At 35.8% G+C, this 72,089-nt stretch overlaps 6 protein-coding genes and 1 pseudogene across 6 annotated transcripts; 1 reads left to right on the top strand and 6 right to left on the bottom strand.

The window, feature by feature from the left end:
• Positions 1-5,518: 5,518 nt before the first annotated feature.
• On the bottom strand, positions 5,519-7,615 carry LOC139856015 (uncharacterized). The gene is made up of 5 exons (XM_071845253.1): positions 7,393-7,615; positions 6,674-7,256; positions 6,101-6,507; positions 5,912-6,010; positions 5,519-5,729 (listed from the first exon to the last, which is right to left on the bottom strand). Exons 1-5 carry the CDS (start codon positions 7,521-7,523, stop codon positions 5,519-5,521), a joined length of 1,431 nt encoding a protein of 476 aa, XP_071701354.1. The 5' UTR covers positions 7,524-7,615.
• Positions 7,616-8,642: 1,027 nt separating this feature from the next.
• On the top strand, positions 8,643-9,943 carry LOC139853701 (protein ALP1-like). The gene is made up of 2 exons (XM_071843068.1): positions 8,643-9,504; positions 9,558-9,943. The coding sequence occupies exons 1-2, from the start codon at positions 8,643-8,645 to the stop codon at positions 9,941-9,943; spliced, it is 1,248 nt and encodes a 415-aa protein (XP_071699169.1).
• A 7,804-nt stretch (positions 9,944-17,747) lies between these two features.
• LOC139853700 (uncharacterized) lies at positions 17,748-20,273 on the bottom strand. Its single transcript, XM_071843067.1, has 4 exons — positions 20,046-20,273; positions 19,484-19,890; positions 18,550-18,651; positions 17,748-17,814 (listed from the first exon to the last, which is right to left on the bottom strand). Exons 1-4 carry the CDS (start codon positions 20,271-20,273, stop codon positions 17,748-17,750), a joined length of 804 nt encoding a protein of 267 aa, XP_071699168.1.
• Positions 20,274-32,294: 12,021 nt separating this feature from the next.
• On the bottom strand, positions 32,295-59,257 carry LOC139853699 (uncharacterized; annotated as a pseudogene).
• A 1,881-nt stretch (positions 59,258-61,138) lies between these two features.
• Positions 61,139-67,779, bottom strand: LOC139851867 (uncharacterized). The gene is made up of 5 exons (XM_071841049.1): positions 67,649-67,779; positions 66,980-67,532; positions 65,084-65,490; positions 61,600-61,695; positions 61,139-61,352 (listed from the first exon to the last, which is right to left on the bottom strand). Exons 1-5 carry the CDS (start codon positions 67,777-67,779, stop codon positions 61,139-61,141), a joined length of 1,401 nt encoding a protein of 466 aa, XP_071697150.1.
• Positions 67,780-67,848: 69 nt separating this feature from the next.
• LOC139853698 (uncharacterized) lies at positions 67,849-68,663 on the bottom strand. Its single transcript, XM_071843066.1, has 2 exons — positions 68,533-68,663; positions 67,849-68,416 (listed from the first exon to the last, which is right to left on the bottom strand). Exons 1-2 carry the CDS (start codon positions 68,661-68,663, stop codon positions 67,849-67,851), a joined length of 699 nt encoding a protein of 232 aa, XP_071699167.1.
• A 69-nt stretch (positions 68,664-68,732) lies between these two features.
• Positions 68,733-69,547, bottom strand: LOC139853697 (uncharacterized). The gene is made up of 2 exons (XM_071843065.1): positions 69,417-69,547; positions 68,733-69,300 (listed from the first exon to the last, which is right to left on the bottom strand). The coding sequence occupies exons 1-2, from the start codon at positions 69,545-69,547 to the stop codon at positions 68,733-68,735; spliced, it is 699 nt and encodes a 232-aa protein (XP_071699166.1).
• Between the last annotated feature and the right edge of the window lie 2,542 nt (positions 69,548-72,089).

Below are 72,089 nucleotides of genomic sequence, written 5' to 3'. Positions count from 1 at the left end.
GGACTTGTTCTAGAGGTAGACATCTATCACATAATATCAAACGCGTTAAGAGATTAATATATCACATAATATTCACATGTTAAAAATATATAGTTTTCAACAAAATTTGTTAAGCAATCATTTTTCAAGTAAACACGGTCGAAGTTCAGACTCACTAATGCATCCTAACAAACTCGATAAGACACACTAATGCAAAATTCTGGTTCTCTAAGACCAACGCTCGGATACCAACTGAAATGTCCCGTTCTTATTGATTAAAAACGTTCCATATTAATTGATTTCGTTGCGAGGTTTTGACCTCTATATGAGACGTTTTTCAAAGACTGCATTCATTTTAAAACAAACCATAACCTTTATTTCATCAATAAAGGTTTAAAAAGCTTTACGTAGATTATCAAATAATGATAATCTAAAATATCCTGTTTACACACGACCATTACATAATGGTTTACAATACAATTATGTTACAACAAAATAAGTTTCTTGAATGCAGTTTTTACACAATATCATACAAGCATGGACTCCAAATCTCGTCCTTATTTAAGTATGCGACAGCGGAAGCTCTTAATAATCACCTGAGAATAAACATGCTTAAAACGTCAACAAAAATGTTGGTGAGTTATAGGTTTAACCTATATATATCAAATCATAATAATAGACCACAAGATTTCATATTTCAAAACACATCCCATACATAGAGATAAAAATCATTCATTTGGTGAACACCTGGTAACCGACATTAACAAGATGCATATATAAGAATATCCCCATCATTCCGGGACACCCTTCGGATATGATATAAATTTCGAAGTACTAAAGCATCCGGTACTTTGGATGGGGTTTGTTAGGCCCAATAGATCTATCTTTAGGATTCGCGTCAATTAGGGTGTCTGTTCCCTAATTCTTAGATTACCAGACTTAATAAAAAGGGGCATATTCGATTTCGATAATTCAACCATAGAATGTAGTTTCACGTACTTGTGTCTATTTTGTAAATCATTTATAAAACCTGCATGTATTCTCATCCCAAAAATATTAGATTTTAAAAGTGAGACTATAACTCACTTTCACAGATTTTTACTTCGTCGGGAAGTAAGACTTGACCACTGGTTGATTCACGAACCTATAACAATATATACATATATATCAAAGTATGTTCAAAATATATTTACAGCACTTTTAATATATTTTGATGTTTTAAGTTTATTAAGTCAGCTGTCCTCGTTAGTAACCTACAACTAGTTGTCCACAGTTAGATGTACAGAAATAAATCGATAAATATTATATTGAATCAATCCACGACCCAGTGTATACGTATCTCAGTATTGATCACAACTCAAACTATATATATTTTGGAATCAACCTCAACCCTGTATAGCTAACTCCAACATTCACATATAGAGTGTCTATGGTTGTTCCGAAATATATATAGATGTGTCGACATGATAGGTCGAAACATTGTATACGTGTCTATGGTATCTCAAGATTACATAATATACAATACAAGTTGATTAAGTTATGATTCGAATAGATTTGTTACCAATTTTCACGTAGCTAAAATGAGAAAAATTATCCAATCTTGTTTTACCCATAACTTCTTCATTTTAAATCCGTTTTGAGTGAATCAAATTGCTATGGTTTTATATTGAACTGTATTTTATGAATCTAAACAGAAAAAGTATAGGTTTATATTCGGAAAAATAAGTTACAAGTCGTTTTTGTAAAGGTAGTCATTTCAGTCGAAAGAACGACGTCTAGATGACCATTTTAGAAAACATACTTCCACTTTGAGTTTAACCATAATTTTTGGATATAGTTTCATGTTCATAATAAAAATCATTTTCTCAGAATAACAACTTTTAAATCAAAGTTTATCATAGTTTTTAATTAACTAACCCAAAACAGCCCGCGGTGTTACTACGACGGCGTAAATCCGGTTTTACGGTGTTTTTCGTGTTTCCAGGTTTTAAATCATTAAGTTAGCATATCATATAGATATAGAACATGTGTTTAGTTGATTTTAAAAGTCAAGTTAGAAGGATTAACTTTTGTTTGCGAACAAGTTTAGAATTAACTAAACTATGTTCTAGTGATTACAAGTTTAAACCTTCGAATAAGATAGCTTTATATGTATGAATCGAATGATGTTATGAACATCATTACTACCTTAAGTTCCTTGGATAAACCTACTGGAAAAGAGAAAAATGGATCTAGCTTCAACGGATCCTTGGATGGCTCGAAGTTCTTGAAGCAGAATCATGACACGAAAACAAGTTCAAGTAAGATCATCACTTGAAATAAGATTGTTATAGTTATAGAAATTGAACCAAAGTTTGAATATGATTATTACCTTGTATTAGAATGATAACCTACTGTAAGAAACAAAGATTTCTTGAGGTTGGATGATCACCTTACAAGATTGGAAGTGAGCTAGCAAACTTGAAATTATTCTTGATTTTATGTAACTAGAACTTGTAGAATATATGAAGAACACTTAGAACTTGAAGATAGAACTTGAGAGAGATCAATTAGATGAAGAAAATTGAAGAATGAAAGTTTTTGTAGGTGTTTTTGGTCGTTGGTGTATGGATTAGATATAAAGGATATGTAATTTTATTTTCATGTAAATAAGTCATGAATGATTACTCATATTTTTGTAATTTTATGAGATATTTCATGCTAGTTGCCAAATGATGGTTCCGACATGTGTTAGGTGACTCACATGGGCTGCTAAGAGCTGATCATTGGAGTGTATATACCAATAGTACATACATCTAAAAGCTGTGTATTGTACGAGTACGAATACGGGTGCATACGAGTAGAATTGTTGATGAAACTGAACGAGGATGTAATTGTAAGCATTTTTGTTAACTAGAAGTATTTTGATAAGTGTATTGAAGTCTTTCAAAAGTGTATAAATACATATTAAAACACTACATGTATATACATTTTAACTGAGTCGTTAAGTCATCGTTAGTCGTTATATGTAAGTGTTGTTTTGAAACCTTTAGGTTAACGATCTTGTTAAATGTTGTTAACCCAATGTTTATAATATCAAATGAGATTTTAAATTATTATATTATCATGATATTATCATGTATGAATATCTCTTAATATGATATATATGCATTAAATGTTTTTACAACGATAATCGTTACATATATGTCTCGTTTAAAAATCATTAAGTTAGTAGTCTTGTTTTTTACATATGTAGTTCATTGTTAATATACTTAATGATATGTTTACTTATCATAGTATCATGTTAACTATATATATATCCATATATATGTCATCATATAGTTTTTACAAGTTTTAACGTTCGTGAATCACCGGTCAACTTGGGTGGTCAATTGTCTATATGAAACATATTTCAATTAATCAAGTCTTAACAAGTTTGATTGCTTAACATGTCGGAAACATTTAATCATGTAAATATCAATCTCAATTAATATATATAAACATGGAAAAGTTCAGGTCACTACAGATGTGATGATTCGGGAAAAAGCACTACGGGTTATGTTTTCACAATAGGGAAGACGGCGGTTAGTTGGATGTCTCGACTACAAAAGAGTGTTGCTTTATCAACCACCGAAGCCGAATATATGGCTATTGCAGAAGCTTCTAAAGAGCTTGTTTGGTTGAAAAACTTCTTAGGTGAGTTGGGTAAAAGACAAGACTATTGCGTCTTGAATTGTGATAATCAAAGTGCGGTTCATCTTGGGAAGAATCTGGTGTTTCATAGTCGTACGGAACACATCAAGATAAGGTATCATTTTATTCGATAACATATAAATGATGATACTTTATTATTGGAGAAAATCCTTGGTACGAAGAATCCTGCTGATATGTTTATTAAGGTTGTTACGACAGAGAAATTGAGGTTTTGCATTACCTCAATTGGTCTTCTAATGAATTGATGAGAGAAGACCCCAACTAGAGAATTAGAGAGTTAATGTTTCAATTCTAACAAGTAGTGTTGAAGACCTTGTATCGAAAGTCTGCTCATCCAAAGTATGTGTTGAGTGTGCGTGTCCCAAATGGAGTTTGGCGGTATAATGATGGTTTAACGTTCTTGGTTAGATCGTTGATATTTTGGGTTGACGAAGGTTGGGTTTGTTCAAAGTCTCCAAGTGGGAGATTGTTGGAGATATGAAGAACTTTAAACAATTAGAGGGAAGATTCCAGGAAACTCACAAGAAGCTTCCACGAAGTTGTTAGGAAACTCACATGTAGCTTCTACGAAGTTGTTAGGAAACTCACATGTAGCTTCCACGAAGTTGTGAGGAAATTCACATGTAGCTTCCACGAAGCTGTCAAGAAACTCACATGCAGCCTCCATGAAGCTGTCAGGAAACTCACATGAAGGTTCAAGGAATTGTTTTTTAGCTTACTCCTTAAACCATTCTATAAATAGACTTTCTTGTAACTCATTGTAAACACACCACAAATATTCAGTAAATACACTCTAGTTGGTCCGTGGACTAAAGCAATCACAACGATTGCATATAACCACGTTATCTCTTGTGTCGATTTACATTTCTTGCATTTATAATATTTCGTTCATTAAGTGGGTTAGTAATATTGTAGAATTACTATCGGTGACTGATCTTGTTGCATCACTTGCGTTGTTTTGGGTCTTAATATCCTTACAAACTGCGCCACTCATTTTCCACTTTTTTGATCCATCACGTGTTGATTTTTACGACTGTGAAGTGGTTCTGGCATCACTAAAACCTTCTTCGATCCAAACTGAAGCTAAGTGATTCTGGTATCGACTCTAACACCACCATGATTCCTGCACCACCACTTTCTTCAAGTAAAACTCCACCATCGATTTCGGTACCACCACAGAAACTGAAGTGATTCCGGCACAAAATCGATTCTTCCGGTATATACAAAGTGATTCCGGCTACCTGAACCGTCAGCTGCATCATACATCTGATGGGTTGTCCAATTTAGGCGAATTGGCCGAGCTAAAGTTTTGGCCGTCGAGGGGTTATTAGTTCATCTCCTGTGTTCATGATTCTTGTGCTTCTGCTGCTGTTGCATCGTTAAACGGTTTGTTAAAACTTCTGGGAAGCAATCTTCGATCTCCAAAAAAAATGAGCATGGAGCTTGAATTAACACTCGCAAGGCGAAAGGGGAATTGTTTTTTCATGAGTGGGAGAAATTATCATCCAAATTGCACATATGAGATAGAACTTTCAATAACATTCACATGAAAAACAATCTTACAATGTTCCAAATTTCCATGTTAATTGAAAAGAGTATATCCACACAATATACCATGTATAGCAAAACACTGCACCAATAAGATTCGGAAAGATAACATCCACTGAATGTTAAAACCAACTCAAGATCAAGTAACGTATTATAACTTGAAATAAACAACGTTGGATCCATCATACAAACATCCAAAACTAAAAGGTTTCCAAAGAATTCAAAAAATAATAATAATAATAATAATATGCAACTCATATACATGTTACAGCCTTTTGCTCACTACATATAACCAGCACTACGAACTCCAGACATAGACCTGGCCTCCACTTGTTGCCCCTGCAAGCACCCCGGGCTTCAATGGATGAGCATCAAAACGACATGGGATTGCAGACATGTTTGGACTCTCAAGAGTAGTTACAATTATCTTCTTCTCGGTTGAAATAACATCAACTCCCCTTTTCATGTTTCCCACAAATATATAAGAATCATCCCACCCCCATACTCCTCTGGTTTCCAAACAAAAAACAGAACACAATTAGTTTATACACGGGAATAACTAACTCAAACCCTATCTGTGTTGAATGATAAGAAAAAAGATTTAAATTTTTAGTAATGCCCAAAAGGATAAAACTAATACTAGAACTTAACTATACAGAACTTTGTTGAAATATAATATGAAGAAACTTACTTGAATGAAGAAAGCCATCTGCCCGTTTGATTATTATGGTTTACCATGAATTCATCTTCATAATTTGCACCACTTAGCACTCCAATCTTATCATCAATACTAAATAAAAACATTTCATTGTTAAGATGAGTATTAACTTAATTATCATCAAACCAATATTATAAACTTGAAAAAAGAATGTATTGTTACCTTGTTGTAGCAATTAGGCTTCCTGAAGGAGAAAAATAGGCAGAATGCACAGCCCTATTACGAGTAATCACCTTAACAGGTTCAAACTTACTCTTAAAAAGTTTTCTCAAATCCCAAATGCAGGCAGTTTGATCCGATGAACTTGTAACCATCATATTAAGATTGTTTGAATTAAAATCAATTGTATTAATCCTCAATTCATGCAAGTCCCTTGAAAATGATAACTTCCCAGACCTCTCATCCCAAATACGAACTACTCCCTGACCCTCTCCAAGATATAATGAGTTCACATCATCAAATCGTTGAGACATTGAAAAAATTGCATTCTCGGTAGTGTATGGTAGACCAAATGTCTCCTTTTCAATATCTAATGACCGAACTTGACCATCGTAGCAGCTTGTAATTATCTGCAACAAGTTACATTTACATGACTCTTTGTTAAAACAATAATAAAATGTTCCATTTTAGCAAAAAGGTCAGCCTTTTTAGGGTTTAGCATATAAAAATGTAATTATCAAAAGTAAAGATTACTAAAAATAAAAGTTTTTATTATATAAGTCATATAAAAAGTACCTTGTTCAAGGAAAAAGGATGAATCACGATTGATGAAACGGGCGCAGAATGAGGATGGTACATGTAAATCCCATCACCATCTTCATTATCCGAATCCACATTCCAAAAACCTAAATCGCCATATTTGTTGCCTACTACAACCATTCTCATATCTTCTGATGGAAAGAACTTAACACTCAATATTCTGTTCGGAACAACACGGGCAATGTTCTCCTCTGCCAACTCCATCGAATCCAAATCGATCGAAGCCCTAACCCTAGACTTCTTCACACAATCACCACCATCATCTTCTTCAACTTGTGATCGCTTACAAACACTCAAAATCTTATAGACTAGTGATTCGTTGGAAACGGAACAAGTACTAGCATCACTCATAGTGATCGGTACCAATTCACGAGGGGACTTATTAGGGATAATTTTAGAAATTAGGGTTTTTGATATCTTAGGGTTATCCTTAAAATCATCTTGTAACCCTGGTGAATCTGGGGCTTTTCCTTGACTTCTAAGCGATCTACGGATAACAATTGGGGTTTCAGATTTCAATTTCTTCTCTGGACTAATTTTATATGCTTTAGCCTCTACCCTGTTCAATCACCGTTAATATAATCATTACAAATACTTCAACACATACACACACACTTACTTACATACGTATTACATACATGTATACATATAATTAAATTGTATAATTGTGTATTATAAAATGGAAGAAAATTAACCTGTGGCGCTTGGAGGAGGCGGATAGATCGGAAAGTTTCGATTTGATGTTGAGTGAAGCGAGCAATTCTTCATTGCGTTTGATGTTTTCGAGGCGTTTGCGTTCGTAGTCGGTGAGTCTTTTAGTCGCCATTATGTAGTTTTAGAGATAAAAAAGTAAAGACAGCGATGGAGATTTAAATATACAGTTGCAGAAGAAATGGTGAATGGCGGCGGGAAAGGGGAAAACAGCGGGAAAAGGTATTCGGGTCACAAGAAACGGGTCAAAATAGGTTTGGTGATTGGCGAATTTATCGGTAAATTTGTTTTAATTTTATTTCACCCCCTTATATTCTTGTATCAGGCAAAATCAACCATGTAACTATGGTAAGAATATTGAGCTGATAAGTGACAACCTAAAAGGTTTATGAAAATTTAGTACTTTATAAAAAAGTATAGTTAAATGATCTACCCTATTGCAAGATATTATAACTTTAGATTCTAACAAATTTTGTTTTTGATTCAAGTAACTTCCATTAATGGGTAAGAGACGAAGATTTTCTTGTTCATGTTACTCAAGAAAACAAGTATTTTTAAGCTTTAAAAAAACAAGTATTTTTACTTTGATATACGCAATCTATCCGGATTATTTGGTAATTGCTTCCAACTCTTTGCCCGGTCAATCCAAGATGTATTGCTAGTAATATTTAAAAATGAGATCTCTTGTGATGATATTGTTCCATTTAGAATACTCCGTACAAGTTACCAATATTCCAATAGTGCCAATCCATATTGTTAAATGTTGAATAGTTGATTTTCATTGATATGAATTGATCCGTATATATACATGGAAAACATCCCTATTCTATCTCAACTAATTATCCAATATACATGTAAATTATATTCTTTAATAACCAACCTCTAAGACCAATTTTAACGCGGCGTCAGAGGGGTCCCGTCAGACCCGCTGGCATTGGGTGACGCCCCCTGACGCCCCTAGTGGGGCGTTACCGCTGACGCTTGAGTGGCGTCAGTCAACTTTTTCACGGAAGGGTGAGGCAGCGTCAGGTACACGTGGCGGCTTATGATTGGCTGAAAATTAAAGTCGTTGGCTAACGGCTATTTTCTTTTTTTTTTCTTTTTTTTTAAAATTCTATATATTTTTAAACTCATACATTTTACACTTTTAACACACCATTTCACTTTATTTTTCTTTCATTTTATCAATTAAATCATACAATTTTCTCTCATAACTATCAATTATTTTTCTTTCATGGCATCGTATTTACTTAGTTACGATTCCGATTCGGAAGACGAGCGTATTATTGCACTAATTCAACATTTAGAAGATGATGATGACGAAGCCGAATCCGACTGTGTTCCAAGATCACGAATTTATATTCTAAGAAATCGTGAAGAAGCCGGAGCAAACTTATGGAAGGATTATTTTAGTGACACACCCGTGTTTCCGCCATATAAATTTAAAAGGCGTTTTCGTATGCGGATTGAACTATTTCTCCGAATATCACAAGGTATTTCTAATTTCGATTCTCATGATACTCCCGAGCATTTTAGATTTTTTAAGGAACGTTTTGATGCTATCGGTAGGCCGACTTTTACAATATTGCAAAAAATGACTTCAGCTCTACGCCAATTGGCGTATGGAACTGCCGCCGATATGTTTGGTGAATATTTAAAAATGAGTGAGCAAACCTCAATACTTTGTTTAGATAACTTTTGTAAATGTATTATTACATTATACAAAGAACGTTACATGAGATCTCCCAATGCATACGATGTTCAACGTTTATATAGTAAACATGAAGAGAAACATGGTTTCAAGGGTATGCTCGGGAGTATTGATTGTATGCATTGGGAGTGGAAGAATTGTCCCGTTGCTTTGAAGGGAGAATATACTAGGGGTGATCACAAGAAACCTACCATTATGCTTGAAGCAGTTGCTTCGTATGACTTGTGGATTTGGCATGCATTTTTTGGAATGGCGGGTTCCAACAATGATATAAATGTTTTGAATCAATCCTATGTTTTTGATAAACTTAAAAAGGGAACATCTCCACTAGCACCATTTGAGGTAAACGGTAATCATTACACAAAAGGCTATTACTTAGCTGACGGTATATATATCCTGACTGGGCTACTCTAGTCAAAGGTTTTGAGTGTCCGACAGATGATCCAAGGATTAAGTTTACTAGGTTTCAAGCTAGTGCCCGAAAGGATGTAGAGAGAGCATTTGGGGTTCTTCAAGGTCGATTTCATATTTTAAGGTTAGCAGCACGCACTATGTCGGTAAACAAGATGCAGAGAGTTATGGACTGTTGTATCATATTACATAATATGATATTGGAGGATCAAGGATTTGCGTTAAGTGATTGGGAAGAAGAGTTCATTACCGAAGATATGGAGAATCGTCCGGAACGGATACCGAATAGAGGACGGGATCAAGACATTATCATCCGAGAAATAAGAGATAGGACGGTGCACGACCAACTAACCAATGATCTAGTTGAGCATATTTGGAACCTTCCGTCCGCATTCCGCACCATGAATGGTTAAATTTATGCAATGGTTAAATTTTATGTAATGGTTAAATTTTATGTAATGGTTAATTTTTATATGTTTTTTAATTATATGTAATATAATTTGTATGCATAATAAAATAAAAAAGAAAAAGAAAAAATAAAACTGGTGGGACCTGTTTGACACTGGAGGGGCGTCAGAGTTATTTTGGTGTCAGAGGGTGACACTGCCACGTCAGAGGCAGATTGCACTTTTTGACCAAAAAGTGGACAATCTGCCTGTGACTTCACAGGCACGGTTATATATGGTCTAATCATACAATATATAAAAGATATGAGTAATAGTTACAATTAATGTTATCTAATACATATACAATCAAGACGACAGATAACAATGATAATGAAATCAATGTGTAGATCATCACTTTTTATTTACAACTACTTAACATGTTTTACGATATTAAACTATAACTGATTTTGGTGCCTAACTCCTCACGTCTATTTGTGAAAGTAGTTTAAAAATGGGTCCACCATAGGGACCTATATAGACCGTCTTGTTAAATTCGAGTCCGCCATGGGTTTAATGCCACAGGCACAACGCTTATGGCGGGTTTAACCCACTTCAGTTTAAGCTAGTTAAATATCCAGTATAAATAAAGGTGAACTTAATTTAACCCATTCCTAAGTACATTGGTAATAATATCATAATATCCTAATCACCTGTATTTATGTCATTAATTCTCTCTTCTTAAACTCAATTTCAAAAACATTAGAAGAAAGCCATAAGCTTTCAAGAAATCCACAAAAGGTTAGAAACATAGGCAACACCATGTAGCCATGTAGGTTCCAATTAATTCAAGAAAATACGCTACGGATAATCAAAAGTTTTATATGTTTTGTTACAGCCTTTTGCTCACTACATGCAACCAGCGCTATGAACTCCGGACATAGACCTGGCCTCCACTTGTTGCCCCCGCAAGCATCCCAGGTTTAAACGGATGAGCATCAAAAAGACATGGGATTGCAGACATGTGTTGACTTTCAAGAGTAGCTACAAGTTTTTTCCTTTTTTTCTCTGTAATAATAACATCAACTCCCCTTTTCAAGTTTCCCACAAATATATAAGAATCATCATATCCCACCCCCATACTCCTCTGGTTTACAAACAAAAAACAGACCACAATTAGAGTATATACTGGAATAAATAACTCAAATGTTATCACACAACCAAAACGAAAGAAATAAATATAACAAATCAGTAACTCCTATAACTTCAATATACATTTGACATTGAGAAGAAAATAGGTCAGAGCCTCATACTAGCTTAATCAACTCATTTAGATTATTGAGGTGAACTACGATATTAACTTAATATCTTCTTTTCAAATGCCACAAAGGCCAAAACTTATACAACTTAACTGATCAATCCTTAATTAATGATGTTACTTAATTACGGATTGAGTGCAATAAGATTATGATGGAGGATGGAGTGTTTGATGATTATTTTGGGGCCCGATGATCGTCTTTCACTTTAACTATCAAGTGATCAATCACCTCGACCCGGTCTTGATTGTTAATTAGCATAATTCACCTTTTGCGCGATGTAAAAATCCCTTGGGCAAGGTCACAAGTGGAAATCACAAAGGCTTAGGCAAAATGGCAGAGAATCAACCACCCATAAATGAGAGGCCAAGCTCCCTATTTATAGTACTCGAGATATCCGCGGTCTGCGAATTACTTAACTATCCGCGAAAACTCAGCGGATTAAATCGCAGTCCTTTATTTGTGCGGAAATATAGCTGTTATACTTATTTTCAGCGAACACTTCATTCCTTTGCATTATAATTCACGTAATTCTGCTTTAGGCTTTTAGCAAATAAAACACACATATACAATGCCATGTATATGATCAAGTCCCCCCAGTTTATTATGATTCATTTTGCGAAGGAGATGTATCATGATAAACTCTAAAATTCCGCATTTAACTATTTTCGCTTTCGCTATAGGTTAGTTACCGTTTTCACCCGTTATCTCAAATATTACCGTTTGAGTTATCATAACGGATAATTAACACAATCAATTGCCACCCTTATTTCCCCTATATATATCATGATTCATAACCACCAAGGTCTCACTCGCTTTATCTAACATACGTCGCAATTACAAAAATTCGCATTTAATCTTTTCGAATTCTTAGCCACCACTTCTCCTTCGTAAATAAAAATGAAGATTGATGAAGTTGATAGAAAGGTAGATCCCAAAGCTCTTATTACAAAACTACTAACCAGTCCGGAATCTAAATCAACAGCTTCCTCCGGCAGCCAAATCAAGCAGGAAAAACAGGCGATTCCTGTCGTTGATTTGACGTCGAAGTCGCCATCATCACAGCCAAGTTCCGGAAAATGGCCACTTCAAACTCCACCATCATCTCAGAGCAAGAAGCTCAAACAAAGCACTCCCCTAGTCGATAATCCAATTTCATCGGATTATGAAGGGGAGCAACAAACCGGTAAATTGCGTACTTTTACTCATATGTATGACCATGTTTACCGCACATTCTACTACTATAATACTTGTTTTTGATTTATAGGAGGCTCACCATTCAATCTACGCTGCCCGAGCCCGCATTCCATGGAGCAGATTAGAGCTATTCCGCACTCCTCCAGACTCGTATGGGGTGCGGATTGATGGCTTATCAGGGTATACTTATGCTTCTGCTGCTGCTGCACTTGACCAACGTCAACAGATGAAGTTGGCCATTCCAGGCGAGCTTCGTCGTGAATTTTCCAAGCTCTCTGCGCTTGATGCGCACAACAGTTTTGTTCAAAACTTTTACATGTGTTTCAACTCGGCATACGATGTGATATGCCGGCAAGAACAATTTTTCAATGTGCTTGAAGCTGAACAGCAGAAGTACAATGCTGAGAGGATCAAGGCTGAAAACAGCGAGAAACGCTGTGTTGATCTCTCCTATGAGCTCACCGCGGCCAAAACCGCGGTAGATGAATTGAAACTACAGGTGTCTAATGCAGCTGACAAACAAAACAATCTTCAGACAACAATCTCCTCGCTACAAGAGGAGGTTTCAAAGCTTACTGCGGAGCGAGATAATGCTCTGGCCTCCGCAGCCTATGCGAAATTTGAGTTCTCCCAACTCCGCAAACACTTACCGGAGTTTGCTAAAAAGGTTCTCAATTCGCGTCCCGTGAATGTTCTGTTTTCTACTTACGCAGCTGCTTTACGACTGCGCGAGAGAGTAGAGTTTCTGGATGAAATTGCTCCACATTGCACCATACCAGATCCACTACCTTCCACCATTGGAGATCGCGTTTGTTCACTTGCAGAAGCACGTGAAGCAGCTGTTACTGCACAAGCAAGCTTAGCAGATATTCCAATCGACAAAGTTACTGCAATAAGTCAACAAGATGATGCTAGTTTAAAAGACATCTTTGAACTTGACTTATCTAAGCTAGAATAGAATATTGTAGAAATTAGCGCGTAGCTATCTCTGCGCCGTTATCAATGAAACTTCACTTTTTCATATTTATTCGCGAGTACTCTTTATTTATATAGCGCTTTTTCGTAAACAGTATTCATAACACAAACTTGTCCTTTGCAATTTCCAACTTCTATTATTGTGCACATAATAAATGCGTACTTTTGCGAAACAATCTGTATGCGTATATATTTATACGTTATGAATCTTCCAAGGCCGCCGAAACGATCCTTAGGCAACTAATTAGCATTGCGAAGCATCTAAGTATTGGCAAAATCAAATACTTAGGATATAAAATTCCTTTCGCAATAATTTATATGCAAAAGTGGGCAATTTCATCACTTTGCTATCAAAACACTTGTGAAATACTACAACTTTATGAAACAAACTATAAAACATTTCATAATCATTCGAATTTCACAGATAATCTTTTCGCATACTTTTACAAGTGTTTATTTTTAAAATTCCTACAAGCGTGATCAAGACTTGCAAAAAATTAAAAACAGAAACACCTAATAAGTATATCATCAGCCATATGCCTTGAATCCAATTTCGCACTTTGAACATATATCCTCTATAGTTTTCGCCAAGCTATGCGTAATATCGCTTTAATAAAACAGCATGCCACGCATTAGGTAAAATTCGCCCTTCCATATCCGCGAGCTTATATGATCCTGCCGCATTAATTGCCACAATTTGATAAGGTCCTTCCCAATTAGGACCCAATTTGCCAAGCTTTTCTGCTCTGCTTGCTTCATTATTCCGCAGCACCCATTCGCCTATATCGAAAGACAAAGTACGCACTCTTTTGTTATAATACTTAGCAATTTGCGGCTTATTATTCGCTTCTCTGATAGCAGCCATTAACCTCCGCTCTTCAATGAAATTCAGGTTTTCGCTCAACGCATCATCATTAGCTTCTTCCTCAAAATTAACTATTCTGTGCGTTGGTACCAAAATTTCTGCGGGAATTACTGCCTCAGAACCATATATCAAACTAAAAGGTGTTCCCCCGTGCTCTTTTTAAAAGTTGTGCGATGTGCCCACAACACATTGGGTAATTCATCTATCCAACCAGTTCGCTTTTCGCATAACCTCTTTTTAATACCGCTTACTATATCACGGTTGGTTACTTCGCATAAGCCATTAGCTTGTGGGTGTGCAACTGACGTAAACTTTTGTATGATATTTAAATCGGTGCACCATGTTTTGAAAGGATCTTTCGCTATTTGTGCACCATTATCGCTAACCAGTTCTCGCGGAATGCCAAATCTACAAACAATGTATTCCCATACAAAATTTCGCACTTGTACACCAGTGATAGTGCGGACCGCCTTAGCTTCAACCCATTTAGTAAAATAATCGATTGCCACAATCAGGAATTTAACATTGCCAGGCCCTGCAGGAAATGGGCCTACAATATCAATAGCCCATTTGTGAAATAGCCATGGCGAATGGACAGGAATCATATCATGCCTTGGCATTCGGTTCTGCGGGGCATGCCTTTGGCAACTTTTGCATCTTTTAACAATTTTTGCCACATCGCGGTATATGGATGGCCAAAAGTAACCCATCCGCATAATTTTCGCTGCAATTGTTTTGTAGCCTGAATGCAGTGAACAAGTACCATTATGCACTTCTTCTACAATCATTTCTGCCTCAATTGGGCCAACACATCGCATCATTGGTCCGCAGTACGATTTGAAATATAGGATATCATTTTGGATGATATACATTGGTGCCCGCTCTCTTACTAAACGAGCTTCGCGGCTGTCGCTTGGCAAAGCATCATTGCGAATATATTGTATAATTGGCTCCATCCAATTTGACTGTTCTTCTTCAACGGATGCGACCATTAAGTCACTATCTATTGACTTACTTGGTAATTCCTCAACCCATACTTGTTTTTGAAAATGCGAAAACGTTAAAGCGGCCAATTTGCTCAAAGCATCCGCCTTCTTGTTTTGACTTCTTGGCACTTGTGCAAGTTCAAAATGCTCAAACCGCGCTGCTAGTTCCTTTAATAGCTGCGAGTATTTTTGCATAGAAGGATCATGTGCTTCGAAAGAGCCATTAAACTGATTTGCTACTAACTGCGAATCCGTAAATGCTCGCAACTTAGCAATATTCATTTTTCGGCAATATTTAAACCAGCAAGTAATGCTTCATACTCCGCTTCATTATTTGACACATCAAAATTAAAACGCAGTGCATACGTATGCTCCTCACTACTTGGGTTTGCCAAAACCAAACCCGCACCTGCACCTTCTGCGCACGAAGCACCATCAGTAAACAAATCCCAAGTTTCATCAAGTCCCGGTTTCAACACGGTTCGCTCATTAATCACCTCCAATTCTCCAGACATTTCAGCGAGGTAATCCGCCATAACCTGTCCTTTTACAGCACTACGCGGAAGGTAAGATATTTGATAAGCGCCTAATTCGACTGCCCACAATGCAAGTCTACCAGATATCTCTGGTTTTGTTAAAACTTGCTTGATTGGCATATTAGTTAATACATGCACTGGATGCCCTTGAAAATATCTTCTTAACCTTCGCGATGTTAAAATAAGTGCATACACAAACTTTTCGATCGGCGCATAGTTTACTTCACTTCCTGTAAGGGCTTTACTAACAAAATACACCGGCTTTTGTATTTTGTTCCTTTCCGCGATCAAAACTGAACCGAAAGTTTCGTTTGCCACTGATATATAAAGGTAAAGAATTTCGCCATCAATTGGCGCTGTTAGTGTAGGCAAAGTTTTCAACAACTTTTTCATCTCTTGAAATGCGGTTTCTGCTTCATTGGACCAAACAAAACTTTTTTGTTTAAACATCCTTTTAAAGTTTTGAAAAACGGCAACTGCCTTTCAGCAGCTTTAGACAAAAAGCGCGTTAACGCGGCCAGTTTTCCCGTCAAACTTTGCACTTCTTTAATCGTTTTTGGCGCGGTCATATTTTCTATAGCCGCGATCTTTTTTGGATTAGCTTGAATACCTTGTTCTGTAACAAGATATCCCAAAAACTTTTCTTCAGTTTCACCGAAGCTGCATTTTAGTGGATTGAGTTTCATGTTTATTTTTCGCAGTGTACCAAATGTTTCGCGCATATCTTCAATAATTCGTTCTTGCGTTTTGTTTTTGATCACTAAATCATCTACATAAGCCTCAAGATTACGCCCTATTTGTTTGTCAAACGCGGTATCAATCAAACGCTGATATGTCGCACCCGCATTAATTAAACCAAAAGGCATCATTATATAACAATATATGCCTTTGCCCGTATGAAATGCGGTTTTATCTGCGTCTTCTTGAGCCATTGAAATCTGGTGATAACCTCTTGCCGCGTCCAGAAAACATTTATATGGGAAAGCATGCAAAGATTCCACTTTTAAATCAATTTTTGGAAGCGGATAGTTATCTTTAGGGCACGCTTTATTTAAATCTTTGTAATCAATACACATTCTCCAAGAACCATCAGGTTTTTTCACCAACACTGGATTCGCGATCCACGATTGGTATTGAACTTCACGCAAAATTCTAGCTCTCACCAATTTTGCTACTTCTTCGCACAACCATTTCACGCGGTCTGGGGCCATACCCCTTCACTTTTGCACTATAGGTTTTAGGGCTGGATTTACATTAAGCCTGTGTTCCGCAATATGACGCGGAACACCAGTCATATCGTTTTCGCTCCAAGCAAAAACATCCATGAACTGGACAAGTAATTGGATTATTTGCTTCCTAGTATCCGTGCTAATATTGCGTCCCACTTTAATTTTCTGCTCAGGGTATGCGGGATTAATAATTTCCATATTATCAGCATCATCAGCAGTTTCCTGCCCTGCGGCTTTTACATTAACAGCCGCACAAATAGGCAAAATGCTCATTGAACATATTGTGGCAACCCCCTTATATGTTGGAAATTTGATCATGCCATGAATTGTGGACGAGATAATTCCAAATTTACTTATAGCGGTTCTTCCCAGCAGCAAGTTATAGCGAGATGAGGCTAGCATAACATAAAAATCTAGCAGCGCCTGTCGCGCCAAAGCGTTGTCATTTTCATCGGCGGGCTCGATTTCTAATGGCAAAATGCCCATGGGCAATGAAGACTCTCCTGCAAAACCAGTTAGCGAAACCGCAGTTGGTTGTAGGTTTGCTTTAATACCCTCCGGCAGCTGAACAAAGCATTGTTCGTAGATAATATCTACACTGCTGCCATTATCAACATGGACTTTCGTGACTGTAATTTCAGCTTCTGCGATTTTGCACGATACTATTATCGGCATTTCAGAAAAATCATCGCTCTGCATTTTCGGGAAACTAATTGGCGCAAATTGCCAATTATGATACATTTTGACTGACTTTCGCTTTCTTCCTCTTTTTTGGGCATTTGCTCGCACAGCAACCACTACATCACCATTATTTCCGATATTATTCATTATTCTAAGCAATCGAGCAACTTAACGCTGATTTTAAATGCATTCACCTGCAAATCATCACAACAAAAACACGATTGAAATTAAACTAAAGAATTAATCATTTGACAGCGCAAAATAAATAATTTTCAGTTTAATTCGTAAAACGTATCCCACGGATGGCGCCAATTGATCAATCCTTAATTAATGATGTTACTTAATTACGGATTGAGTGCAATAAGATTATGATGGAGGATGGAGTGTTTGATGATTATTTTGGGCCCCGATGATCGTCTTTCACTTTAACTATCAAGTGATCAATCACCCTGACCCGGTCTTGATTGTTAATTAGCATAATTCACCTTTTGCGCGATGTAAAAATCCCTTTGGCAAGGTCACAAGTGGAAATCACAAAGGCTTAGGCAAAATGGCAGAGAATCAACCACCCATAAATGAGAGGCCAAGCTCCCTATTTATAGTACTCGAGATATCCGCGGTCTGCGAATTACTTAACTATCCGCGGAAACTCAGCGGATTAAACCGCAGTCCTTTATTTGTGCGGAAATATAGCTGTTATACTTATTTTCAGCGAACACTTCATTCCTTTGCATTATAATTCGCGTAATTCTGCTTTAGGCTTTTAGCAAATAAAACACACATATACAATGTCATGTATATGATCATTAACCATACAGAACTTTGTTGATTGATAATATGAAGAAGCTTACTTGAATGGAGATGTCCTTATGCCTGCTGGAGTATTTTTATGGTGTATCATGCGAACCTTGTCATAATTTGCACCGCTTAGCACTCCAATCTTATTATCAACACTAAAAAAAGACATTTCAAGATTGAAACACTTCAGGTAAGTCTTCTATATAATAATACGCAGGGCATAGAAGAAGCTCTTTAGACAGTATTAACTTAGTTATCATCAAACCCGTGTATATATATATATATATATATATATATATATATAAAAGATCCGGAGCTAAGCAACTTTTTTAGGATAAGGGGATAAGTAAACTTGTTATTATTATAACATTAAAATTAGAGCTTAGATTTAGAAGGAAAAAAAATCTTGGATTAGTATTCATTGTGCTGCTTATAATACATCTAATGTATGATACGCAAAACTAATGAAAATTGACTAACGACTAATGAAAAACACTATTTAGGGTTTAAAAATAGGGTTTAGAAATTATAGTTTAGATTTTAGGGATTAGGGTTTAGTTTTAGGGCTTAGATTGAGTTTTTTTTTAAAACGAACGGTTTAGAGTTTAGAATTTTGGGTTTGGGAATTAAACCCTAAACTCTAAATCGGGCTAAATTTTGAAAAAAAAACCTCACAGCAGGTTAACATACATCAAATGTATGTTAAGCTGCTGTATAAAGAAGAACAAATTTTATTTTTTTCTGAATCTTCACACAGTGAATACTAATCCCATATATATATTTTTTTAAATCTGAACTTTAATTTTAAAGATATAAATGTAACAAGTTTACTTATCCCCTATCCCCAAAAGAGTTTTTTTTTTTTATATATATATATATATATTTTAAATTAGAATTTAGACTTTAAAAAATCTAAGATTAGTATTCATTGTGTAGATTCATAAAAAAAATATTTTTTTAACAGCTTGTTATCAGAATGTATTGTACCTTGTTGTAGCAAGAAAGCTTCCAAAAGGAGAGAAGTAGGCAGAATTTACAGTCCCCGTATGGCTAATTAACTTAAGAGGTTCAGGCTTACGCTTACCAAGTTTTCTCAAATCCCAAATGCACGCAGTTTGATCCGATGAACTTGTAACCATCAAATTAAGATTGTCTGAATTAAAATCAATTGTATTAATCCTCAATTCATGCAAGTTCCTTGAAAATGATAACTTCCCAGATCTCTCATCCCAAATACGAACTACTCCATTACCCTCGCCAAGATATAATGAGTTCACATCATCACATCGTTGAGACATCGAAAAAATTGCATGCTTAGTAGTATATGTTACACCAAATGTCTCCTTTTCAATATCTAATGAACGAACTAGACCATCATAGCAGCTTGTAATTATCTGCAACAAGTTAAATTTACATGACTATTTGTTAAAACACTTTAATAAAATGTTCCCTTTAATCAAAGGGTCAGCCCTTTAAGGGTTGTAAGCACATAATAATGTTCCAGTCACAAATATAAAAATTATCAAGTATAGAGTCATAAACAAAGTACCTTGTTCAAGGAAAAGGGTTGAATCACGATTGATGAAACGGGCGCAAAGTGAGGATGATACTTATAAATCCCATCACCTTCTTCATTATCCGAATCCACATTCCAAAAACCTAAATCTCCATGACTGTTGCCTACTACAACCATTCTCATATGTTCTGATTGGAAGAACTTAACACTCAATATTCTTTTTGGAACAAGACGAGCAATGTTCTCTTCTTCCAACTCCATCTTATCTAGATCAATTGAAGCCATAACCCTAGACTTGTTCACACAATTGATCGGTGTCGAAGGGTCGACCAAAAATAGCCTAATTACTCTACTTTAGATAGGGTAAGCAGGATTCGTTTCACGGGAAGTTATGGTTAACTAGCAAGCAATTTCAGGATTGGTTTGTTGGTTTAACTAAAAACTACTAAGATTAATCAACTACTTAAAACTTAAAACTAAAACTAAAGTGCAATTGGAAGTATTGAAATGTAAAAATGAGAGTAAAGCCTTTATCCTTTCACAATCCCAATCTAACATGTATTCATTCAAACAAGTATTATGTTTATCAATTGTTGATCAAATCTCATAGACAAGATTTCTTGAGTTCATTACTTCTATTATTTTGGGATTAAACTATGCAATCTAGACAATATGTCTTTATCCCTAATCTAATTAACACTAAGTTGGATCAAGAACACACTGTTAAATCACAATAATTTAACTTGCAATAACAAAACATAGAATTTGCATTAATCAACAATTGATTTGGTTCACAATATCATAATCCATAAGTATTAAAACATCACAAACCACATAATCTTAAATGAAATCATACATATTTAATTGTTCATGGAAAGGATAAAGTTAAGAAGACTAGCCAAGCATGTTGGTGATGATGATCATGGAGATTCTTGAAGATTGCATGATGAACAACACCTTGATCTTGACTTGAATTCTTGAATAATGATGATTGGATGGTGTTTTGATGTGTTTGGGAGTGTTTTCTGCTGCAAAAACTGATGGGAAAAGTTCCCCTTTCGTAACCCTGATGCACCCCTTATATAGGGGTTGGATAACTTGATCACAAAGCTAAAATTCGTATTTTCCGGCACCAAAATATTTGTATTGGCGAATTTTACGCCAATCCTGACGTATTTTACGCCAGTGTATTTTCAGCTTGGGCGTATTTTTACGCCAGAAAATGACTTTTGCACTGAAAGAACCTGAGAGATGGCGTATTTTACGCCAAGCCATAAAAACCAAATTGTAGCCCTCTAAAATACGGACGTCTGGGCTTTTGAATCACCTCGATCGGAGGTCGTATGCTCAAGTTATGGCCAAATCCGTAACAGCGCGCATGAGACAACTTTTTCAGCATTTTCAGCATCTTTTATCTTCTTTTCTCCACAAACCTGAAATATACGAAACTATATCAAAGTAACTTGTTTTCCACTTAAATGTAATCACTTTTATCATGTTTAAGTACAAACGATCGTGTCAAACAATGATCGATCAAACCCCCCACACTTGACTTTTGCTTGTCCTCAAGCAAATCTGTTTTTGACTATAAAACAACTATACCTAAGTGGCCTTGATTCAAATAACTTTTCGTAAACAACATTAACTATTAATCGAGATGTAAGGACAATACGGGACAATCACTCAAAACCTCAAACAATTTTCAACCTCTAACGCTTCGATCATAAAACTATTCCTCATATAACATTTTCAATAATTCCAACGTTATTTATAACATTAATAACCTCAATCGTTTCCCAAAATCATCAAATGGATTAACACTTAGAACTAAATTAAACAAATATCCTTCACAACTTTTCATGATCCATACTTAATCTTTTAACAACAATATAAATGTATCTAAATAGCATGTCAAAAGAAACACAAAATGGGTTAAATTACATCCGGAGTGATTTCATTGGGTTAGTCATGACTCAAATAAAAATTGGTATAAAACGGTTACGAATGTCGAACCAATCAAACTTTATAAGGTTTAGAAATTTTAACGTGACCCTCATTCGTACAAAGATAAATTAATTTAAATCGGAATGTCAACTATATCTAGAATCGTGCATATGTTTGTGTTTTTGTCCTCCTTAACTTTTCAACTAGCCAAACTCATGCCCTTGTCTACACTAGTACTAAGTGCATAGCTTCTAAGTCCCGACACCAATGAACCCCCTAAGTCTAATTGGAAATACCCCATACCACAAGCTCGATGAAATGGATTTTGGTTACATTGCCCATTTGTACGAGGCATCACATGAAAGGTGTAGGTACTTTTGTGAAGTTATAAGGAGTCTTGCATTTTCGACTTGACATTTCAACGAGAACGAATTTTATGCCTCAGTGGTCCATGCTTTATAAGGCACTCGTTTCACAATTTTTGGCATAATCTTCTTCTACTCTCTTTTTTCATCATTTTTTTTTCTATGCCTCAGTGGTCCATGCTTTTTAGGGCAATCGTTTCACAATTTTTGGCATATATTTTTTAAATTCGTCTCTTTCACTTCCTCCTCTTTTTCTTTCTTTCTTTTTTTTTCTTTTTCTTTTTTCCTTTTCATGATAGCACACAGCATTTAACATATTAAGAACATTTAGGATGTAACGGTGGATGCGTGGTGATGGTGACAATGATATATAGATATATGTATGTAATATAGATAATGATTGTTGGGTGTGGTGAATATCATTGTCAAAGCTTGTGATATAAAGTACCCCCTTTCGACCTTTGCCTAGGGAAGAGTAAACTCTACAAGTGTTGCATTGGTGACCATCATCATTATTATGCACTTTCATACTAGTGACTAAATCGTGGAATCCATTGTGGAACCTGGGAAACCACTCTGAGTCAAACTAATTAAACAGCCACAAACACTAAAGCCTAATAGCTAGTTATAATTGTCATGCTAATTTAAACTAATTATGTCTTAGCAAAAATGAGTTGCGTTGCCACCTAATGATACCAAATCTAAACAAGATAAAGTAAGATTAAATTCGACATCAATAACCAAAAATAAGGGTAGGAACGGGAAGTTGGTTTTCCTCTTCTTTTTTTTTCTCTACTAAGGCTTAGGCTGCTAATGGTCACTAATTGATTCTAGTACACAATTGTGTACTAACAACCTGGGTAGACTGGCTGCAAAATAAAAAAAAATGATTTAAAAAGAAAATCCTAAAGTGTTTCTTTATCATTCATGTTACCTAGAATACAACAATGGGATCTCATATTCATCCTTTCTTTTCTCATGAGAATACAATTTCTTAAAGTTAACTAGCCGAGGTCAACAAGGTCAAATGCATTCAATAAATTGCCTAACACTATCATTCCACACCGGCCAAGTCCAAACTTCCAGGTTAATTCTTAGTCACTATGGGTACTCTCATGGATCAACATCTCAATTATAGCTTTAAAATGAAAAATTTAACCACCTAGGCGCTTTGAAACCATTTATTTCATAAAACCTCAAAACAACCATCATTTTCAAGCTACGCCAAATGTGAAAATTTCCTTCCTCCCCCCCACACTTAAGTCATGCTACGTCCTCGTATGCATGTTTAGAAATTATTTTAGACAAACGTGAGGAAATTAAACAAAGAGAAAAAAGAAAAAGAATAATATTACCCGGGATTAAAAGTAACTTCCCAATATAATTGTGATAAGCACACCAACTCCCATTTCATCACACAACATGTTTCTTCCATCAAACTTTATTCTTACAAAACAAAAATAAAAGAAAACATAAAATCTAACTAGCCCACTTTCGGAGGGATCCCGCTTTAAACCACCCCATTCCCTCGGGTGGACGAGTTTTGTCTCGTGAGAGCTTGCAGTGAACATACCCACAAAGTTCATTTATATAATAAATAAAGAAAAATAATATATAAATAAATTAAAGAAGACTTACAAACTCTACAAATAGTTCGTGCAGTTTTTATTTCTGAGTCGTGCACACGACTCGTTCTTTACTTCAGCTAATTCCAGGACTGTAGAAGATTCCTCCTGCTCTCGCTTTGTGAGAATCTTCATTAACTCTAACTGTTCTCAACTTAGACTCCAACCATGCATCATCTTCCTTGGTGACTTGCATTAACTCAAATAATTTATCTTTTTCTTTAGGAGACGAGTTACACACAAGACGGTTACTCAAAGTTTCATCTCCTCTACTCCTAGCATCATGGACCCGTCTATGTAATTTTCTCATGGAGCGATTAATCACCGGGTCATCCTTATCTTCCTCTACCTTATCATGCAATCTCATAAAAATACGTGGTGGATTTTCCTCGTCTCCCCCACACTTAGGCCCCTCAAGATCCTCTAAATTTGAAGACACCTCATAATTAACTTGAGAATTCAACTTCACATTCTTATTCACGTTGATTTTGTGACCTCCAAACCTTTCAACAAGTTTTTCTACGTTCCCCCCGTTACTTCGACTACCTTTCCATCGGATTGTTTAGATTTTTCAAGTGTAGCATCAGACACATTCCGAACACACATATTTGCCATTTTGTTATCACTAGATACATGCTCAATCGTCTTCGGAGTATCCAATTGTTCATCCTCTTCGCATTTAGAAACTTTTTCATCTACCTTAACAAATGTGGATACTGCCATTGCGGTTTCTTTCACCGGCAATGAACAAGTGGTGGTAATTGACGAACTCAACTTGGTTTCAAGAACTTGACTCAGATTTTTCAATTCCCGCTCAAGATTTTGTATCGATTCTTGTTGACTCATCAAAATTTCTGCATTAGTTCTTATTTGAGATTCCATGAATTCACTCGTCATACCCTCTTCACTAAATTTCCTTACATCCTTTTTCTCTTTCACATCCGGTGCATACTTTTTAACCTGTTCATGGTTAGTATCCAACACAAAACAATCCTGGACATTCGGTGTATGTAATGAATTAAAAATATTAATCCTTGATCTCTTATTACCAAAAGAAATGTCCATAACCCCGGTTCTACAATTGATAAGAGCATCAATTGTAGCCAAAAATGGACGACCAAGGATGATCGTCGGTTGGGTTTCCCTAAAAGTAATCTCAATGTCCATAACAATAAAATCTACGGGGTAATAAAAATCTTCAACTTTCACAATCACGTTTTCTAACATACCCCTTGGAGTTCTAAATGACCGGTCCGCAAGTTGGATGAGAATATCAGTTTGTTTTAAAGTTCCCAACTCGTACCGTTCAACAAGACTCGATGGAAGTATGTTAATACTAGCCCCCAAATCCAATAAAGCCTTTTTGACATTAACATTACCCACCGTAACCGAAATTAATGGTGTCCCCGGGTCCTTAATCTTCGGTGGAAGTGAACCAGAAATGACCGCACTCACTTTTTCAGTTAATTTTACCTTTTTGGGCAATGATGCATTTAGTTTCCGTTTTTGAACACATAAATCTTTTAAAAATTTAGCATATGCAGGGATTTGTTTGATTGCATCAAGAAGTGGGATATTTATTTTTACTTGTTTAAATGTTTCCCACATATCATCTGTTTTTGGTCCCTTTTTCCCATAAGGGAATTGGTTTGGGGACTCCAAAGCCTTGGGTAATGGAATGGTATTAGTCTCCATGTCCGTTTCCTCAAACTTTTCAACTACCGGTTTTTCAACATTTAACCCAACCCCAAAATCCACCGGAACTTCATTACATCATTACACAAATCATTTAAAACAGGAGACTTACCTGGACCATACTTGATTTCTGATTTCTTGGGCATTTTTACCTTGTTATCATATGGCTTTCCACTCCTTAAAGTGCCCACCATGTTCACTTCATGTCCTCTTCCTTGTGATTCATGATTCGGGTTAAGCAATGTATAACTCGGAATTGTATTTGATTCTCGTGTTGCCTTTTCCTCCGCCACTTGACCAATTTGCTTACCCAATGCCGCAATTGACTTATTTTGAATTTCCAAAGTCTTCTTCATCTCTTCCATGAATGACTCCATCCTAACATTTGTGCTTGAGGATTGATTTAGTTGATTATTTTGAGACAAGTTTTGGTTTTGATAGTTATGGTTTTGGTTTTGCCTTTTGTATTGGTTGTTGTTTTGGTTCGGGTAATGGTTTTGGTGTTGGTTTGGTGCATTCAATGTGTTGTTGTTGTCCCAGCTAAAGTTTGGATGACTTCTCCACCCTGGGTTGTAGGTGTTGGAATATGGATCATACCTCCGCCCTTGAACCTCGTTCACTTGCTCTTCTATCCCTAATGGTATCCCCTTTTTGCAACCGTTTGCATAATGAGAAGCATCACCACATATCGAGCACACATCCTGAACCTGCACAAAATTAACACTACCACCCTGGTTCGGGTTGTTAAATATTGGAAGCAACATCTTTATCTCATCTAATTCCTTTTCTAAATTCCTAGTTGACCCTCCCGAGTTAGACATGTGGTTAACATGGGAAGGATTGTGAGTTTGCCGTGCAACCGAAGCTTGGGTTTTTGAACCCTTGCTCAATTGCTCAAAAAATGCCCATTCATCCTCACTACCCCGAGTCATAAACACACCACCACTAGCCGCTAATAGAAATTGTCTATTTTGCAAGTCAAGACCATCATAAAAAACTTTGACAAGTTCCCATTTCGGTATTCCGTGGTGGGGACAAGATCTAAGTAATTCCTTCAAACGTTCGTATGCTTCATGAAAAAGTTCACCTGGCAATTGTCTAAAAGATTTTATTTGCATACGCATATCCGAAGTTTTACTTATGGGATAAAATTCCTCTAAAAACCGTTCTTTCATCTCCGCCCAAATATTAATACTCCGGGCGGGTAAAGAGAGAAACCATCGTTTTGCCTTATCTTTAAGTGAATAAGGAAATAATCGCAGACGTACCTCATCATCAGTGAAACCATTTACTTCATTAGTAGCACATATTTCATTAAACTCAGTGATGTGTTCATATGGTTCCTCGTTAGCCATACCTCGGTAGGTTGGCAAGATCGAAATGAGTTGAGGTCGGACCTCAAATCGTCAATTGTTTCCTCCTGCCGGTGCAGGATAAACAATGGGTGAATGATCCTCAAAATCACCCGGTTGGTAGTAGGTGTCTACCCCTCTTGGTCGTTCGGCCATCTCGTCTCGTTGATCAAAAACTTCCTCTTCAGTGTCGAAATCTGATTTAGGAGAGTTTGGTGGAACAATCGGATGTGACTCTAACTGTGGTTGAGTGGATGCTGAAGCCACTGTCGAACCCTTTAAGATTCTTGTAGCTTTTCGATTAGCATTTGCGGATTTCTCGATTTCCGGGTCTAAAGGCTTAAGATTTTGATCACCCGAACTCCGAGTTTGCATACACTAACCTGCACTTCAACAAAAACAAGAACACCGAGCGTAAAACTGACAGAAACAAAATAAACAAGACACTATTTTTGGATTTTTATTGATTTTATAATTTTTATGGTTTTTTTTTCTAATTTAATCGAAAGCAATAAAATAAGAGCTTGCAATCAAGCGCACACCTCCCCGGCAGCGGCGCCAAAATTTGATCGGTGTCGAAGGGTCGACCAAAAATAGCCTAATTACTCTACTTTAGATAGGGTAAGCAGGATTCGTTCCACGGGAAGTTATGGTTAACTAGCAAGCAATTTCAGGATTGGTTTGTTGGTTTAACTAAAAACTACTAAGATTAATCAACTACTTAAAACTTAAAACTTAAACTAAAGTGCAATTGGAAGTATTGAAATGTAACAATGAGAGTAAAGCCTTTATCCTTTCACAATCCCAATCTAACATGTATTCATTCAAACAAGTATTATGTTTATCAATTGTTGATCAAATCTCATAGACAAGATTTCTTGAGTTCATTACTTCTATTATTTTGGGATTAAACTATGCAATCTAGACAATATGTCTTTATCCCTAATCTAATTAACACTAAGTTGGATCAAGAACACACTGTTAAATCACAATAATTTAACTTGCAATAACAAAACATGGAACTTGCATTAATCAACAATTGATTTGGTTCACAATATCATAATCCATAAGTATTAAAACATCACAAACCACATAATCTTGAATGAAATCATACATATTTAATTGTTCATGGAAAGGATAAAGTTAAGAAGACTAGCCAAGCATGTTGGTGATGATGATCATGGAGATTCTTGAAGATTGCATGATGAACAACACCTTGATCTTGACTTGAATCCTTGAATAATGATGATTGGATGTTTTTTTGATGTGTTTGGGAGTGTTTTCTGCTGCAAAAACTGATGGGAAAAGTTCCCCTTTCGTAACCCTAATGCTCCCCTTATATAGGGGTTGGATAACTTGATCACAAAGCTAAAATTCGTATTTTCCGGCACCAAAATATTTGTATTGGCGTTTTTTACGCCAGTGTATTTTCAGCTTGGGCGTATTTTTACGCCAGAAAATGACTTTTGCACTGAAAGGACCTGAGAGATGGTGTATTTTACGCCAAGGGTAGCGTATTTTACGTCAAGCCATAAAAACCAAAGTTGTAGCCCTCTGAAATACGGACGTTTGGGCTTTTGAATCACCTCGATCGGAGGTCGTATGCTCAAGTTATGGCCAAATCCGTAACAGCGCGCATGAGACAACTTTTTCAGCATTTTCAGCATCTTTTATCTTCTTTTCTCCACAAACCTGAAATATACGAAACTATATCAAAGTAACTTGTTTTCCACTTAAATGTAATCACTTTTATCATGTTTAAATACAAACGATCGTGTCAAACAATGACCGATCAACAATCATCATCATCATCATCATCTTCTTCTTCTTTAAATTGTGATTGCTTACAAGCACGCAAAATCTTATTGACTAGTGACTCATTGGAAACGGAACAAGTACTAGCATCACTCATAGTAATCGGTACCAATTCACGAGGGGACTTATAAGGGATATCCTTAAAATCATCTAGTAACCCTGGTGGATTTGGGGCTTTTACTTGACTTCTAAGCGATTTGCGGATAACAATTGGGGTTTCAGATTTCAATTTCTTCTCTGGATTAATTTTATATGCTTTAGCCTCTACCCTGTTCAATCACCATTAACATAATCAACATAAAAACTTAATAACGAACATTTACTTACATATCAGTTACTTGTTGGATTAATTGGTTGTGTTACGATTAATGGTTGTGTTACAAATTTGGGGTTAATAATTTGGTTATTATATTTGTTATATGTTAGCTACTATTATTTAAATATTAGTTTTGGTCAGTTGATTTTATCATTGGAATTGGTAAGACTTGTCAACCGAATTTGAAGGATAGTTTGAGGAATTGTACGTGGAGTGCTTAATGTACCATATCTTTAGGTTGGTGGGGAAATGGGTGCTATTTTTAAGCTAATACTTGGCTATATATAAAGCCTGCAACTGATGTGAATAAAGTGACAGAAAATCACAATGTAGTCATATATGTTCTTTGCATCTTTTTATTATTTTTCTTCTACAAGTTTTATTTAGTTTAAAATTTTGAAGTTAAGTGTGAGTAGTTAAGGGACTTGTGTCCCAACAATTGGTATCAAGAGCTTAGGTTCGATTGAAGTGGGAGTGTAGGTTTATGTTCTAGGAGATCAAAAAGGTAGCAGAGAAACAAGTCATGATTAAGGCCTAAATCAGTGGGCTTGTTAACCCAGATTTTTGATCCAAGAACAGAGGGATGTAAGCAACCAGAAAAGGTTTTGATCGAAGTCTATAAACAGCAGGAGAAAGGTAGCAAAAGGTGGTTGCAGGTGATACTTTCAGCAGCGTTTTACTCGATTATCAAACCTTGGTAGTGCAGAAAATTTGAAGGATGGTGAACACGAAGGATACGGTTTTGGTCACCAACAAAAAATTGATTCAAAAGGATAAGATACACCGTTGTAGACATAGTGGCTATAGAGATTCAAACCGAGATGGCTATGGGCGTGACCGGAGATGAGGTCGGGTGTCCGGGAAGAGCCGAGATGGTGGTAAGTCCGGGGAGATCCACGTTATATGTCACAAGTGTGGTGAACGAGTAGCGGATTGCGGATACAAACCAATTAAGGGGGTGATTGTTGGATTAATTGGTTGTGTTACGATTAATGGTTGTGTTACAAATTTGGGGTTAATACTTTGGTTATTATATTTGTTATATTTGTTATATGTTAGCTACTATTATTTAAATATTAGTTTTGGTCCGTTGATTTTATCATTGGAATTGGTAAGACTTGTCAACCGAATTTGAAGGATAGTTTGAGGAATTGTATGTGGAGTGCTTAATGTACCATATCTTTAGGTTGGTGGAGAAATGGGTGCTATTTTTAAGCTAATACTTGGCTATATATAAAGCCTGTAACTGATGTGAATAAAGTGACAGAAAATCACAATGTAGTCATATATGTTCTTTGCATCTTTTTATTATTTTTCTTCTACAAGTTTTATTTAGTTTAAAATTTTGAAGTTAAGTGTGAGTAGTTAAGGGACTTGTGTCCCAACATTACTTACACGTATGTATATATGTAAAACTAATTGTGTATATATAATATATAAATTGAAAGAAATGAACCTGTGGCGCTTGGAGGAGGCAGAAAGATCGGAAAGCTTCGATTTAATGTTGAGTGAAGCGAGCAAATCTTCGTTGCGTTTGATGTTTTCGAGGCGTTTCCGTTTATAATCGGTGACACTTTTAGTCGCCATTATGTAGTTCCAGAGAGAAAGTAGAGCGACAGCAAAATGGGTATTTAGAAATACAGTAGCAGAAGAATGGAGAGGGCGGCGGTAATGGTGAAAGAAGCGGGAAAAGTTATTTGGGACACAGCTAACGAGTCAAGTTATAATTCGGTGATTTGCTATTTTAGCTGCAGATTTGTTAGTTTTATTTCACCCCCTATATTATTGTATTTTTCAAAAACGATCCGTATAAAACGATTTGTGCTGATTTAAGTGATAAACCTAATGGCTGAGAAGTTATTAAAGTTGCTACTTTAGGCCTTAAGAAATTGGAACACACATTTTGTTTGGAAACATTGAAGATAATCACAAGTTTATGAAAATAACTATCATCAACCAACTCAATGTACTACTCGTTCGTGCATAAATTTAATGACTAACGACAACCTTAGAGTCGTAGTTCTTTAAGACCATCATAAAAGTTGTCATTAAAAAACTCCACTATTTCATATTTTTAAAGGTTATTATCAAAATTTTATACATATAAAATGTTTGTATATAAATGACAACCATTCATTCTGAGCCGACGAATTTTGAACCATAAACCTAAGTGTTGGTTGGAAATCTCATTAATTAAAGAAATAAAGTATCTTATTCACTATTGCTAAAGTATAACATTTATTATTTGCTGTTACTAAAGTATAGCGTTTCTTGTTCACTAATACGGAGTACTAAAATATGTTGCTTATTCAGTGTTAATAAAGTACTCCATATAATGTTTCTTCTTACTGTAATTGTGTCAATACTACTAGAAACAAGAACAGAATCCCGACTTGTGTGATGTGTCAAAACACTATTCTTTCCATTATGTTAGTCACTTGACTATTGCCGATAAAATGAATATAAAATTTAATATAAACTAGGCAATATCACCTAACCTTCAAGGCTAATTTTGCAAAGGTGTATCCTTAATTATTTCGAGCAATGTGATGGGCATAAAAACATGTATAATGTCAGTTAAGTTTTTTGGTGATTGTTAAGGGTGCCCACCAACGAGTTGCAAGTGAATGTATGTGAGATCATATATCTGATTCCTTTTTGTCATCATGGGTGAGCTACTTCGTAAGATGTTTGCTAGACTAAGGATTAAGGAATATGTTGTTGTATTTGTTCCTATGGAAGAAGTGTGTAACATCAAAAACATAACAGAAGAAGTGTGTAACATCAAAAACATCATCTTACTACTAAATTCTTTCAAGCCTTAAGCAGTACTTCAACAAAGCCTTGATTGGGGTCAACTTTAGTAACAGTGAATGGTCATTGGTCAAACATATATATTATGAACATTGAACGAGCATCTGCGTTTCCAGTGGTACAAATCTCAATGGATTTATTACATTAGAAAAAGATGAGCATGAGACTTAAATTAACATTTGCAAGGCGAAAGGGTACATGTTTGTTCATGGGTAGCAAAACACTGAACCAATAAGATTCAGAAAAATGACATTCACCAAATGCTTTCCTAGGAAGACAAGAAAATACACAGCTTTTATACATGTTACAGACTTTTGCTCACTACATGCAAACAGCAATGACACGTCAGTTTACTGCTATGAACTCCAGACATAGACCTGGCCCGCACATGTTGCCCCTGCAAGCACCCCGGGCTTCAATGGATGAGCATCAAAACGACATGAGATTGCAGACATGTGTGGACTCTCGAAAGTAGTAACAATTGTCTTCTTCTCAGTGGAAATAACATCAACTCCCCTTTTCATGTTTCCCACAAACATATAAGAATCATCCCACCCCCATACACCTCTGGTTTCCAAACAAAAAACAGACAACAATTAGAGTATATACGGGAATAAATAACTCAAATGCTATCATTCAAACAAAAAGAAAGAGAGAAAATAATCAGTAACCACTAAAGCCTACTATAACTTCAACAATATACATTTGACATTGAGAAGAAAATTAATTAAAAGCATACTAAGCCAGAGCCTCATACTAGCTTAATCAACTCATTAAGCTTATACTAGAACTTAACTATACAGAACTTTGTTAATTGATCATATGAAGAAGCTTACTTGAATGCAGAAAGCCCTGCTAAAGTACTTTTATGGTTTATCACGAATTCATCCTCATAATTTGCACCGCTTAGCACTCGAATCTTATCATTAACACTAAATAAAGACATTTCAATGTTGAGACACTCCATGTAAGTCACCAATATAATACTAATACGCAGGGCATAGGAGAAGCTCTTTAAGCAGTATTAACTTAATTATCATCAAAACCATACATATACATACATATGTAGGCGCAGTATTAACTTGACTATATATATATATATATATATATATATATATATATATATATATATATATATATATATATAGGGGCAGGATCAATGGGGAAGTAACCAATCGGGGGGAAAAAAAAAAAAAAAAAAAAAAAAATCGTTTTTTTTGAATTTTTTTTTTCCGGCATCAAGATCACACGAAAATATGAACATTTAGAAGAGACACTTCGTGATGAATGTTATTATTTAGGCGGGAAAACGATCGACAAAAATAACATTCAATATAATATTGTTCGTGAAGAATATGAACGTTTTTTTTTCATGTTTTGTGAAGTAAAATTTAGCCCGATTTAGAGTTTAGGGTTTAGGGTTTAGGGTTTGGTGTTTTGGGTTTATGGAATAAACCCAAAACACCAAACCCTAAACCCTAAACCCTAAACTCTAAACCGTTCGTGTTAAAAACTCAATCTAAATCCTAAATCTAAACCCTAAATCTAAACCCTAAACCCTAAATTTCTAAACCCTAATATCTAAACCCTATAAACCCTAATATCTAAACCCTAATATCTAAACCCCAATAGCTAAAACCTCAAAATACGCTCGAAAAACACGATAATTGTTATATATTACTTCTTCGAGCGTTTTCACGCCAAAATAAAAACATTTATCAAAAAGTGTCTATACTAAATGTTCATATTTTCATCTCATCTATAATGTTCGTGAACAAAGTTTTTTCAAAAAACGAAAAAAAAAAAAGTTTTTGCTTCCCCCGAATGGTTACTTCCCTCTTGATCCTACCACTATATAGGGTATATATGTATATGTATATGTATATGTATATATATATATATACATATACATATACATACACTTGACTATATATATATATATATATATATATATATATATATATATATATATATATATATATATATATATATATAGGGGCAGGATCAATGGGGAAGTAACCAATCAGGGGGAAGCGGGGGAAAGCAAAAAAAACAAAAAAAATTTCTTTTTTTTTGGAAATTTTTTTTTCCGGCATCAAGATCACACGAAAATATGAACATTTAGAAAAGACACTGTAACAACCCAAACCATAACCGACCAAACACGACGAGATTTCAAACAAAAAAAAAATTTTCTGGTGCAGGCCATCTGCGCGGCGCGCCAGATGGCCGCGCGGCGCGCCAAATCGCCTGGACAGCCCGCTGTCCCCGGAAGTCTATTTAACGAAAATGTTTGACTAGTTCCCGACATTTTTAGCCAAAACGCTTTTAACCATACATTCATATATGTAAAACTAGCACATAACTAAGGTTTGAGCGAGTTTTACAAAGTGGGGCCCACACGTGCCCAAAACGCCACTAAGTTTAAAATACAATGTTTAATACAAATTAGAGTTTCGACCACGAAAAGTTTCATTGCCAAACGATACAACGAGCATGGTGTTTGGGGTTAAACTACCCAAATCTCGGTCAAACTCCAAAATCATCACATCCCAAAAGCGTCACTAAACAAGACGGGATCTCTAATCCAACCGGATGCCCTTACCCTTGTCCACACCGGAACCTATAAAAATAGTGAACAACGAGAGGGTAAGCAAAGCTTAGTGAGTAAAACATATATATACATGCATATACAACTTACCCACACGCATCCACGATATCAAATAACACATACAAATCTCGATAAGCAAGCTAGTATCACCAAACGTATCACTAGCAATAATCATAGCATAAATACTCATAACAATAATCAAATGCTAGTATGAACAACAATAAATCATGGTTAACCAATCTCTTCGCTAGGGAACGACTTCGCGAAACAAGTCATCGATGTTCATAACATTCGTTAGCTTCCAAAAACGGCTATGGCATGCTAACCCCCCGAGGTGTTCCAAAAACGGCTATGGCATCACCCCTCAAGTGTTCCAAAAACGGCTATGGCATCACTTGCTCAATGTGAGTAGAACACGGCTATTACTCACGCTTTCGTACACCAACACGGCTATGTGTACGGGTAACTCAAATAACAACGTGGGAGTAAAACACGGCTATTACTCGCCACTAAATGCACAAACACGGCTATGTGCCTTAGTACAAAACATGGACTAATACGGCTAAGTCCCACAACCTTGGTCACAAAACGGCTATGTGACACCATCAACACGGTACATAAATCATATACATACATATATAGATATTCCACTCACCTCAAAATCTCTTGTCGAAAGATAACCGAGCTTGAACACTTCAATGTAACGCACCTATTACATTTATCACAATATCAAAATCATAACTCAAGTTGGTCAACACTCTAAAGCTCACTCCTAGAGCCAATTTGACCTATGGTGCAAATCCGACCCATTTGCACCCTTAACCCTAAAATCGGGTTAACTCATCACAAAACCCTATCATTAACCAAAGTAGGTTCTTTACACATTTTAACATTAGTTTTAGGCTTCAACTACACATATTAATTAGCTTAAGTTCAATTTGACCCATTTGGCACTTTCAAAGTCAACCTACTCATTTTTGGGTCAACCACTAACCCTTTTACACCCATTTACATAAATCATGGTGTTCTAACCCTCTTACTAGCTAATTAGGGTTCTCTAACATCGATTAACACTTCCAAAACCCTAGTTAACTCAATATTGAGTCTATATGACCCAAATTACCCAAGAATACCCAAAATTAACCAAAAGTGGGTTTTATGTTCACCTTTGACTCAAACCCTAGCCCTAAATCGAATTAAACAAAGGAATTAAGATTAGAGCATACCACAACTACCAAAACGAAGATAATGACGAGATGAACAACTTTAGAACTTGGGCTTTAGCAAGAAACCCTCTTCTTCCTCTTCAAAGTGAGCTTTCCCTCTCTAAAACTCACTCTCTCACTAAAATAAATTGGGAGGTGATAAGGTTGGTGAACAAGGGAGTAAATGAGCTCCCAAACTACTGAACCAAGCATTAACTCGGCCTTGATGTGAATTTACCAAAATACCCCCAAAATATCTAATTTAAAAAGAGAAAGGGATCTGTCACAGACATTTGGCGCGGCGCGCCACAAGGCCGCGCGGCGCGCAACCCTGCCAGTTCAGCTCCTTTTGTATTTTAAATACACGCAACAGAACCCCGTTTCAAGTACCGTACATTATACTTATATACACTTATGTACACTATAAATAATCGGGTCTTACAACTCTTCCCCACTTATTCGGATTGCGACCTCGCAATCCATGCCGCATGACAAGCGGGAAGATAAACCAACACAAACTCTTCAGGTTCCCAAGTGAACTCGGAACCCTTATTCCGCCGCCATTGAACTTTAAAAGTCCTAACCTCCTTATGCCTCAACCTCTTGACCTTTTCATCAAGTATTGCAATTGGCTCTTCAACATACTCCAACTTATTGTTTAGCTCAATTTCATCTAAAGGCATCCATGAAGAATCATCCGCAAGGCACTTACGGAGGTGAGAAACATGAAACGTGTTATGGATCCCCGCAAGCTCTTCGGGCAATTCCAATCGATATGCAACTTCACCAACACGAGCTAAAACTTTAAACGGTCCAATAAACCGAGGACCTAACTTTCCCCGTTTTCGAAATCGAATAATACCCTTCCATGGCGAAACCTTAAGCATAACCATGTCGCCCTCTTGGAATTCGATCGTTCGTCTACGTTTATCGGCATACGACTTTTGCCTATCTTGAGCCTTCTTCAAATGCTCCCGAATAATATCAATCTTGTTATTCGTCTCTAAAACCAAATCGGTACTTCCGATTTCTCTTTGACCCACTTCTCCCCAACAAATGGGAGTTCGACACCTTCGGCCATAAAGCATCTCGTAAGGTGGCATCCCGATACTGGTATGAAAACTATTATTGTACGAGAATTCCACCAAGGGTAAATGCTCGTCCCAACTACCACCGAAGTCAATAATGCACGCCCGTAACATATCTTCCAAAGTTTGGTTCGTACGTTCGGTTTGACCGTCCGTTTGAGGATGATACGCCGTGCTCAACTTTAATTGTGTACCCATATCTTCGTGAAACTTTTCCCAAAATCGAGATGTAAAACGGGTATCTCGATCCGAAATAATAGATATAGGAACGCCATGTCGCGAGACCACTTCCTTGATAAACAACTTAGCCAAGGCCTCCGACGATATTGCTTCTTTAATGGGAAGAAACAAAGCGCTTTTCGTCAACCGATCCACTATAACCCAAATCGAATCATATTGAGTTCTCGCCGTCTTAGGTAATTTAGTGATGAAGTCCATGGTAATGTGCTCCCATTTCCATTTCGGGATCTCTAACGGTTGCAACTTACCATACGGCTTTTGATGTTCGGCTTTAACTTGCAAACAAGTAACACATCGTTCAACGTATTTTACAACATCACGTTTCATGCCCGGCCACCAATAATCTTTCTTCAGGTCATGATACATTTTCGTCGCGCCCGGATGAATGGAATATTTCGACTTATGTGCTTCATCGAGTAGCACCCGTCGGTAATCACCCGTCTTAGGCACCCACACCCTTCCTTGAAAGGACAACAAACCCCGCGGACCCATAGTAATAAACTCCGATTGGCCCACAATTCGTTCCGTGCGCTTATCGTGAACATAAGCCTCTATTTGGTCTTCAACCATCTTTTCAAGAAAGTCGTTAGTGATAATCAAACGTAACGATGTTATACGTATCGCCGGATGTTGAGTCTTTCGACTTAACGCATCCGCGACCACATTCGCCTTACCCGGATGGTAAAGTATCTCACAATCATAATCTTTCACCACATCCATCCATCTACGTTGACGATAATTCAAATCCCTTTGAGTAAAAAGGTGTTTCAAATTCTTATGATCCGAATATATCGTACACTTGACACCATACAAGTAGTGGCGCCAAATTTTCAACGCATGCACAACCGCCGCCATTTCAAGATCATGGGTCGGGTACCTCGTTTCGTGTTCCTTTAATTGTCGAGAGGCATAAGCAATGACTTTACCCCTTTGCATAAGAACGCACCCGAGCCCATTTAAGGAAGCATCACAATAAACCACCATGTCTTCGACGCCTTCCGGTAATACTAACACCGGAGCTTGACACAACTTCTCTTTCAATAATTGAAAAGCAATTTCTTGCTCGCTTTCCCAATTGAACTTAGCACTCTTCCTCGTCAACTTTGTTAATGGAGAAGCAATCTTAGAAAAGTCTTGGATAAACCGACGATAATAACCGGCCAATCCGAGAAAACTTCGGATCTCCGTGGGCGTAGTCGGTCGTCCCCAACTTTTCACCGTCTCAATCTTCCCCGGATCCACTTGGATACCGCTTTCGTTCACAATGTGACCAAGGAATTGAACCTCCCTTAGCCAAAATTCACATTTAGAGAACTTTGCATACAACTTCTCTTTTCTTAGCGTCTTCAAAACTTCACGTAAGTGACGTTCATGTTCGTGCATACTTTTCGAGTAGACTAGTATGTCGTCAATGAATACAATAACCGACTTGTCCAACATAGGTTGGCACACCCGGTTCATAAGATCCATGAATGCCGCCGGTGCATTCGTAAGACCGAAGGGCATAACTACAAATTCATAATGCCCGTAACGCGTTCGGAAAGCCGTTTTCTCAATATCTTCCTCACGGACCCGCATTTGGTGATAGCCGGACCGTAGGTCGATCTTAGAGAAATACGTTGCGCCTTGAAGTTGATCAAACAAATCGTCGATCCTAGGTAATGGATAACGATTCTTGATCGTCACTTTATTCAACTCACGGTAATCAATGCACATGCGCATACTACCGTCTTTCTTCTTCACAAATAAGACCGGAGCGCCCCATGGCGAAGCACTCGGTCGGATAAAACCCTTCTCTAGCAACTCTTGAATTTGATTCAATAGCTCTTGCATTTCCGTTGGTGCTAAACGATAAGGAGTTTTAGCAATGGGAGTAGCCCCCGGAACCAACTCAATACGAAACTCGACTTGTCTTTCCGCCGGAACACCCGGTAACTCATCCGGAAAAACGTCTTCAAACTCATTAACTACCGGAATTTCACGAATGGGTGGTGGCTCATTACGAGTATCAACAACATAAGCAAGGAAAGCCATGCCACCGGTAACAACGGAACGACGTGCCCGTGCAAAAGTGCATATCGGCACCGGTCTTCTTCTCTTATCGCCATGAATAATCATTTCTCCCCCACTTGGGGTCTTCACACGAATACACTTATCATGGCATGCAATATTGGCTCTATAACGATCGAGCCAATCCATACCAACAACGATATCAAAGTCGCCCAAGGTCATTGGAATAAGATCAATTTTAAAAGTTTCGGCACCAAAAACAACATCACAATTTTTACACACATCAACCACTCGCACCGTCTTGCCGTCCGCTATTTCGACTTCTACCGGACGACTTAACTTAGCTAGCGGGCTATCAAGTTTAGGCACAAATTTAGGAGACACAAACGACAAATTTGCACCGCTATCAAAAAGAATCCTTGCCGGATTAGAATTAACCATGAAAGTACCTGAAACAACTTCGTTGGATTGTTTGGCTTCATCGTTCGTCATCAAGTAGTTTCGCCCTCTAGCCGACCCCGCCGCCTTCTCAATCTTCTTAACATGATCATTATTCAACTCGGGGCATTCCGGCCTCTTGTGCCCCACTTTACCGCAATTAAAACACGTAACCGTCTTGACCGTGCATTCACGGGCGTAATGACCCGACTTCCCACAATTAAAACAAGTGGGCGCAAAAGTACCCGTGCCACCTTTCTTCACATTATTAACGCTCTCGGTGCCTTTCTTAGACTTCTTGTTTGAAAAATTCGAATAGCTCGAACCTTCAAACTTCCTTTTCGAGAAAACAAAATCACTCTTCCTAGGCACCTCCGGCTCAAAACCCCGAGCCAACTCAAACAATTCATCGAAAGTCTTAGCCATACCCCGGCTAATCTTGCTCTTGTAGTCGGCATTCAAAGTACGATAAAAATCTTTCATAAGCTTATGATCATCACCCACATACTCCGGGCAAAAACGAGTCTTTGCCAAGAATGTAGACTTGAGGGTAACTAAATCCATGGAACCTTGTTGCAAATGATGCAACTCGTCCCGAATTCGATCAAGATCGGATGAAGTTCGGTATTCCTTGAAAAACTCTTTCTTGAACTCCTCCCACGTCAAGCCCATGCATTGCTCCTCGCCATACAAATTGATTTTATCATCCCACCACAACTTGCCTTCTTCACGTAACATGCTAGACCCAAACCTCGCCTTCTTCTCGGGAGGACACTCCGCGGTACGGAAGGCCCCCTCGATGTCCGAAATCCAACAAGTACTTTTCAACGGATCCCTCACCCCATTAAACGTCGGAGGTTGAGTATCCTTAAAATTTTTGTAGTGGAAGTCTCTCTTTCCATCACCCCCTTCACCTCGAGGATAAACGTTTCTAGCATCAAGGGCCTCTTCAATAGTGGCCTTCAATCGTTCATTTATCATTTCGATCACTTGCCCATCGACCGACTCTTGGAAGACCCTTCGGACATCCGCAAGAAAATCCGATTTCAACTTCTTAAAGACGGCCTCGACCTTGGTCGAGAACTCGGCGTCTTCACTTGTACTCCCGTTTTCATGATCAGGACCGTTTCTCGTCTTCATTCTATAAAACGAATTAGGTTAAACCATGAAACGAAAGGACAATTATACCCAATTACATACGTATACACCACACTACCCCATCTTGCTCAACAATCGTCGTACATTGCTTGTTTGACCCGATTTGCACCCGTAGTAATGGTAGCTAGTCATTACCACGCAAGCACGTCGCGCTAACTCGCTAGTACAACGTCCATCTCGCTTGATGATTGCTAAACACAACACAAACAAATAGCGCATGATTAGTTCACATAAACCTATGCACTAATCATACCGATCCGACCCAAAGTCCTACAAGTCCCGCATAAACACGCACACAAAGTCTAAGTCTAGGCGCCTATCTCAAGTCACCTAAATCCCTTAGACCATGCTCTGATACCACTTGTAACAACCCAAACCATAACCGACCAAACACGACGAGATTTCAAACAAAAAAAAAATTTTCTGGTGCAGGCCATCTGCGCGGCGCGCCAGATGGCCGCGCGGCGCGCCAAATCGCCTGGACAGCCCGCTGTCCCCGGAAGTCTATTTAACGAAAATGTTTGACTAGTTCCCGACATTTTTAGCCAAAACGCTTTTAACCATACATTCATATATGTAAAACTAGCACATAACTAAGGTTTGAGCGAGTTTTACAAAGTGGGGCCCACACGTGCCCAAAACGCCACTAAGTTTAAAATACAATGTTTAATACAAATTAGAGTTTCGACCACGAAAAGTTTCATTGCCAAACGATACAACGAGCATGGTGTTTGGGGTTAAACTACCCAAATCTCGGTCAAACTCCAAAATCATCACATCCCAAAAGCGTCACTAAACAAGACGGGATCTCTAATCCAACCGGATGCCCTTACCCTTGTCCACACCGGAACCTATAAAAATAGTGAACAACGAGAGGGTAAGCAAAGCTTAGTGAGTAAAACATATATATACATGCATATACAACTTACCCACACGCATCCACGATATCAAATAACACATACAAATCTCGATAAGCAAGCTAGTATCACCAAACGTATCACTAGCAATAATCATAGCATAAATACTCATAACAATAATCAAATGCTAGTATGAACAACAATAAATCATGGTTAACCAATCTCTTCGCTAGGGAACGACTTCGCGAAACAAGTCATCGATGTTCATAACATTCGTTAGCTTCCAAAAACGGCTATGGCATGCTAACCCCCCGAGGTGTTCCAAAAACGGCTATGGCATCACCCCTCAAGTGTTCCAAAAACGGCTATGGCATCACTTGCTCAATGTGAGTAGAACACGGCTATTACTCACGCTTTCGTACACCAACACGGCTATGTGTACGGGTAACTCAAATAACAACGTGGGAGTAAAACACGGCTATTACTCGCCACTAAATGCACAAACACGGCTATGTGCCTTAGTACAAAACATGGACTAATACGGCTAAGTCCCACAACCTTGGTCACAAAACGGCTATGTGACACCATCAACACGGTACATAAATCATATACATACATATATAGATATTCCACTCACCTCAAAATCTCTTGTCGAAAGATAACCGAGCTTGAACACTTCAATGTAACGCACCTATTACATTTATCACAATATCAAAATCATAACTCAAGTTGGTCAACACTCTAAAGCTCACTCCTAGAGCCAATTTGACCTATGGTGCAAATCCGACCCATTTGCACCCTTAACCCTAAAATCGGGTTAACTCATCACAAAACCCTATCATTAACCAAAGTAGGTTCTTTACACATTTTAACATTAGTTTTAGGCTTCAACTACACATATTAATTAGCTTAAGTTCAATTTGACCCATTTGGCACTTTCAAAGTCAACCTACTCATTTTTGGGTCAACCACTAACCCTTTTACACCCATTTACATAAATCATGGTGTTCTAACCCTCTTACTAGCTAATTAGGGTTCTCTAACATCGATTAACACTTCCAAAACCCTAGTTAACTCAATATTGAGTCTATATGACCCAAATTACCCAAGAATACCCAAAATTAACCAAAAGTGGGTTTTATGTTCACCTTTGACTCAAACCCTAGCCCTAAATCGAATTAAACAAAGGAATTAAGATTAGAGCATACCACAACTACCAAAACGAAGATAATGACGAGATGAACAACTTTAGAACTTGGGCTTTAGCAAGAAACCCTCTTCTTCCTCTTCAAAGTGAGCTTTCCCTCTCTAAAACTCACTCTCTCACTAAAATAAATTGGGAGGTGATAAGGTTGGTGAACAAGGGAGTAAATGAGCTCCCAAACTACTGAACCAAGCATTAACTCGGCCTTGATGTGAATTTACCAAAATACCCCCAAAATATCTAATTTAAAAAGAGAAAGGGATCTGTCACAGACATTTGGCGCGGCGCGCCACAAGGCCGCGCGGCGCGCAACCCTGCCAGTTCAGCTCCTTTTGTATTTTAAATACACGCAACAGAACCCCGTTTCAAGTACCGTACATTATACTTATATACACTTATGTACACTATAAATAATCGGGTCTTACAGACACTTCGTGATGAATGTTATTATTTAGGCGGGAAAACGATCGATAAAAATAACATTCAAGATAATATTGTTCGAAAGAATATGAATGTTTTTTTTTCATGTTATGTGAAGTAAAATTTAGCCCGATTTAGAGTTTAGGGTTTAGGGTTTGGTGTTTTGGGTTTATGGAATAAACCCAAAACACCAAACCCTAAACCCTAAACCCTAAACCCTAACCCAAAACACCAAACCCTAAACCCTAAACCCTAAACTCTAAACCGTTCGTGTTAAAAACTCAATCTAAATCCTAAATCTAAGCCCTAAACCCTAAATTTCTAAACCCTAATATCTAAACCCTAATAGCTAAAACCTCAACATACGCTCGAAAAACACGATAATTGTTATATATTACTTCTTCGAGCGTTTTCCCGCCAAAATAAAAACATTTATCACAAAGTGTCTTTATTAAATGTTCATATTTTCATCCCATCTATAATGTTCGTGAAAAAAGTTTTTTCAAAAAACGAAAAAAAAAAGTTTTTGCTTCCCCCGCTTCCCCTGATTGGTTACTTCCCTCTTGATCCTACCAATATATATCATGGTTTTAAAAAACGGTTGAGGCGTACGCCTCGAGGCGCGCCTCAGTGCGTTTTCGAAAAAAACCGTTTTGGAACGTACGCCTCTCTGCTCTAATTAAACGTACGCCTTTTTTTGCTGAGGCGGATCGATTATTGGAAGAGGCGGTTCGATTGGTGAGGCGTTCGCCTCTTTGTGTTTAGCAGAAAAAAGCGGGAAAGGCATCTGGCGGCTAACGTTGATATCTCATCGGAAGAGAAAAGATGAGGAAGGAAAACAGAAAAAGAAAAAGAATATGAGCGAGGAAGGAAAGATTTAGACCTGGTAACATTGATGCCTCATCGGAAGAGAAGCTGTGGGTTTCATCAGAAAAGAAGATGAGGGAGGAAGAAGAGAAGCACATGTCAGATAGATCTAGATCTAAATGTTATCTAAAATATCTACGGATCTCTATATATTTAAAATATTTTAATTTCTTTTTTCTTTTATCAAATTTCAATTAGAGCCCTTAAACTTTTACTAAGTTTTAATAATAAGAACAAACTTAATATACACTCTTGAAACTTTAATAAAATGACAATAACAACCCCTATTATTTAAAAATTATCAGAATATATATATTTATTATTAAAAAGTCAACAGAAGTCAACTCCGCCTCGAACGTGTGTAGTGACCCGTCCTAATCCATCTGGACGAAGTCTTCAACAGTTGGTCCCATTGCGAGGTTCTGACCTCTATATGCCATGAACGACTCCATGTAATATGAGCAAATGCACAGCGGAAGATTTCTTTCATACCTGAGAATAAACATGCTTTAAAGTGTCAACCAAAAGGTTGGTGAGTTCATAAGTTTATCATAAAACAATAAAATTCATCATTTTGATAGACCACAAGATTTAAATGTTGCATGGTACAAATGGGCCCAAATCCTATACCCACCTGTAATGTACATGCGATATCTTTTAAATACAGTACACCTTTCTCGTGTACGAAACCATTTTTCATAAATCTTAGTAACCGTACACATATCTCGTGTACAAAATATCATACACATAACCTGTGTATAAAATCATTCTCTCGATACATAACATTCACATCAATTGGTGGCAATTATCATGTCCACATAATTCAATGGTGGCAATTATCATGTCCACATAATTCAATAATAATCCGCAGAACTTCTGTCTGCATAATAATTCATTCGAGGAATGTTTTGCTTGTGTCTATCTCGTCAAAATATATTTCAAAAGCATTTAATAAAGCATTTATAAAAAAACGCATGTATTCTCAGTCCCAAAAATGTAAAGAGTAAAAGGGAGCAAATGAAACTCACCATACTGTATTTTGTAGTAAAAATACATATGACGACATGAAACAAATGTAGGGTTGGCCTCGGATTCACGAACCTATATAAAGTATATATATTAACACATTGTAATATATTAGATTAATATTATTCTATATAATTGTATTAATACTTTTAATATGTTATAATACTTATTTGATATATAATTTAATTGATGTTATATTATATTAGTTAATATATTAAACATAATATTATATTTTATTAGTATACTTATGATATATGCAATAAATAGATTTTTTTTTTATGTAAATGTCTTTAGTTTGTAAAAATACTAACTATTATGATACTAAAATAATGATAACAATAACAATAATAATTAGGGTTGATGAAACTTATAATAATAATGCTTATAGTAATGATAATTAGTATTAATGATAATTTCAACAATAATACTAACTTCAATAAAAATGATGTTTTGGTAATAATGATAATTATAAAGAAAAATGATAATTTTAATAAACATTAATAAAAATGTTAAAAATACTAATTTTAATAATGATGTTATTATTTTTTTAAACAAAAATAATAATTGTTCTAATAATGATAATAATAATATTAATAATACTACTTATATTAATAATATTAATTATAATAATATTTTTATTAATAATAATAATTATTATATAATTAATAATAAATGTAATAATTATAATTATAATTATAATTTATACCTAATAAAGGTATACGCGTTTGTTTGTTCCCAAAATAGATCGAGGATAGCAGAGCCAGAGTAATCGCAGAGAGGGAAAAAAAATTGGCATCACAATCGCAAAAATCACTCAACAATCATCATCATCATCAGATCGAGATCGCAAAAGCAGAATATAGCACGGTTCATGGACTTTTGGTTCTTCAATCGATTGATCGAGGCCTTCGGTTCTTCAATCGATCAATCGATCAATTGATCAATCAACAATTATCGAGGTATAACAGGTAATCGATTCAATCTTCATCTTATCCTAATTATTATCGTATCATACTCGTAATTCATCTCTGTTTGTTATTGCTTCATCATCATCATCCCGTAAATCACTATTCATTATCTTTTTTTTCATGATTTTTGGTTCTGGGTTTGTTGTGAGATCGACGAAAAGGCTGCAACAGGTAATAGTAGTGATGGTTGTTTTGGTTTGGTTGGGTTTCGAATACTAATTAGAAACTAACAGCTAGTAGTCTCGTAAATTAGATTTGTGAGCTTTGATGATAGTATTGTTGTGGGTTGTGGGTTTGTTTCGAATCAATCAGGAGGTAACATCATACTAGTAGTATTCCTTTGTGGTTTGGTCAGGGCACAATATAAATAGCAATCAACCAAGTAGTTTTTGATGGTGTTTGTGTTAAAGGAAAAGTGAAATAAAAAGGTGAGTTGTGTGGTGGTTTACGGTGACCGAAGGTTGGTTTGGTTCTTGGGTGCTAGCTAAACATAACCTAACTGCAGCGGTCTGCAGCAGTTTGTTCGTGACAGAAAAATAGTTTTAAGGGATAGAAGTAACAGAAAAAAAAATAGTTACTCACAGTGGGGTTGTGGTGGTTGTCATGTATATTTAAACATGTATCATATAGATATATAGAGAATAGATGATTGGTTTGTTTCATTCCAAAGTAACAAGTATAAACTGCAGCAGGAGTTTCATAAGAATGGGTGGTGATTGAGTGGTGTTTTGAAGATGATGGCAGGTGATTATTCTAAAGGATGTGGTGGGTTGAAGGTAGTTGTCAAGGATAGTTCTTGGGGTTTCTGGATACTGATCAGAAGACAGAAATAATTTACAAGTAGTAGACGCAACTTACAGTAGTAATAGGAGGTTGACAATGTCCTTGCACTCATTCTCAGATCTTCAAACTCGTTCTTCGTCCATGAAACTCATGATTCAATCTTAAAGCCCGTTAGAAGGTGGACCTTCGTTGTTGGAAATTGAATGAAGTAGAATCGGATATGCATAGATACAGGTGATTATTTATCTATTATTATCGATTATAGATATAGTTATGTGTGTATAAAGTGTGTGTAATTGAGATTTTTTTTTTATGATAATATAATACAGGTTGTTAACGGTTGTAGTTGGTCGCGGTGGTGATAGAAGAGGCGGTTAGGAGCAGACGGCGGTTGTGAAAAAATGTTGTGGTAGTAGCTTGGTTTGTAGCAATATGGTGGTCCATTTGGTAAAAATGGAACAAGGCAGTTAATGTAGTGATTGGAGGAATAAGCAAGTTTTCAAGTTAATGCACGTACATATATATATTTATAACTCAAGTTGCTTATGTGGTGTTATAGATGAAAATGATGTGAAACTGAAAGTATAATATTGAAACAGTGTACCCTATTTGTAATTTAATTACACCGATGAATTATTGTTTGCTGGGGTTTTGTTAAAGTTGTTACTCTCAACATATAAAACAGAATAGACAAAAATATGATATGTTAGTGGTGGTTGTTGGTTCATTTGTATGGTGCAGAAAAAGAAGTAAGAATCAATAGATCACTAGTTCTCACCAATTTACTTTATATTAATTAACATGATGTAAACAGAAACGACTACGTTCAATGATTTGATGAAAAATACAAATAAAACTCCCTTTGATTCTTTTTGTCAAAAAGAAAATAAGATGTGTACCTATATATAAATCTCGGATAGGTATGACAGCACCACAATTAATATCATAATTAAATCCTTACACAACGTAAAGGATGCATGTGGGTTGTGAATTGGTTAATTATTATTCATTTTCCCATTACTTTATATTCATGTATATGCGTTTAAGGGATTAATTAAGCATACAACTAAACGTTTTCACTTAGTGTATATAGTAATTAGAATAGTGAGTTAGTGCTAATTTCTACGAGTATTGTATAAGAATTCATTTTAATAACAACATAATTATATTATTTTACATTTTAATTCAGATGATTAAAGTGCACTTTATAAATTTTAAAATATTATATAAACACTTATATTTATATAATTATATATATATATATATATATATATATATATATATATATATATATATATATATATATATATATATATATATATATATATACTCACAATTGTTCGTGAATCGTTGAGGATGGTCAAAGGTTAATTGAATATATAAACATAGTTTAAAAATTTTCTAAACTCAACATTACATACTTTGCTTATCGTATCGAAATCATATAAAGATTAAGTTTAAATTTGGTCGGAAATTTCCGGGTCGTCACAGTACCTACCCGTTAAAGAAATTTCGTCTCGAAATTTGAGTAAGGTCGTCATGGCTAACCATAAAAATGTTTTCATGACGAATATGAGTTGATAAAGTAGAATTTTATTACCATATTGTAATATGGATAAAATGATTCGTTTACTCGAAGAGTACGAGTGAAGTTATCACAAAAGAGTGAAATGAAGAAATAGAGGTTCGTTGTATCTTTTGACGTAACCAGGGTTGAATTCCGGAATTCAAAGGATTCAAAAGAAAATCTTGGAAATCTATAAGATCTGATTCTTCGAGATTTAAGGAAATTAGGATCTCTTTAATTAAATGCGATGATCTGTCCCGATCACTACGTCTGATATTTCAATTATAAATTTAACTTTTCTGTTCCATTAGTTTTCACCACTTCTATACTCAATTCCCAGATTCAATAGATTGTGAAAATGCTTAATCCCATTCTAATCCTTGATATTTTTCTAATTATCACTTCTGTCATCCTTCTTTTCAATCTTCCACCAGAAGAATCTGTTTACTTCTACTATTACCTTGGGGTGATACTATTCTTAATTCTACCGTGTCTTTATATTGCTATTCGTATTAATATCCACGGTTTGTAACCTCCGTGTTGTTATTGGGCTTTATATTTTCTCTTATATTCTGGAGCTCTTTGCCTTTTTATTATCTTCTCAACCTCTAGTAAAGCAAGTAGCGGTCCAGAATTCATAAGTACGGAACTTCGAATGAACCATGGCTAATGTTCTAAGATAGAATTGTAATAGCACGATCTTGATTGGTAAAATTACCAGAGTTCAAGAGAAAAGATATAACTTTCAAGAAAATATGTTCTTGATATGTTTATAGATTAGATAGAATGTAAGAGTCGTGTAACATGGCACATGATGACGTTATAATCTGTGAATCATCACGTTCCATTAACAACTCAGCATGACTTACTGTAATATAATCACGTTGATCAAGTGTCATTATATTGTACTAACTCATGCATCACTTACCAACATTACTTCAATAACATTCATATTTTAAGCTCAAAAGTTTACAGAATATAGAAACTAACAGTTTCTATATGATGTAACACTGATAGCACGAAGAGATTAATGATTTCAGATAAGAATAGTTATGAAAATATCTTCAGAAATATGGAGGATATTTATAATGAAAGATACGATGATATCTTGGAATTTCTAATATCGAAGGATGGTGAAGAAAATTTTTCCGCAAGAGTTTGGAGTCAGAAGCAAGGTATTCGCTAAAGATTTCATCAGAAACAGAATCATCATGATTCTTAATGTACAAGTTTAGTCCTTGTGATTTGTTCAGAGAACCCTTCGTAGTTTGCTCAATCAGTTTTTCAGTTTCAAACTTTTTCTGAGCTTTGCCAACATACAATTCTTTATCATCAACTTTTGGCTGTTGAGGTCGTTTACAGTTTTTGTTGCTTCATTCAACTTTTCAAAATTCAGAGTATTGATTCGTAGACTGGGTGTTTTTCAGAATTTCAGAATGGAATATCATGATTCTAAGAGATAAATGTTATATGTATACATTTAACTGTTGATGTAGAAACGCTGCGAGATTAAAGATGCTGATTGATGCTTCCCGGTATTTGATAGGGCAATCACCGTCACATATACTGATGAGTACATGATAGGGTTTTAATGAACAGATATAATGGTTCTTCGGAGGGACTTAAGCTAATGAGTAATAAAGTTGATGGCAAGTTTACTGATAATGTGGTGGGATATGAACGATTCCCCGGTAACGACGACGAAAGGAGAACTTATATAACACGGTTATAATAGAGTTTATTCGAATGAAAAGTCGAGTTTGATTTGCTGAAGCTGTGACAAAATTGACTACTTTGAAAAGGTATTGTAAAGTGATTTTCGGAAATAACAACGCCAAAGGAGCTAGCACAAATACGTTTTAAACGTTCACTCAGGTTCCGAGTGTTTTCAGGTGCATAACTATATGCATCAATATTTTCTTTCGTAGCTGAAGTGTGGTTGGTTCATCCTTTCGATTGGGGTGTTTTCAAGAATCATGAAATGTTTGAACGCAGATTGGAATCGTCAAGATACAAATGAGGTTTAAGATGAAATCAAGTGGCAAACTTGAAAAATTATTTAGTTTCATATGTTATAATCAGTTTTTTTTTTAATTCATTTTAATTGTCCAATATTATTCGTCCACAGTCGATAGTCCACAATTGACAGTCCAATAATTCATATATAGTTTAATATATAATATTCGAATTAATTAATACGTATCGTGACCCGTGTACATGTCTCAGACTCGATCATAACTCAAATTATATATATTATTATAGAATCAACCTCAACCCTGTATAGCTAACTCCTGCATTACTGCATATAGAGTGTCTATGGTTATTCCAAATAATATATATAGATGCGTCGATATGATATGTCAAAACCTTGTATACGTGTCCCGATATTTAGAGTGCGTAAAAATAAATAACAGAAATTAAATGATGATAAATAAAATTACGATAATTAAATTGAGATAAATAAACTGCGATAAATAAAATGTAATCAGTTAGCTAGGAACAGTTAGCTAGGATTTTGTTAGCGTGGATTCTTAACAAATTTTCTCATAGTTAATTTGTTTGTTTCTAACAAATTTTATTTTGTCAAATGTTTTCTTCATTATGCCACTTGTTGGATTCTGAGAAGTCAAAATCCAAATATGAAATTGAATAAAAATGATTATTTTTGTGGTGAACGGATTCGTATATCTGTGGATGTAAGTAGGATAGTAAATGACTGTTGAATCAGATTCAAAGAATGTACAGTGTAACTTATTAATGTGAAATTTAAATATTCCTAGGGTATTACCTACCCGTTAAAATATTTTCACCATTAACAGTTTGTACAATAAAAATTTTAATTACAATCTTTATGAAAACATATATACATATATATTTTCTTCAGACGTAATTATGGATTTAATGAGTCAATGTGATATTAAACTCATCAGATTTACGGCTAGAACTAGAGTACATAATCTCTAAAACATTAGAGATTTCATAATCACCATGAAGGACGGAGATAGTTTATGTAGAATGATTCGTAGAACGATGATTATGTTTGAGGTATAGATTGCGAGGTTGAGACATGTGATGATGTTGTTGTTATTGGTACTGGTTATGCTGCTGGTGCTGCTGAAGCTGGTAGGTTTTGCACCACGTTTTCCAAATTGATTATTCGAGCGCGAAGTTCGTTGACTTCTTGTATTACTCCGGGATGATTGTCGGTTTGGACGAGCGGATGAATAAGGTTTAGAATTTTGGATAGAATATAATCGTGATGAGTTATCCTGGAAATGAGAGAGAGAAAATGGTATTTCGGACAGGTTCGCCGGTAAACGCTTCAGGTTCATTGCTGAGAGGTGAACTCGGTTGATGGAAAGGTTCACCTTCTTCTTGTCTCCACTGATTAAATCAACTACGAACCCATCAGATGAATTGGGAATGGCTGATTCATTCTGGTGACGTTGCTTCTGGAGCTTAGGTGAACATCCATGTCGGAATAGCTGTCGGGTTCCGAAGAACTTGAACTAGTGACGAGCTCCATTTCGTACGATTGAGTAAAGGATTTTTCGATAAGAATAAGATTATAGGGTGTAGATTAGTACCCTGCAATACATAATTTACATATGCATATATAATACTAAAATCCCATAAGTTACGGATGAATCTACGGAAGCTGTCAGGCAAAGGTAACAATAACAGATACGCTAAGATATGAATTTATCTATACACTGTCTATGCAATAGAGGCAGTAAGACATGTCTAGACTAAGAATGATAAGTAGATAATTTCTTAAGGATGATAAGTAGATGATTTCCGACTAGAAATGATAAGCAAAACTTTTGACATGCAGACACGGTCGAAGTCCAGACTCACTAATGCATCTAAACAACTATCAGTTAGACACACTAATAAAAGACCTGGTTCGCTAAGACCACCGCTCTGATACCACCTGTAGTGACCCGTCCTAATCCATCTGGACGAAGTCTTCAACAGTTGGTCCCATTGCGAGGTTCTGACCTCTATATGCCATGAACGACTCCATGTAATATGAGCAAATGCACAGCGGAAGATTTCTTTCATACCTGAGAATAAACATGCTTTAAAGTGTCAACCAAAAGGTTGGCGAGTTCATAAGTTTATCATAAAACAATAAAATTCATCATTTTGATAGACCACATGATTTAAATGTTGCATGGTACAAATGGGCCCGAATCCTATACCCACCTGTAATGTACATGCGATATCTTTTAAATACAGTACACCTTTCTCGTGTACGAAACCAGTTTTCATGAATCTTAGTAACCGTACACATATCTCGTGTACAAAATATCATACACATAACCTGTGTATAAAATCATTCTCTCGATACATAACATTCACATCAATTGGTGGCAATTATCATGTCCACATAATTCAATGGTGGCAATTATCATGTCCACATAATTCAATAATAATCCGCAGAACTTCTGTCTGCATAATAATTCATTCGAGGAATGTTTTGCTTGTGTATTTCTCGTCAAAATATATTTCAAAAGCATTTAATAAAGCATTTATAAAAAAAACGCATGTATTCTCAGTCCCAAAAATGTAAAGAGTAAAAGGGAGCAAATGAAACTCACCATACTGTATTTTGTAGTAAAAATACATATGACGACATGAAACAAGTGTAGGGTTGGCCTCAGATTCACGAACCTATATAAAGTATATATATTAACACATTGTAATATATTAGATTAATATTATTCTATATAATTGTATTAATACTTTTAATATGTTATAATACTTATTTGATATATAATTTAATTGATGTTATATTATATTAGTTAATATATTAAACATAATATTATATTTTATTAGTATACTTATGATATATGCAATAAATAGATTTTTTTTATGTAAATGTCTTTAGTTTGTAAAAATACTAATTATTATGATACTAAAACGACGACGACGACGACGACGACGACGACGACGACGACGAGGACGAGGACGAGGACGAGGACGAGGACGACGACGAGGACGAGGACGATGACGATGACGATGAGGATGATGATGATGATGATGATGATGATGATGATGATGATGATGATGATGATGATGATGATGATGATGCTTATAGTAATGATAATTAGTATTAATGATAATTTCAACAATAATACTAACTTCAATAAAAATGATGTTTTGGTAATAATGATAATTATAAAGAAAAATGATAATTTTAATAATCATTAATAAAAATGTTAAAAATACTAATTTTAATAATAATGTTATTATTATTTTTAAACAAAAATAATAATTGTTCTAATAATGATAATAATAATATTAATAATACTACTTATATTAATAATATTAATTATAATAATATTTTTATTAATAATAATAATTATTATATAATTAATAATAAATGTAATAATTATAATTATAATTATAATTTATACCTAATAAAGGTATACGCGTTTGTTTGTTCCCAAAATAGATCGAGAATAGCAGAGCCAGAGTAATCGCAGAGAGGGAAAAAAAATTGGCATCACAATCGCAAAAATCACTCAACAATCATCATCATCATCAGATCGAGATCGCAAAAGCAGAATATAGCACGGTTCATGGACTTTTGGTTCTTCAATCGATTGATCGAGGCCTTCGATTCTTCAATCGATCAATTAATCAATCAACAATTATCGAGGTATAACAGGTAATCGATTCAATCTTCATCTTATCCTAATTATTATCGTATCAAAACTCGTAATTCATCTCTGTTTGTTATTGTTTCATCATCATCATCCCGTAAATCACTATTCATTATCTTTTTTTTTCATGATTTTTGGTTCTGGGTTTGTAGTGAGATCGACGAAAAGGCTGCAACAGGTAATAGTAGTGATGGTTGTTTTGGTTTGGTTGGGTTTCGAATACTAATTAGAAACTAACAGCTAGTAGTCTCGTAAATTAGATTTGTGAGCTTTGATGATAGTATTGTTGTGGGTTGTGGGTTTGTTTCGAATCAATCAGGAGGTAACATCATACTAGTAGTATTCCTTTGTGGTTTGGTCAGGGCACAATATAAATAGCAATCAACCAAGTAGTTTTTGATGGTGTTTGTGTTAAAGGAAAAGTGAAATAAAAAGGTGAGTTGTGTGGTGGTTTACGGTGACCGAAGGTTGGTTTGGTTCTTGGGTGCTAGCTAAACATAACCTAACTGCAGCGGTCTGCAGCAGTTTGTTCGTGACAGAAAAATAGTTTTAAGGGATAGAAGTAACAGGAAAAAAAAATAGTTACTCACAGTGGGGTTGTGATGGTTGTCATGTATATTTAAACATGTATCATATAGATATATAGAGAATAGATGATTGGTTTGTTTCATTCCAAAATAACAAGTATAAACTGCAGCAGGAGTTTCATAAGAATGGGTGGTGATTGAGTGGTGTTTTGAAGATGATGGCAGGTGATTATTCTAAAGGATGTGGTGGGTTGAAGGTAGTTGTCAAGGATAGTTCTTGGGGTTTCCGGATACTGATCAGAAGACGGAAATAATTTACAAGTAGTAGATGCAACTTACAGTAGTAATAGGAGGTTGACAATGTCCTTGCACTCATTCTCAGATCTTCAAACTCGTTCTTCGTCCATGAAACTCATGATTCAATCTTAAAGCCCGTTAGAAGGTGGACCTTCGTTGTTGGAAATTGAATGAAGTAGAATCGGATATGCATAGATACAGGTGATTATTTATCTATTATTATCGATTATAGATATAGTTATGTGTGTATAAAGTGTGTGTAATTGAGATTTTTTTTTTTATGATAATATAATACAAGTTGTTAACGGTTGTAGTTGGTCGCGGTGGTGATAGAAGAGGCGGTTAGGAGCAGACGGCGGTTGTGAAAAAATGTTGTGGTAGTAGCTTGGTTTGTAGCAATATGGTGGTCCATTTGGTAAAAATGGAACAAGGCAGTTAATGTAGTGATTGGAGGAATAAGCAAGTTTTCAAGTTAATGCACGTACATATATATATTTATAACTCAAGTTGCTTATGTGGTGTTATAGATGAAAATGATGTGAAACTGAAAGTATAATATTGAAACAGTGTACCCTATTTGTAATTCAATTACACCGATGAATTATTGTTTGGTGGGCTTTTGTTAAAGTTGTTACTCTCAACATATAAAACAGAATAGACAAAAATATGATATGTTAGTGGTGGTTGTTGGTTCATTTGTATGGTGCAGAGAAAGAAGTAAGAATCAATAGATCACTAGTTCTCACCAATTTACTTTATATTAATTAACATGATGTAAACAGAAACGACTACGTTCAATGATTTGATGAAAAATACAAATAAAACTCCCTTTGATTCTTTTTGTCAAAAAGAAAATAAGATGTGTACCTATATATAAATCTCGGATAGGTATGACAGCACCACAATTAATATCATAATTAAATCCTTACACAACGTAAAGGATGCATGTGGGTTGTGAATTGGTTAATTATTATTCATTTTCCCATTACTTTATATTCATGTATATGCGTTTAAGGGATTAATTAAGCATACAACTAAACGTTTTCACTTAGTGTATATAGTAATTAGAATAGTGAGTTAGTGCTAATTTCTACGAGTATTGTATAAGAATTCATTTTAATAACAACATAATTATATTATTTTACATTTTAATTCAGATGATTAAAGTGCACTTTATAAATTTTAAAATATTATATAAACACTTATATTTATATAATTATTTTTATTTATATATATATATATATATATATATATATATATATATATATATATATATATATATATACTCACAGTTGTTCGTGAATCGTCGAGGATGGTCAAGGGTTAATTGAATATATAAACATAGTTTAAAAATTTTCTAGACTCAACATTACATACTTTGCTTATCGTATCGAAATCATATAAAGATTAAGTTTAAATTTGGTCGGAAATTTCCGGGTCGTCACAACGTGCGCCTCGGTTCGCCTCGAGGCGTACGCCTCGCCTCACAGAGGGGAAACGCCTCGAGGCGTGTTTCCGTTTTTTTAAACCTTGATATATATATATATATATATAGGCACAAGATCCAGTGCTAAGTGATTATTTTGGGATAAGGGGATAAGTGATTTTGTGATTTTTATATCTTTAGTTCTACAGCTCTGATATTTAAAAATAAAAATTGCTGGTATCTATTTTCATTGTGTAGATTTAGAAAAAAAAAAAATCTTTTTTTTGAATAAAAGCTTGTTAACATAAATCTGATGTGAGTTACCTGCTGTTCACACATCAAATGCATAATAACAAAAAAAAAATTGAAAAAATGACCAATGATTAATGAAAAACAGTGTTTAGGGTTTACTAAATAGGGTTTAGAAATTAAGGTTTAGGGTTTAGATTTAGGGTTTAGAACGAGTTTTTAATACGAACGGTTTAGTCCGTAAACCCAAAACCCTAACCCCTAAACCCTAAACTTTAAACTCTAAACTTTAAATCGGGCTAAATTCTAAAAAAAACTTCAAAACACTTTAACATACATCACATGTATAATAAGCTGCTGTCAAAAAAAAAAAAAAAAAAATAATCTGAATCTACACACTAAATGTTATTTTCAGGAATTTTTATTTTTTAAATTGGAGCTCTAGAATAAAGATATAAAAAGCAAAATCGCTTATCCCCTTATCCCAAAAATGTCACTTATCCCTTGATCTCTCCCATATATATATATATATATATATATATATATATATATATATATATATATATATATATAGGGGTAGGATCAATGGGTAAGTAACCAATTGGGGGAAGCAAAATTTTTGTTTTTTTTCCTTCGTTTTTTTGGAAAAAAAATTTTCAGGCATCAAGATCGCACGAAAATATGAATATATAAAAAAGACACTTCGTGATGAATGTTATTATTTAGGTGGGAAAACAATCGACAAAAATAATATTCAAGATAATATTGATCGTGAAAAATGTTAACGTTTTTTTCTTCATGTTTTGTGAAGTAAAATTTAGCCCGATTTAGAGTTTAGGGTTTAGTGTTTTGGGTTTAGTCCCTAAACCCTAAACTCTAAACCGTTCGTGTTAAAAACTCAATCTAAATCCTAAATCTAAACCCTAAACCCTAAATTTCTAAACCCTAATATCTAAACCCTATAAACCCTAATATCTAAAACCTCAACATACGCTCGAAAATCAAGATAATTGTTATATATTAACTCTTCGAGCGTTTTCCCGCCAAAATAAAAGCATTTATCACAAAGTTTCTTTATTAAATGTTCATATTTTTATCCAATCTATAATGTTCGTGAACAAAGTTTTTTCAAAAAACGAAAAAAAAAAAAAAAATTTGCTTCCCCCGGCTTCCCCCGATTGGTTACTTCCCCCTTTATCTTACCACTATATATATATATATATATATATATATATATATATATATATATATATATATATATATATATATATATATATATATATATATTATATATAAGAATATATATAAGAATGTATTGTACCTTGTTGTAGCAAGAAGGTTTCCTGAAGGAGAGAAGAAGGCAGAATGGACAGGCCTCTTACGAGAAATCAGCTTAAGAGATATGGGCTTACTCTTACAAAGCTTTCTCAGATCCCAAATGCAGGCAGTTTTATCCGTTGAACTTGTAACCATCATATTAAGATTGTTTGAATTAAAATCAATTGTATTAATCCTCAATTCATGCAAGTTTCCTGAGAATGATAACTTCCCAGACCTCTCATCCCAAATACGAACTACACCTTGACCCTCGCCAAGATATAAAGAGTTCACATCATCAAATCGTTGAGACATCGAAGAAATTCCATGCTAAGTAGTATACGGTAGACCAAATGTCTCCTTTTCAATATCTAATGACCGAACTTGACCATAGTAGCAGCTTGTAATTATCTGCATCAAATTACATTTACACAGCTCATTTAATCTAAAGGGACTACCCTTGAAGGTTTTTAGCACACAACAATGTTCCAGTCACATGTATGATTATCAAGTATAAAGGTTTTTTTTTATCTGACTAAGAAAACATAAATAAAGTACCTTGTTCAAAGAAAACGGGTGAATCACGATTGATGAAACGGGCGCAGGGTGAGGATGATACGTGTAAATCCCATCACCATCTTCGTTATCCGAATCTACATTCCAAAAACCTAAATCTCCATGATTGTTACCTACTACAACCATTCTCATATCTTCTGATGGAAAGAACTTTACACTCGATGTTCTGTCTGGAACAACACGAACAATGTTCTCTGGTGCCAATTCCATCGAATCCAAATCAACGCAAGACATAACCCTAGACTTCTTCACACAATCACCATCATCATCTTCTTCTTCTTTGAATTGTGATTGCTTACAAACACTCATAATCTTATTGACTAGTGTTTCACTGGAAACCGAACAAGTACTAGCATCGCTCATAGTAATCGGTACCAATTCAAGAGGGGACTTATTAGGGATAATTTTTGCCTTTGGGATTTTTAATTTCCTATGTTTAACCTTAAAATGTAACCCTGCTAAATCTGGGGATTTTCCTTGACTTCTAAGAGATCTACGAATAACGATTGGGGTTTCAGTTTTCACTTTCTTATTTGACCTAATTATATATGCTTTAGCCTCTACCCTGTTCAATCACCATTAACATAATCAACATAAACACTTATAAATTCACATTTACTCATATATCTATTACATACACATGTGAATAAATCATTGTAAATGTGAAATGAAAGAGATGAACCTGTGGCGCTTGGAGGAGGCAGCTAAATCAGAAAGTTTCGATTTAATGTTGAGTGAAGCGAATAATTCTTCGTTACGTTTGATGTTTTCGATGCGTTTGCGTTCGTAACCGGTGAGAGTTTCAGTCGCCATTATTTAGTTCTAGAGAAAAGTAGAGCGACAGCAAATTAGATATACAGTAACAGAACTCAGAAGAGATGGTGAGGGCAGCGGGAATGGTGAAAAAAGCGGGAAAAGTTATTCGGGTCACGACGAACGGGTCAAGTTATGATTCGGTGTGACTAATTTGAGCGCAGATTTGTTTAGTTTTATTTCACCCCCTAAATTATGGATTTTAATCCTATAAAATTATGGACTAGTATTTTAACATAATCATTAAAAATGTAGGAGGTTACATATTATATTATTTATTTATTTTTATTAGTTTATTTATTTACTCACAAAAAACTCAAAAAACATCGTATAAAAAAATTCGTGGTGATAAGATATAAGCTATTAGCTAAAGGTTGAAAAGTTATTAAAGTTACGATTTCAGGACGTGCCTTTAAAATAAGATTTAAGAACTTCGAACACACGTATTTTGTTTGTATGTTTTAAATAATCAACAACTTTTTTCTAGAAATAACTACCCATAACCAACAAAATATAACTTATTTTTTCATCAATTATTAATTCTTAAAGACAGTAGTAAAAGTTGTAATTAAAAAGTTTCATTATTTAAACCGTCTTAAGGGTCTTTTTAAAAAAATTTATCCACACAAAATGTTTGTATATTATTGATAAGTTGATAACCATCCACTTTTTCCAGAAAACTACTTTCAACCAACTCAACAGATAACATGTTGAAAATAATTCTTAACCGTAAACTTAAGGGTCGGTTAGAAAACTCATTATAAAAATAAAGTTTCTTATTCGCTATTGCTAAGTAGTCCGTATAACATTTCTTATTTGCTGTTAATAAAGTATGTTGTTACTTGTTCACTATTACTAAATATGTTTCTTATTCAGTGATAAGACTAATTTTTTATGGTGATGATGTAATGTGATTTTTTTTTTTTAAATAGTGGTAATTTGTCAAATGTAATACTCAGTATAAGAAAATTAAATAGTGGGGAAAGTGTGATGGAATATGATGGGGGAGCAAGTCATCACTTTTTGTAGTTATTAGGAGATATATTTATTTTCATTTTCTTAATTATAATGGTTGAATGTGATTGGTCCAACCACTCGAGCTCATTTTTCTTCTAAGTGATGACCATCGTATTTTTTTCTCCACCATGCCGGGTTAGCGGGGTGATGAGGCGTTACGTTCACCATCACACTCAGCCATGCTGCGATATATAGTCGAAAGTACTCCGTATAATGTTTCTTCTCACTATAATCATGTCAATACTCCTAGAAACAAAGAAAATGATCCTGACTTGTGTGATATGTCAAAACACTTTCCTTTCCATTATTCTAGTTACTTGACTAATATTGTAAATGTTTTTCATCATGTTGCTAGGATTATAATTCCTAATCTCCCAACAGTCCAACACTATTGACATAATCACAGAACTAGCAAATCATATATCTGATTCCTATTTGTCATCATGAGTAAGCTAGTTCGAAAGAAGATGTACTTTCACAAATCCTTGATTGGGGTAAACTTGAAAACATCAGCTTACTATTAAAATCTTTCAAGCCTTAAGCAGTACTTTAACCAACCCTTGATCGGGGTAATCATAAGTAACAGTGAATCATTAAACGTACGCTAAGATGAACAAGCATCTGAGATCCAATCTCAATGGTTTTTAATACATTAGAAAAGATGAGCATGAGACTTTGATTAGCATTAGCAAGGCGAAAGGGTACATGTTTGTTTATTGTTAGCAAAACACTGAACCGATAAGATTCAGAAAAATAACATTCACCAAATATGCTTTCCTAGGAATTCAAGAAAATACACAGCTTTTATACATGTTACAGCCTTTTGCTCACTGCATGCAATCAGCAATGACACTCAGTTTACTACTATGAACTCCAGACATAGACCTGGCCATGACTTGTTGCCCCTGCAAGCACCCCGGGCTTCAAGGGATGAGCATCAAAACGAAATGGGATTGCAGACATGTGAGGACTCTCAAGAGTAGTTACAAGTCTCCTCTTCTCAGTGGAAATGACATAAACCTTCCTTTTCATGTTTTTTCCCACAAAGATGTAAGAATCATCCCACCCCCATACACCTCTGGTTTCCAAACAAAAAACAGACTAAAATTAGAGTATTTACAGGAATAAATAACTCAAATGCTATCATGCAACCAAAAGAAAGAGAAAAACAAATCAGTAACTCCTACTATAACTTCAATATACATTTGTCATTAAGACGAAAACAAATTAAACGCAGTCTAAACCACCTCATACTTTCAGAAGTGAGCAAAAGACCAAAACTATATAGAACTTTGTTGAATAATAATACTACTAAAGAATCTTACTTGAATGTAGAAAGCCCTGCTGAAGTATTTTTATGGTATATCATGAATTCATCGTCATAATTTGCACCGCTTAGCACTCCAATCTTATCATCAATACTAAATTAAAGACATTTCAAGGTTGAAACAGTTCAGGTAAGTCATCAATATAATAATAATACACAGGGCATAAGAGAAGCTCTTTAGAGCAGTATTAACTTAATTATCATCAAACCCATCTCTCTTCTCTTTTCTCTTTATTTATTTATTTTTATTTTTAAAAAGGCAAGGTTTGGAACACTGCGGGGATAGAAACCACCCACCCAATAATTTTCCACGCACATACGTGCTTTCGGACTGAAACCCGAACCATTAATCCATACGGGCATGTGGACCAGGCCGAATTTCCAAATGCGAAACGGTAAAACCCGAACCATTAATCCATACGGGTATGTATATCCCAATGATCGAACTCGTGGCCTCTACCCACCCAATACACAAGGTATTGGGGTGAACCAGTTTATAATAAGAAAGTGTTAACTATGTCATCACGTTTGGTAAGATTGAATCTTGACCATTTAAATACCTCTCAACTACAAATCTCACGTAATTGTCTCTCTCCTCAATTATACCATTAATTTGTTTATTTCATTCTCAACCATTGATCGATTTTTAATAAACTCAATTACTTCAAACCTTAACCCCCAACTTAACCCTAACCACTAACCTCTAAACCCAAAACTCTAGACCATAACCTCTAAACCCTAAAATCTAGACCATGACCCCTAAAGCGTAAACCCTAACTCCAAACCCGAACCCCTAAACCCTAGACTCTAAACCATAACCCCCAAACCATAAACCACAACCCTTAAACCTCAACCCCTACCAACGCACCTTGGCAAGAATGGTACCCGATACCTTTGCTCCTTGGGCCCACTTGTGTGTTGCTCCCACGTAGATTCGATCCCATGCCTCCACATTTAGGTTACGTTGAAACGAACCTCGACTCAATTCCAGAAAACGACAACCTTTTATTTTTCTTGACACATTCCAATACTAACAGAAAAATTACCCAAACCTATTCATATCAAAACCTAAATCCGTTTAAACTTCAACATACGACAAAATCATACAACGAAATGTTTGACCAAGTTTAATCATTTATCGGGTGACCCACGACCCGTTACCTAACACAAAAGTGTAATTTTGACCCAAATTACCTTACTAATGGTTTAAGACACAATAACCCAAACCAATACCAGGAGCATCATCACGGGGACTATCTATCCCCAACCCAAGTCCAATAAGCCACGAGCCATTCCGCCATGAGCTTAAACAACGTCTAAATATCTAGTCTAGCAACTAGATAGCTCCAAGTCAACCATACCTATAAAAAAGTAAGCAACTCGAGGGGTAAGCAAAGCTTAGTGAATGCAATAATTATACATATACATATATAATTCACTTACTTGCACCCACTTACACATACAACGCATAATAACGCATACACTAAGCTAGCATCACCGGTAGCATATAATCAACAAGTAACATGCTACAACACAAACACACACACACATACAAGCAATATGGATCCATATTCACACAACCCGGGAATGGTACTCGCATTTCCCACCGGTACTCGCATTTCCCGATAACATTATACCGCGCAAGTACAACGTTACTCCCAAGGTGAAGTTAGTGGACCGAGTCAACGGCCACAACCCACCCATCGCACATGTCATGACGAAGTAGTAAAACTACCAACACCATGACACACGTGTGGCCCCCGTCGTACAAAGGGTAGTGACATCCTCTCGCACGGATAACACTATAGTGTAACCTCACGCACGGATACACTAACCACACCCACACACAAGTAAATAAATCATATACACATACATATAATTATTCCACTCACCTCGAAATATCCAGCAACACAATATCCGAATTCTAGGAGTCGCCAATGTAATCCACCTATTACATTATATCACAAATAATAAGCTATATATTTCTATTTAGCTAATTATCACACATATAACACAAAACTCGCCCATAAAGCCACTAGACACCATAAGTGACTACTAGCTTAATTTCGACCCAATTAAGATTTCGACCAATTTGACTCAAGAAACACTCGACCCATTACCACTATGAGTGGAAATTCAGGCCCAAACAACAACCTAACAATATAGACACTAATACCAAGCCCAAAATCCCAAGTCATAACACTTTGTACAAAATTTACCCATTTAAATAATTTGGACAGCCCCCTCTTTACAGCAGATTCTGACATACTTAACCTCCTATTCAGTTATCAAAAACTTATTCATTGAATCGGATATTCAAAGCCCTTTCCGAAAAGTGCTCACGCGCCCCAAACAGAGCTACGGTTGATGAGATACGACCTTTACAAAATCATGTTTTTGTGCAGTTTTTCTTAGCTACGGGTTTAACTTCATTGACCCAATTTTCAACTTATGAACATGCCCAAAACACTAATATACTAGTTCTTGCTTAACCTTACTAATATAAATTTATTTCAACATGATTCATCATCACTTCCAACCTTTAATCCAATAAACCCTAACTTATAAATTTGAGTTGAGGTTTGAATAGAGCTATAAACTCCATTTAAACACCAACTCAACCAAAATATATACATACATGATCATAATTCATAAAAAAAAACCCAACAATTAAGATTAGGGTTCTTACTACTAGCGAAGATGATGAGAAGGAAGATTATTTCTTTAGCTATCTCTACACCCAAGGGTTTAATCTAACCCTAATTGCACAAAATCATAAGCTTTTGGCTCCAATTTGATGAGAATCAAAACCCTAATTTTTCTCCTCTTTCTCTCTTGCTCGTTTTTTCTCTTGCTCGTCGCTGTGCTCTCTTTTTCTCTAATTCTCACTTTTAAATTTTGTCCAAGTATGAGGAATGAGGCTAGTTTCCAGACTTTGTAACTTAAGTTTGGTAATTTTGCATCTTAGTCCCTAATCTTTAATAACCTTACACTTATGCCCCCTTTAAATATCATGGATGTTACATACGTGGGGGAAGTAATTTGCCGGCGCAATCCCCTTTCGGGATGGGTACGCGGGTTGACAATGTCAACACATGGTAAAAGGGTCCATGCCAAGATACCCTTAAACCCTAATCCCCAACCCTTAAACCCTAAACCTTAACCCATAAACCATAACCCCTAATCGCTAACCAATAAACCCTAACCCCTAACCCCTAAACTCTAAACTCACATCAAGACGAGACCACTGGGCCTCCCCCGGACCCCCGGGCCTCCTCCGGAGAAACAAACCGCCACCGGACCACCAAGCCCCCGAGCCACGGGCCGCTCACGGACCAGCGGGCCACCCCCAGAACAACCGGGCCACCCCGGAACCAACGGATATTATTAATTAATATAAGTAATAAATATAAATAAATACATATTTCCGCGAATTTGCGGGGTGTTTGCTAGTATAAACTTCTAAAAGGAATGTATTGTACCTTGTAGTAGCAACAAGGCTTCCTGAAGGAGAGAAATAAGCTGAATGTACAGCCCTCTTACGAGTAATCACCTTAAGAGGTTCTGGCTTATACTTACCAAGTTTTCTCAAATCCCAAATGCAGGCAGTTTGATCCGATGAACTTGTAACCATCATATTAAAGTTTTTTGAATTAAAATCAATCGTATTAATCCTCTCTTCATGTAAGTCTCCTGAAAATGATAATTTCCCGGACCTCTCATCACAAACACGAACTACTCCACGACCCTCGCCAAGATATAAGGAGTTCACATCATCACATCGTTGAGACATTGAAACAATTTCATGCTCAGTAGTATATGCTAGACCAAATGTCTCCTTTTCAATATCTAAAGAGCGAACTTGACCATCATAGCAGCTTGTAATTATCTGCAAAAAATTACATTTACATGACTATTTGTTATAACATTGAAAAAATATTCCCTATAATCCAAAGGATTAGCCCTTTAAGGTTTTTAGCACATAACAATATTCCAGTCACATATATAATATAAGTATCAAGTACAAAGTCATAAACAAAATACCTTGTTCAAGAAAAATGGTTGAATCACAATTGATGAAAAGAGCTCAGGGATAGGATGATACATGTAAATCCCATCACCATCCTCATAATCTGAATCCACATTCCAAAAACCTACATCTCCATTTCTGTTGCCTGCTACAACCATTCTTATATCATTTGATGGAAAGAACTTAACACTAGATATTTTGCTTGGAACAACACAAGCAATGTTCTCCGATGCCAACTCCATCGAATCCAAATCGATTGAAGACCTAACCCTAGACTTCTTCACACACATCCTTTCAATATCTAATGACCGAACTTGACCATCATAGCAGCTTGTAGTTATCTGCAACAAAAGTTACATTTACATGACTATTTGTTAAAACAATTTAATATAACGTTCCCTTTAAGCACATAACAACGTTCAAGTCACAAATATAAAAAGTATCAAGTATAAAGTCATAAACAAAGTACCTTGTTCAAGGAAAACGGTTGAATCACGATTGACGAAACGGGGGCATGGTGAGGATGATACTTGTAAATCCCATCACCATCTTTATTAGCAGAATCCACATTCCAAAAACCAGGATCTCCATATTGTTGCCTACTACAACCATTCGCATATCTTCTGATGGAAAGAATTTTACACTCGATATTCTGCCTCGAACAACACGAGCAATGTTCTCCTCTGCCAACTCCATCTTATCTAGATCAATGAAGCCCTAATCCTAAACTTCTTCACACAATCACCATCATCTTCTTCTTCTTTAGAATGTGATTGCTTACAAGCACGCAAAATCTTATAGACTAGTGATTCATTGGAAACGGAACAAGTACTAGCATCATTCATAGTAATCGGTACCAATTCACGAGGGGACTTATTAGGGATATCCTTAGAATCATCTAGTAACCCTGGTGGTTTTGGGGCTTTTACTTGACTTCTAAGAGATCTACGGATAACAATTGGGGTTTCAGATTTCAATTTCTTCTCTGGATTAATTTTATATGCTTTAGCCTCTACCCTGTTCAATCATCGTTAACATAATCATCATAAATACTTCAACATACACACACTCACTTACTTACATACATGTATACATATAAATAATTGTGTATCATAAAATGGAAGAAAATTAACCTGTGGCGCTTGGAGGAGGCGGATAGATCGGAAAGTTTCGATTTGATGTTGAGTGAAGCGAGCAAATCTTCGTTGCGTTTGATGTTTTCGAGGCGTTTGCGTTCATAGTCGGTGAGCCTTTTAGTCGCCATTATGTAGTTTTAGAGAGAATAATTTAGAGAGACGACGATGGAGAGGATGATTAAATATCAAGTATAAAGTCATAAACAAAGTACCTTGTTCAAGGAAAACGGTTGAATCACGATTGACGAAACGGGGGCATGGTGAGGATGATACTTGTAAATCCCATCACCATCTTTATTAGCAGAATTCACATTCCAAAAACCAAGATCTCCATATCTGTTGCCTACTACAACCATTCGCATATCTTCTGATGGAAAGAACTTTACACTCGATATTCTGCCTCGAACAACACGAGCAATGTTCTCCTCTGCCAACTCCATCTTATCTAGATCAATTGAAGCCCTAACCCTAAACTTCTTCACACAATCACCATCATCATCTTCTTCTTCTTTAGAATGTGATTGCTTACAAGCACGCAAAATCTTATTGACTAGTGATTCATTGGAAACGGAACAAGTACTAGCATCACTCATAGTAATCGGTACCAATTCACGAGGGGACATATTAGGGATATCCTTAGAATCATCTAGTAACCCTGGTGGATTTGGGGCTTTTACTTGACTTCTAAGCGATTTGCGGATAACAATTGGGGTTTCAGATTTCAATTTCTTCTCTGGATTAATTTTATATGCTTTAGCCTCTACCCTGTTCAATCATCGTTAACATAATCATCATAAATACTTCAACATACACACACTCACTTACTTACATACATGTATACATATAAATAATTGTGTATCATAAAATGGAAGAAAATTAACCTGTGGCGCTTGGAGGAGGCGGATACATCGGAAAGTTTCGATTTGATGTTGAGTGAAGCGAGCAAATCTTCGTTGCGTTTGATGTTTTCGAGGCGTTTGCGTTCATAGTCGGTGAGCCTTTTAGTCGCCATTATGTAGTTTTAGAGAGAATAATTTAGAGAGACGACGATGGAGAGGATGATTAAATATCAAGTATAAAGTCATAAACAAAGTACCTTGTTCAAGGAAAACGGTTGAATCACGATTGACGAAACGGGGGCATGGTGAGGATGATACTTGTAAATCCCATCACCATCTTTATTAGCAGAATTCACATTCCAAAAACCAAGATCTCCATATCTGTTGCCTACTACAACCATTCGCATATCTTCTGATGGAAAGAACTTTACACTCGATATTCTGCCTCGAACAACACGAGCAATGTTCTCCTCTGCCAACTCCATCTTATCTAGATCAATTGAAGCCCTAACCCTAAACTTCTTCACACAATCACCATCATCATCTTCTTCTTCTTTAGAATGTGATTGCTTACAAGCACGCAAAATCTTATTGACTAGTGATTCATTGGAAACGGAACAAGTACTAGCATCACTCATAGTAATCGGTACCAATTCACGAGGGGACATATTAGGGATATCCTTAGAATCATCTAGTAACCCTGGTGGATTTGGGGCTTTTACTTGACTTCTAAGCGATTTGCGGATAACAATTGGGGTTTCAGATTTCAATTTCTTCTCTGGATTAATTTTATATGCTTTAGCCTCTACCCTGTTCAATCATCGTTAACATAATCATCATAAATACTTCAACATACACACACTCACTTACTTACATACATGTATACATATAAATAATTGTGTATCATAAAATGGAAGAAAATTAACCTGTGGCGCTTGGAGGAGGCGGATACATCGGAAAGTTTCGATTTGATGTTGAGTGAAGCGAGCAAATCTTCGTTGCGTTTGATGTTTTCGAGGCGTTTGCGTTCATAGTCGGTGAGCCTTTTAGTCGCCATTATGTAGTTTTAGAGAGAATAATTTAGAGAGACGACGATGGAGAGGATGATTAAATATCAAGTATAAAGTCATAAACAAAGTACCTTGTTCAAGGAAAACGGTTGAATCACGATTGACGAAACGGGGGCATGGTGAGGATGATACTTGTAAATCCCATCACCATCTTTATTAGCAGAATTCACATTCCAAAAACCAAGATCTCCATATCTGTTGCCTACTACAACCATTCGCATATCTTCTGATGGAAAGAACTTTACACTCGATATTCTGCCTCGAACAACACGAGCAATGTTCTCCTCTGCCAACTCCATCTTATCTAGATCAATTGAAGCCCTAACCCTAAACTTCTTCACACAATCACCATCATCATCTTCTTCTTCTTTAGAATGTGATTGCTTACAAGCACGCAAAATCTTATTGACTAGTGATTCATTGGAAACGGAACAAGTACTAGCATCACTCATAGTAATCGGTACCAATTCACGAGGGGACATATTAGGGATATCCTTAGAATCATCTAGTAACCCTGGTGGATTTGGGGCTTTTACTTGACTTCTAAGCGATTTGCGGATAACAATTGGGGTTTCAGATTTCAATTTCTTCTCTGGATTAATTTTATATGCTTTAGCCTCTACCCTGTTCAATCATCGTTAACATAATCATCATAAATACTTCAACATACACACACTCACTTACTTACATACATGTATACATATAAATAATTGTGTATCATAAAATGGAAGAAAATTAACCTGTGGCGCTTGGAGGAGGCGGATACATCGGAAAGTTTCGATTTGATGTTGAGTGAAGCGAGCAAATCTTCATTGCGTTTGATGTTTTCGAGGCGTCTGCGTTCGTAATCGGTGAGTCTTTTAGTCGCCATTATGTAGAGAGAATAAAGTAGAGAGACAACGATGGAGATTTAAATACGGAATATACATTTGAGAAATGGTGAATGGCGGCGGGAAAGGTGAAAACAGCGGGAAGAGTTATTCGGGTCACATCAAACGGGTCGAATTTGTTTAGTTTTATTTCACACCCTTTTTTTTTTGTTTAGTTTTGTTGGACCACAGACCCTCAAAAATCAAACTCAAACTCACCCATTTAATTTATGTGAAGTAACAAAATGTAAATAGAAAAAGACTACGTACATTAATATGTTGAAAAACAATAATAAAGCTACATTTTGATTCACTTGTCATATAAAATAGTTTACACTAACATCTTAAATACTATATACTTCCACTAAACCACTACACATTTCAACGAAGGAATTCTGTGGACCACACCTCATTCTCCAACTAACCATAAAACTCGGTCAAACAAACATACTAATTCTAGTTCACAAAACCAAGACTAAAACAATTAATAAACATAACAAATAGCACGACAAATGACCTCCTAATTACTAACTAAACTCAAAGTCCTAGCTATGCACATCCATGCACTTCCTCACGTGAACTTTAACATTAATACCAAACCGATTAAACCAACAATCACCCCCGTAATCGGTTAGTCCACACCACTAGTTCACCACACTAGTAACATCTACCACGACTTTTCCGGACACGTTCAAAACCATCTCGACTCACCCGGACACCCACGTCCACAGACATCTCGGTTTGAACCTCCATAGCCACAATGTTCTCTGACGTGTGATTTTCTTCATCCCCATTTCGGTCATATTTGTTCAAGAGCCTTTTACACCGCCCAAAAAAACAAGTCGAACACGCTATCACGTTTTCTTGTACCACCACCGGTTAGTCTCTTTTCACAAACAAATTTACCTCGCTCTTTTGACAACAACCTTTGATAGCTTCAACTTTTCCGGATCAATCTGCTCAAAGAAATTCTTCCACCACCCAAGAAAACAAAGCCTGGCCACGGGCTCTAACGAACTCTTGTCCCCGGTTTAATTTCTTCTCATGAAACTCTCACACCACCCAAGAAAACAAACCCACCTGGTTCTCACAATTTCTTGTCCTCGGTTCAGTTTCATCCCACGAACAACACGATCCTAATTGAAGCCGCACCTTAGCTCTTGATATCAATTATTGGACCACAGACCCTCAAAAATCAAACTCAAACTCACCCATTTAATTTATGTGAAGTAACAAAATGTAAATAGAAAAAGACTACGTACATTAATATGTTGAAAAGCAATAATAAAGCTACATTTTGATTCACTTTTCATATAAAATACGGAGTAGTTTACACTAACATCTAAAATACTAGATACTTCCACTAACCCACTACACATTTCAACGAAGGAATTCGGTGGACCACACCTCATTCTCCAACTAACCATAACAAATAGCACAACAAATGACCTCCTAATTACTAACTAAACTCAAGGTCCTAGCTATGCACATCCATGCACTTCCTCACGTGAACTTTAACATTAATACCAAACCGATTAAACCAAATGTGCATCGAAAATTGTAGGATCAATTATAGGTCCACCTCCCTCTATCACCAATTGATAATAGAGTGAGGTTCCCATAAACTTATATACATACATTTTTTTCTATTAGTTTCCGATGTGAGACACAATGAATCGATTAGCTCCAACAACTTTTACTTCACACCCTTATATTCTTGTATCAGGCAAAATCAACCATGCAACTATGTAAGAATATTGAGCTGATAAGTGACAACCTAAAGGTTTATGAATTACGTAGTACGGAGTAGTACTTTATCAAAAAAAAAAAAAAAAAAAAAATAGTACAATTGATCAACCCCATTACAATATTATAACTTCGGGTTCTAAAAAATTATGTTATCAATTCAACTAACTTCCATTAACGGGTAGAGAGATGAAGATTTTCTTGTTCACGTTACTCCAGAAAACAAGTTTTTATACTTTGATATACGCAATTTATTCGAATTATTTGGTAATTGTCTAGCTCTTTGCGTCCAACTCTTTGCCTGGTCAACCCAAGATGCATTGCTAGTAATCTTTGAAAATGAGATCTCTTCATCTCTTGTGATAATATTAAGACACCAACCCCTAAGTCATCTTGCCATGTTTAAAAAACTTAATTCGAGTATTATGTTACTTAATAGCCTATCAAAGTATTCCTCTACCATTACATGACTTAAAAATTGTTCCAACTAGAATATAAGTTACCAATAGTGTCAATTTGAAATGTCCCGTTCATATCGATTATAAACGTTTCATATTAATTGATTTCGTTGCGAGGTTTTGACCTCTATATGAGACGTTTTTCAAAGACTGCATTCGATTTTAAAAACAAACCACAACCTTTATTTTTTCCGATAAAGGTTTAAAAGACATAACCTAGATTATCAAGTAATGATAATCTAAAATATCACGCTTACACACGACCATTACATAATGGTTTACAATAATATGTTACAACAAAGTAAACTCTCAAATGCAGTTTTTAAACAATATTATACAA

The sequence above is a fragment of the Rutidosis leptorrhynchoides genome, chromosome 6 (genome assembly GCF_046630445.1).
Source record: "Rutidosis leptorrhynchoides isolate AG116_Rl617_1_P2 chromosome 6, CSIRO_AGI_Rlap_v1, whole genome shotgun sequence".
NCBI lineage: Eukaryota > Viridiplantae > Streptophyta > Magnoliopsida > Asterales > Asteraceae > Rutidosis > Rutidosis leptorrhynchoides.
Note: the sequence above shows the minus strand (reverse complement) of the source record. Positions and strands in the feature narration are given on the sequence as shown.

What these genes read in the sequence shown, in the direction of transcription:
- LOC139856015 (XM_071845253.1), bottom strand. Translation starts at nt 7,523, where the DNA reads ATGGCGACTAAAAGACTCACCGACTACGAACGCAAACGCCTCGAAAAC. An exon ending in GCCTCCTCCAAGCGCCACAG is followed by an intron (nt 7,257 to 7,392) that starts GTTAATTTTCTT and finishes GTGATTGAACAG; the next exon opens with GGTAGAGGCTAAAGCATATA. An exon ending in AGCCTAATTGCTACAACAAG is followed by an intron (nt 6,011 to 6,100) that starts GTAACAATACAT and finishes GTTTTTATTTAG; the next exon opens with TATTGATGATAAGATTGGAG.
- LOC139853701 (XM_071843068.1), top strand. Translation starts at nt 8,643, where the DNA reads ATGGCATCGTATTTACTTAGTTACGATTCCGATTCGGAAGACGAGCGT. An exon ending in AGGCTATTACTTAGCTGACG is followed by an intron (nt 9,505 to 9,557) that starts GTATATATATCC and finishes AGTGTCCGACAG; the next exon opens with ATGATCCAAGGATTAAGTTT.
- LOC139853700 (XM_071843067.1), bottom strand. Translation starts at nt 20,273, where the DNA reads ATGGAGTTGGAAGAAGAGAACATTGCTCGTCTTGTTCCAAAAAGAATA. An exon ending in AACCCTTTTCCTTGAACAAG is followed by an intron (nt 19,891 to 20,045) that starts GTACTTTGTTTA and finishes AACTTGTTGCAG; the next exon opens with ATAATTACAAGCTGCTATGA. An exon ending in ATAAGGACATCTCCATTCAA is followed by an intron (nt 17,815 to 18,549) that starts GTAAGCTTCTTC and finishes ATGGTGATGTAG; the next exon opens with TGGTTGCTGTGCGAGCAAAT.
- LOC139851867 (XM_071841049.1), bottom strand. Translation starts at nt 67,779, where the DNA reads ATGGCGACTAAAAGGCTCACCGACTATGAACGCAAACGCCTCGAAAAC. An exon ending in GCCTCCTCCAAGCGCCACAG is followed by an intron (nt 67,533 to 67,648) that starts GTTAATTTTCTT and finishes ATGATTGAACAG; the next exon opens with GGTAGAGGCTAAAGCATATA. An exon ending in AGCCTTGTTGCTACTACAAG is followed by an intron (nt 61,696 to 65,083) that starts GTACAATACATT and finishes TCTTTAATTTAG; the next exon opens with TATTGATGATAAGATTGGAG.
- LOC139853698 (XM_071843066.1), bottom strand. Translation starts at nt 68,663, where the DNA reads ATGGCGACTAAAAGGCTCACCGACTATGAACGCAAACGCCTCGAAAAC. An exon ending in GCCTCCTCCAAGCGCCACAG is followed by an intron (nt 68,417 to 68,532) that starts GTTAATTTTCTT and finishes ATGATTGAACAG; the next exon opens with GGTAGAGGCTAAAGCATATA.
- LOC139853697 (XM_071843065.1), bottom strand. Translation starts at nt 69,547, where the DNA reads ATGGCGACTAAAAGACTCACCGATTACGAACGCAGACGCCTCGAAAAC. An exon ending in GCCTCCTCCAAGCGCCACAG is followed by an intron (nt 69,301 to 69,416) that starts GTTAATTTTCTT and finishes ATGATTGAACAG; the next exon opens with GGTAGAGGCTAAAGCATATA.